At 47.1% G+C, this 56,099-nt stretch overlaps 1 protein-coding gene across 1 annotated transcript; it reads right to left on the bottom strand.

Moving 5' to 3' along the window:
• Positions 1 to 10,217: 10,217 nt before the first annotated feature.
• Positions 10,218 to 36,870, bottom strand: TMPRSS13 (transmembrane serine protease 13). The gene is made up of 13 exons (XM_019716186.2): positions 36,748 to 36,870; positions 26,283 to 26,487; positions 25,797 to 25,901; positions 23,094 to 23,216; positions 22,043 to 22,172; positions 20,141 to 20,233; positions 19,190 to 19,233; positions 17,715 to 17,877; positions 16,757 to 16,929; positions 14,047 to 14,145; positions 12,714 to 12,856; positions 12,408 to 12,560; positions 10,218 to 11,689 (listed from the first exon to the last, which is right to left on the bottom strand). The coding sequence occupies exons 1-13, from the start codon at positions 36,766 to 36,768 to the stop codon at positions 11,663 to 11,665; spliced, it is 1,479 nt and encodes a 492-aa protein (XP_019571745.2). The 5' UTR covers positions 36,769 to 36,870; the 3' UTR covers positions 10,218 to 11,662.
• Between the last annotated feature and the right edge of the window lie 19,229 nt (positions 36,871 to 56,099).

Here is a 56,099-nt window from a genome sequence, read left to right as displayed (position 1 = left end):
ATCACGACCAAGTGGGGTTCATCCCCGGGGCACAAGGATGGTTCAACATCCGCAAATCCATCAATGTGATACATCACATAAACAAAATAAAGGACAAAAATCATATGATTATATCAATTGATGCAGAAAAAGCATTTGACAAGATACAACATCCATTTATGATTAAAACACTTAATAAAATAGGTATAGAAGGAAAATATCTTAACATGATAAAGGCCATGTGTGACAAACCCTCAGCTAATCTCATAATTAACGGTGAAAAACTGAAGCCCTTTGCTCCACGGTCTGGAACACGACAGGGCTGCCCCTATCACCTCTGCTTTTCAACATATGTTGGAAGTCCTCGCCAGAGCAATCAGGCAAGAGAAAAAAATAAAAGGCATCCAAATTGGGAATGAAGAAGTTAAATTGTCACGCTTTGCAGATGACATGATGCTATATATAGAAAACCCTAAAGACGCCACCAAAAAGCTATTAGAAACAATCAATGAATACGGTAAAGTTGCCAGCTACAAAATCAACGTACAAAAGTCCATTGCATTCCTAATACTAACAATGAAATCTCAGAAAAAGAAATAAAATTTTTTAAAAAAAACAATTCCTTTTGCAATTGCAGAAAAAAGAATAAAATACCTAGGAATAAACTTAACCAAGGATGTGAAAGACCTATATGCTGAAAACTACAAGACATTTTTAAAAGAGATTGAAGAAGACACAAAGAAATGGAAAGACATTCCGTGCTCATGGATTGGAAGAATCAACATAGTTAAAATGGCCATATTACCCAAAGCAATATACAGATTTAATGCAATCTCATCAAAATCTCAATGGCATTTTTTAAAGAAATGGAGCAAAAAATCATCAGATTTGTTTGGAACCACAAAAGACCCGGAATAGCCAAAACAATCTTAACAAAAAAGAACAATGCTGGAGGTATCACACTCCCTGACTTTGGCTTGTACTGCAGGGCTACAATAATCAAAACAGCATAGTATTGGCAGAAAAACAGACACATAGACCAATGGTATAGAATTGAGAAGCCAGAAATAAAACCACATAAATATGGACAGATAATTTTTGACAAAGAAGCCAAAAACATACAATGGAGAAAAGACAGCCTCTTCAATAAATGGTGCTGGCAGAATTGGAAAGCCACGTGCAAAAGCATGAAACTGGACTGCTTTCTGTCACCATGTACCAAAGTTAATTCAAAATGGATCAAAGACTTAAGCATAAGACCTGACACAATAAACTGCATAGAAGAAAACATAGGTATTAAACTTATGGACCTTGGGTTCAAAGAGCATTTTAAGAACTTGACTCCAAAGGCAATGGAAGTAAAAGCTAAAATAAACGAATGGGACTATATGAAACTTAAAAGCTTCTGCACAGCAAAAGAAACCATTGACAAAATAAAGAGGCCACCAACTGAATGGGAGAAGATTTTTGCAAACAGTGTCTCCAATAAGGGGCTAGTATCCAGAATATACAAGGAACTCATGCAACTCAACAACAAAAAAACAAACAACCCAATTGAAAAATGGGCAGAGGACTTGAAGAGACATTTCTCCAAAGAGGACATACAAATGGCAAATAGACATATGAAAAAATGCTCAACATCACTAATCATCAGAGAAATGCAAATCAAAACCACAATGAGATATCACCTCACCCCAGTCAGAATGGCTATCATCAACAAGACAAATAGTAACAAGTGTTGGAGAGGCTGTGGAGAAAAAGGAACCCTCATACACTGTTGGTGGGAATGCAGACTGGTGCAGCCGTTATGGAAGGCAGTGTGGAGGTTTCTCAAAGAATTACGAATAGAATTGCCATATGACCCAGCAACCCCTCTCCTGGGTATCTACCCAAAAAATCTGAAAACATTTAGAGATAAAGACACATGTGCTCCAATGTTCATTGCAGCTTTGTTTACAGTGGCCAAGACATGGAAACAACCAAAATGTCCTTCGATAGATGAATGGATAAAGAAGTTGTGGTATATATACACAATGGAATACTATTCGGCGGTAAGAAAAGATGATATAGGAACATTTGTGACAACATGGATGGATCTTGAGAGAGTAATGCTGAGCGAAATAAGTGAGACAGAAAAAGCAGAGAACCATGTGATTTCACTGATATGTGGTATATAAACCAAAAACAACAAAAGAACAAGACAAACAAATGAGAAACAGAAACTCATAGGCACAGACAATAGTTTAGTGGTTACCAGAGGGTATGGGGGGTGCGGGGTGGGAGATGAGGGTAAGGGGGATCAAATATATGGTGATGGAAGGAGAACTGACTCTGGGTGCTGAACACACAATGGGATTTATAGATGATGTAATACAGAATTGTACACCTGAAATCTATGCAATTTTACTAACAATTGTCACCCAAATAAACTTTAATTAACAAAAAACAATGAAGCTTTCCAAAAGAAACCAGGGTAGAAAGGGCCAAGGAGGGGACACTGATGAATTATACATAGGCGTGTATCCTTCACCCTAACCTGCAGCCCTGCTCCGGTGTTTAATATTGCCCTCGGTACTAGTAAGTGCTTATCACAATTTGTTGATTCAACTGACTTTGGGCCATCTATTAGTCCAGTTAGAGGGATTGTCAGTGGAGAACCTGATGGGATCCTGATCTCTAGTCCCAGCCACAAAACAGACCCTACCCAGACCTCATCTGGGCTATTGAGGGCATCAGCCATGCTCCCAATCCTGGGCAGAATAAAAGAAGTGTTTCTAACTAGAATTAGTGCACTCACTTGGGATGTATCAAGCCTAAAAAGTTAAGAAAATGCAAATTTCCAATCACTTATTTTTCCCACCCACTGAGCTCTTCATTTAACTTCAATTAAATTAGCATCCCTCTTCTTCAACAAGCCCACCATAACCACATAAAGCTGACTAAACTTAGACCTCTTCAAATGAGAGAGTTTTCACTTTTTCCTGAAAGTAGGCAGTGAGGATAAGATAAAGATAGGGTTCCAATAGAATTTCCAGGAAGTACCTATCCCAAATCAACACCTGCAGCTTCCCTTTTTTGTCTTGTTGTGTGGCCTAATGCAGCAGTCCTCAAAGTGTGGTCTAAGGACCCCTGGGGGGTGCCTGAGACATTTTCAGGGGACCAGCAGGGTCAAAGCTTTTTTCATATTAATACTGTGATGCCCTTTGCCTTTGTCACTGCATTGACTTTGTTGGTACAAAAACAAAGGTGGGCAAAACTGTTTGCTCCTTAATATGAATCAAGGCAATGGTACCAAACTGGACTTGTAGTCATTGTGTCCTCACCACGCACTTGCTGGTTTCACTTAAGGACATCCTTGATGAAGCAGTAGAAATTATTAATTATTAAAAAATATTAATTTTATTAATAATTTTATCTCAATCTTGATTACATGTCTTTTTAATTTTCAGTGTGAAAAATGGGAAGTATGCATACAGCATTTCTGTTGCATACCAAAATATTGAGGTTTTTCTCTAGGAAAAGTACTTGTATTTTGGAGCTGCAAGCTGAACTAAGATTTTTTTTTTTTTTTATGAAACACCATTTTTACTTGAATGAAGATTGACAAACTATAATTATCCAGACTTGATAGTTGGCAATAATTTTCTCAAAAATCAACAAAATGAGCTTGTCACCTCAAGGAAAACATCTGACAATATTTGTTGTTAATGATAGAATTTAAACTTTCAACTGAAAATTAGAATTTTGAAAAATTTGCATCCTTCACCATGAGCTTGAAAACTTCCCAATCCTTAAAGACTTTTCTGATGAGGTCAGTGGTGATATTAATGCATATTATTTTTGATCTTGTATTATAAAATTGTCAACATTTGGAAGATGTTCATAACTCAGAACCAATATTTCCAAATACATGATATTATCATAGGTAAAAGACCCATTCAGAGTGCAACACAGACCAAGAGATTTTAATGTTACCAAATATGAAAAGTTCATTCACAGGTTTCAGATTTCACATTGAAACTAGCCTTTAAGAAACTATCACTTGTCAAGTTTGAGTATAATATCAAAGTTTCCACAATTATCTGATAAGACTATTAAAATACTCTTCCACTTTTCAAATCTGTATCTATGTGAGACTGGATTTTCTTCAGATATTTCAACCAAAACAACACATCATAACAGATTGAATCCTGAAGCAAGTATGAGAATCCAGGTATTTAATTAAGCCAAATATTAGAGATTCACAAAAATGTAAAACATTGCCACTCTTTATTTTTGGTTTTGAAAAATATAGTTATTTTAATAAAACTATAATTTATGTTAACATGTAATTAAATATTTAGTTATAATTGTAATGAAATATGTACAGGATCTGTATGGAAAACTACAAAACCTAGATTTAAAAAAAAAATCAAAGCTCTGAAAAAATAGAGACACATACTTGTTCATGGTTTGGAAGACTCAATAGTTAACATATTAATTCTCTCCAAATTGTTTATAGATTTAATACAATCTCAATCCAAATTCCAACAGGATTCTTTGTAGATATAGACAAGCTGATTCTAAAACTTATATGGAAATGTAAGGAACTAGAATAGCCAAAATACTTCTGAGGAAGAACAAATTTGGATTCACCCTACCTAACTTTAAGACCTATTGTAATGCTACAGTAATTACGACAAGGTAGTGTTGGTGAAATGATAGACACATAGATCAATGGAACAGCATAAAGGGTCTAGAAATATACTCACACAAATATGATCAACTCATTTTTGACAAAATGCAAAGTCACTGGATAGGAAAGTATAGTCTTTTCAATAAATGGTGGAACAACTGGGCATCCATGTGAAAACAAACAAACAAAAATGGACCTCAATCTCTACCTCAACAGTATCCAAAAATTAACTCAAATTGGATCATAGGTCCAAATGTAAAATACAAAACAACAAAATTCTGAAAACATCAGAGAAAATCTTCAAGAGCTTGGATTTGGCAAAGAGTTCATAGCACAATCCAAAAGAAAAAAAGTCAAATTAAAATTCACCAAATTAAAAATGTTTTATCTGTAAGGACACCATTAAGAGAATGAAAAGACAAGCCACATGGGGAGAAAATATTTATACATCACATATCCAACAAAGACTAGTATCTAGACTATATTAAAAGAACTCTCAAAACTCACTAATAAGAAACAAACAACCCAACAAAGCAAAAGATTTGAACAGGCACTTCACCGAAGAGGTTATACAGATGGCAAATAAACACGTAAAAAGATGCTCAACATACCAGTCATTAGAGCAATGCAAATTAATACCACAATAAAATACCACTACACATCTATTAGACTGGGTACAATAAAAAATCGTGGCGATACCAATTACTGCTGAGGATGTGGAGCAACTGGAACTCTTATATTGCTAGTGGGAATACAAAATGTTTCATCACCTCTGAAAACAGCCTGCCAGTTCCTTATAAAGTTAAACAGACGCTTACTATGTAACTCAACAATTCCACCTATAGTACTTTATCCTAGAAGAATGAAAACTTAGGTTACATGAAAATCTGTATACAATATTTGAGGTCTATGCTCATCTCGATTTCGGCCATGATCTTATCAGGAAGGAATGACTTAAACCCAAAAGAGCATTTATAGACCATTGTGCAACATTCATAGGAGAGACAGATATGAGCTGTCAGCAACGAGAAAGGCTTGGGGGGTTGAGGAGAGTGGAGGACCCTGAGCCTGACCCAGGAGTATGGGGTTCACCCCAAGAGCAGCAGGTTTGTGAGCTACTCCTTTCGCCTGTAAAATCCTTGGAAGGTGCCTGTGAAGCCTGTGCACCCGGCCTAGAAAGCAGTGGGCAGGTTCTCCTGAGTCTACACTTCCAGGGGGAGAACATGATGAGGGATGTTTTCCAGCCAGTCTGCTGCAGTTCAAAGTCAGATTTTAATCTGCTTTTAAAAAGAAAGGTGACATTTCTTGTACATTAGTGACGTGGGGCAAATTCCTGCTGGCTCCAGATGTCAGTTGGAAATGCCAGGAATGGATAAGACGGCCCAGAGTGAGCATGTATCATGAGAAGAGAGCTGAGGATGGTCTCCTGGGGAACACCATGTACTGAGCTTGTGGAAGACGAAAGGACCAGCTAGAGGACAAGAAGGGGAACTGGGAAAGTTTGATGCCACAGAAGCCATGGCAATTTCACAAAGTACGGAGTACTCAACAGTTAAATCCTGCAGAGAGTTAAGATGAGGAACAAAAAGTGCCCAATATTTGGCAACATGGAGGTTCACTGACGTGATGGGGCAGAAGCCACATGGCTATGGATTGAGGAGCCCATGAGAGACAAGGATGTGTGCCCCCATAGCCGTGAATGTCAGCTCCATTGGCTGAGCAGACCACCAGGGCTGGGCCAGAGTCAGATAGCTTTCCTGGTCCCATCAGTGACAAGAGAGAGCAGGGTAAGCTCAACTCAGTGAGGCTCCATGACTTAGACAAACCACCTATAGGGGACATCCATCTGCCTCAGGTGGTAGTGTCACCTTCATGGAAGATCAGCTCGTTGCTGAAAGACTAAGAGGAAAGTTTACGCAGAGAAATGACAAACTGCCTAAAACTTGAAGATTTAGCCAAAGTTCTTTCTCCTAGCTCATTTGTTTGGTAAAGGTGATATGGAGGTGAAGGATCTGGCCCTCTTGCTGCAAATTCAACATTTGCTGAGAGGTCACAATATACGCCCATCACTTTGGCCTGCGTGTTTACCTGTACCATCCCATTTAATCCTGCAACAACATGTGAGACAGAGCACCTATTTTTTTTTTTAAAGATTTTTAGTTGGAGAAGGGGAACAGGAGCTTTTATTGGGGAACAGTGTGTACTTCCAGGACTTTTCCAAGTCAAGTTGTTGTCCTTTCAATCTTAGTTGTGGAGGGTGCTGTTCAGCTTCAAGTTGTTGTTCTTTCAGTCTTAGTTGTGGAGGGTGCAGCTCAGCTCCAGGTCCCGTTGCCGTTGCTAGTTGCAGGGGGCGCTGCCCACCATCCCTTGTGGGACTTGAGGAATTGAACTGGCAACCTTGTGGTTGAGAGCCCACTGGCCCTTGTGGGAATTGAAGCGGCAGCCCTCGGAGTTAGGAGCATGGAGCCACCTGGCCAGCCCCAGAGCACCTATTTTAAACAGAGGTTGGTTTGCCCAACATGTAAGTGGTGGGGCTGAAATTTGTACCTCCAGGTACTTCGATTCTCACTTCTGTGCTCTCTCCACTACAACATGGTGTAATTAGAAGGACTTATTCAAAGAAGACTTCCAGCTTCCTCCTTGTGTTAAAAGTGAAGAACTTCTGGGACTCAGGGAATTCAACAGAGCCCTGTTATGTCCACCTGTCCTGCTGGCAGGAGCTGAAATGTGGAGGACCAAAGACCAGGTCGTGCCCTCCCCTTCTCAGGGAACTCATCTAATAAAGCCTCCAGCCTGGGCAGTCTGAGCTGCTTATCTCCAGAGCATGGTCCTCCGTGTTCCCTGGGTGGGCCCGTTGTAAGACCAGTATGGCGCATGCTGACTGGAATGGGCGGCAGATTTCCAAAGAACAGGAAACCTGGGCCGGAGCAGAGGAGGTAGAGAATGAGTGGCATGTGGCTCTCACAGCCACCCACCCACATCGATGAGACATGAAGTTGTCCTGGGATGACAGCTTGTCATGGCATAGGAGGGCCTCCCAGAAACCATCCACTTGGGACAGGGGTGGGAGAGCTGCCAGGGGGCCTCCTCCCACTCATGATGCACTTGTCCCAGCTTCTGGAAACTGCATGGTCTAAGCCTCTGGTCGACACTCTGAGGGACTGTGCCCAGCCTTCTCTAGGAAGCTGTCCCACCCGGTCCCTCCCACATCAGAGGACCAGTGGAGAATAGAAAGATCCACTGACCCAGGTGGCAGACCCTATAAGGTCATAGCTGGAAGGATTCCATCTGATTTTGAAAAGTAGCTTTTAAAATCAGACAGCCTGGATTCAAAGTCCAACTCTAGCACTTAGCAGTTGTGTAGTTTTGGGTAGATTATTTTACTTCCCTTGGCCTTTTTTCCCTCATTCATAAAATAGGGATAATAACAATGCCTATTTCATGCTTACAGGAGATAATACACATCAGGTGTTTGGCACAGCAGGTGGCACACAGCAAACATTCAGCAAATGCTAGCTATTATTATGATTATCCCCATCATTATCGTTACAAGCAGCTCTCCTTGTGCATCTCCCAATTGCACCAGGACATTGGCTAAGCAAGTATGGGAAACAGTGGCCTTGGGAGTCAAAATAACCCCCAGAGGCAGCTGGATGGGCAGCTAGGCTGTAACTGGTTCTTCTCCAAAGAGCCGTCATCTTCCCCACTCCCAATGCACTCACTTTACCCTCTTCTCCTTCCCCAGGGAAATTCAGCAGTCAATAGACTTGACAAAACCAGAGAGTTTGACTGGCTCCTGGAGATGCCTGAGATCCAGGGACTGGAGGACATCACCAGCAACACCTCCCCCCACCAACACACACACACACACACACACACACACACACACACACACACACACACACGCCCCTGGAGATTCGGGACCTATTTGGGAAGTTCCATAACCCACTTGCCATGATTTTTGTAGCTTTTATTGATATTCTAGGCCTAAGGACTGTGCTTTTCTCTTCCTATCCAGACACTGCTTTTTCTCTGCCTTACCTCTCCCCCAACACACACACTTCTGCAACCCTGGAAATCAATCTATGCCCCCGGAAGCCTAAGAGAGGAGGAGAAGGGTATCGTTTCTAAGGAGAGGAACAGAAATGGCCTAAACCCTAATGCTCTGCCCCAAGGCCTAGTTTCTGTGATGACCAGCTTCCTCTGATGGGCTGGTTGTCCTCCAAAATGAGTGTTTGCTCTTGCATGGGACTGGCCAAGGACTGCATTTCCCAATCCTCCTTCATCTAAGTGGTACCATGTGACATGTTGACATCCATAAAATGTGAGTGAAAATGACATGTATCACTCCCGGGCCAAAGCATTTGAGAAGTGGATGTGCTTTTTTGTGTGTTTATTTTCCTCTTTCCACTAGCCTAAAGCAGATGACAAAGTCACTAGGTGGAAAGAAACTGAGTCCCTGAAAACCACTGATCACTCTCATTGGATGGTTAGATGAATGAGAAATAAACTTTTATTGAGTTAAGCCACTGAGATTGTGGGAAATTGTGGGATCTATTACAATTACTGTGTTATCCGTACTGCTAATACAGTTAGCCTGACAAACACCCCCTTCCCATGCTGTCTTGTCTGGATGGACCAAAAAAAGAATTGGAGAAAGGACTTTTCCTGGCATTGATATGAGAGACTAAAACAAACAAACTTAGGTGTCCAAAGGCCAAACCCAGAGGGGCCAGCTTGGAGAATTCTGTGCTGGTGACGGGTTTGGTGTGAGTGTGTGTAACAGGGGCACTGGAAGTGCTGGGCACTCAACACTAGTATCATAATGGTTGAGATCAATATATTATATTCAGGAAAAGTAAGTGAAAAGAAAGAAGGAATAAATCTTTCACATGAAGCCAATGGAACCATTCACCCAATGTTCTTGGAAATAGTTGTGTAAGCATTTGGGGCTTCCTTGTAAACATGTAGCTTGCTGAGTTGGCAAAGACAGAGGTAAAGAAGAAGAAAGGAAAAAGAAAAAAAGGACATACACTGGAGTGTCCTTCCCAACCCTGTCTGCTTTGTGAAAGCTCCCCTATTGTTTAAGACTCATTTCAAACCTCACCTCCTCTGTGAGCCTTTCCCTGACCTCTCTTGGTACAACTTGCGGCTTCTTCGTCCATGTTCCAAGCATGGTGCCCAAACTCAATCACAGCTTCCATCACACTGGATCACGACCATGAGTTCCTGGGACACCACCGTGGTCTTTGTATCTCCTTGGCGTGGCAGGAGTACCTGACACAGAATATGCACTGATATGGTTGGTTAATGTATGATTAAGTGGGCAGAACCCAAACCTAAGGAACAAAACTCAGAATCGAAACTGAGGATGTCTGGGTACCGGTGGGCAATTTCAATTTTCTACCTAGGGTACTAGTAGAACATCCAATGACAAATTTTTCAGGTCGTGAAACTTTTATTTCTGAAAACCTCCTGGAGGCTACTGTGGAAATTAGTGTTGCCCTCTCCCCTCCCCACCCCCACCCCTAGACTTGAAAACATGTAACCAGGCTCTTCAGACTCTGAACAGCAACACTAGTCAACTCCAGCCTGCTCTTCAAGTGCAATCTTTCCCCCAAGTGGCCACCTGCCTGGGCTGGGCTGGGCTGGGCTGGGCTGATCTGCTTGAACCCTGCCTCTGGGAGTCATAGCACTACCAGACAGGCCCAAGCAAGGTGAGGAGAATGGGACTGGGGAGGAACGGGTGTCCCAGAGAAAAGGCTGGAGAAGGTCCAGGCCTTTAGCTGGAGAAGAAGCCAGGCACACGGATGGTTTGCAGGAGCAGGGCAACTGGGATCCTTTAGAAGCGCTGTTTGGAGGGCCTAGGTCAGCTTTCTCTTCACGGCAGTTTTCATATTGGTGATGTTTCTGGAACAACTGAGAGGTGAAAGCTGAAGAATGCTGAAAAGAAACTCCGAAGTCCCAGAACAGCACTGGGAATGAGGTATAACTGTCCACCTGAATTTTCCCAGCCTCTGAGGGGCCCAAGGAGAAGCCACATCCATTTCTTTATGCCTTGGTTGTAGCCCTTGAATGCAGCAACAGTTGTGGCTCTCTTTGTCTTAGATTTTCCCAGTAGCCCAAATGAGGATTCATTCCCTGAGTATCTCAAAGGGGCCACTCCATCCGGTCCCTTGAGGCCTGGAACCTTCCACAGGACTCTAGAGCGGCACAGTTTCTATGAGTCTCTCAGAGTTCTTGGAGTGACTGATGCTGGCTCTCCTAGCTCCAGGAATTTTTGGAGAATCTTTTAAAATATATCTACTTCTATTTCTTAAATATAAAAATAAAATGAAATCCACCCCCAGCAGCCTGCGGCTAAACAAGAAGAATGAGCCCTGTTCATAGCCGTCGGCATGGACGGCTGCAGTGCAGTCACCCGTCCACATCCACAGCACCGGCCGGAGGTCTGAGAGAACAGGATGCTTGTAAGGCCAACAGGAACATCTTCCTGTTAGGGACAGTCCAGGCTCCCCAACGAAACCCGTTACTGTTCCTGGACAGTGATGGTGTCACCTAGGCTGCCAGGTGGCTGCTCATTCTGGGCTAGTCTCTGAGTCAAGGTCAGAGGAGCAAGAATTCCTGATGTGAGGGTCTTCCAGGCCCTTCCCGGGGCTCTACCTCCTCCATCTATTGTAGACACCCCTGTAGAGACCTCCACAATGCCCAAACTGTTGTCTTCGGTTTACTACTTCCAGCCTGGGATTTGGGAAGAGCTGATAACTCTCCTGGTTTCTGAAGAACTTGGGAGAGCAATACACAACACACACACACACACACACACACACACACAACACACACACACACACACACGCGCATGTGCATATTTCCAGAGGCAGCAGACAGTGGAGATGGCAGTAACAAAGGTGTCTGGTGTCTTTTCGCCCAGATGACGTTGCAAACGGCCCAGTCACTTTGGCCAGTCTTTGCAGCAGTCAGCGCTGTGAGGTGGACCAGGACAGCTACTTAGGATTTCCGGAAGCGTACCTCACTCTGAGGAAGGGAACAGGGAGAATAGCGTGAGGGTTTGCCTGGTGAACCCATAATGCAGATACAAAGGTGGGGATTCAGAGCCTAAAATTCAGTCCACCTGTCACCTGGCACCGCCCCTCAAAGAAGACGCACAATAAAGGGAAAAAGATGGAAGCAGCTTCTAAGAGACCCACATTCTGGATTTCAGGAGCAGCCTTTCTCTATCCCCATCTGAGCTCTCTACTGTTCCACCCTTGCCCAGGCAGAGAAGGGAAGGGCATAGCATGTCTGCTTTACAGATAAGACAGTAGGCCCAGGGAAGGTAGGGGCTGAGCTGGGTCAGCAGAAGTGGGGGTGAATCCCCACTTTGACTTCAGGTCCCCATGGGACCAACTTTCTGCCAAAGAGGGGAGGCCTCCTACCCTCAGTGGTGTACCCACAACTCAACCATCACTGAGAGCGAAGAGTAATATTGGGGCCGGCACTCAGTGTAGGCTCACCCCTTTTCAAACACTTTGAGCTCTGTTCTGCAGGAAGAAGAGAAGGAAAGGAACACAGGAAGCTGGGGTTGGACCCATACTGGATTCTTGTTCTGGTCTTCTGCACTGTGTGAACACCCCCAAATACGAGGGCAAGAGGGAACCTCAGCCGAGACCCTGGGGAAAGCCTGGACCTTCTTCCAGGTACCCTGCCTCTGGGAGTCCCCACGGCTTGGCGAGTGCTCCGTGCGAGCTCTCACCTCCATCTTGCTGTAGATCCAAGGAAGGAGTTCTGTCACTTTGGTGTACACACCAGGTTTGTTTCTCTGGCCACAGCCCGTGCCCCAGCTGGTGACTCCTGCCAGGTACCAGCGGTTGTTCTGCTCACAGACCAGGGGGCCCCCACTGTCTCCCTACAAGGGAGAACATGCACATCAGCAGGGTGGGAGAGCTGGTCCTTGAGCAGAAAATTGTGGGCACACGATTCCCACTCCAATCCCAACACCCCAACCTCCCCCCACCCCCCGGGGTCCTGGAACATAAGCACCACCCAGAAGCAGCCCCACCTGGCAAGAGTCTCTGCCTCCCCGAAGGTCCCCAGCGCACATCATCCTTGGGGTAAGGTAACTGTCATAGACCGAGTAGTCGTTGCACTTCCTGTAGTCAATGAGGCTGACCTGCACCTCCCGGAGGAAGGGGGATGTCTTCTCTTCAGTGAGGTGGACAGAGGAGAGAGAGGAGGGGAAGGGACTAAGACTCTGCGCAGCTCTGTGGCCGTCTAGCTGCCCCTCAGCACCAGACTCACAGCTTCCTGGGAGTGGAGGGCACCATTCCCGTGCTTGGCCGCTCAGAACACATGGGCACACACACGCTTGCAGCAGACAGAGCTCACCACATATAACAAAGACATACACATACATGGACAAACTCACAGCCTATCAAGCTAGCTTGCACGTTGCACAATGCTTTTCTGTACTCAAAGCACTACCCAATATATCATTTCATTTGTTTTCAGTAACTATGTGCCCTTAACATGTATAATTAACCCATTTACAGGTAAAGATGTTCAGAATTACAGAAGTGACTTGCCCACAGTTACACAGCTAGTCAGTTATGGACCCAAGCACAGAAAAAGCTGCTCCCCAGCCAGCCAGCACTCCACCACACTGAGCAGAGAACATGGCCTAAGTCTCACAGCTGGCCAGCCAGGCCGTGGCACGCTCCGGTCTCATATAAACGACCCAACAGAGCCGACCTCAGACAAGGCCACTCTGTGACCATGATAAGCTGGGGCAAAACACAACCATTTCATGATCTGGTTAAGTATAGACGACAACAAGGTCATTCACTGTGCAAACCACAACAGTACCAAACACCCCCTCCCAGACAACAGGAGTGGCTGCTGCTTCTTTACCAAGCACGGCTTTAGACCCAGTCTATTCATAACTTCCAGATGAGATTCTTTGGAGACCCAATCATGGACTTATCCTGCTTCCTAAAAGAATCCAATCTAAAGAAACGATCCACTTCCTTGAACCCCCCCCCCCCCCAAACCACCCAAGTCCTGTGCTGAGTCCTTTCTAATACCTCTTATCAAAAGTGCCATGGTTCTCCATGGTGTCCTTCAGTGCAATGAGCAATGAACCCAACTTGCTCAACTATAAGGGTTTCCTTGAGGGTCTTGGCTGGAGGGCATTGTCATAATAACTGCTTTTACATATACACAGGTATATACACACACATTCACATCCCATGAATCTATATACCCAAACCCTCATCTACATAGGACCTTACCTATCTACCCTGACACATCATCCCCGCACACTCCACACAGATACACACGTATACAGGCACACACATGCACACACAAACACAGAGTCTGGCATCTCTCCCTCTCACCATCTGTCTCCTTGGTCTTGCCAAAGCCTGTGATCCAGCAGGTCTCATTGAGGGTGAAGGTCTGTCCATGCATGGGGAGGCAGGCAGGGTGGATGTGAGCTGCAACAAGACCTCAAGGCATCAGTGAAGGGACAAGGTTAGAGGTTTAGGTGGAGGGGCAGGAGTATCAATATCCTAGGAGGCCCCTTCTTGTCCCCAGGGTAGTCCTGAATCTTCCAGGGCCTCAGACTAACCGATCACTTTATCTTGACCCCCAGCCTTCACGGTGCTGCTGGAGTCCCCCCAAAACATTCTGACTTCAGTGGATGCCATGTGGGCAGAAGAATGTGCCTTGGGAGCTCCCCTGTACCAAATGGATACTGAGTGACTGAGGGTCTCTCCTGGCTGAGCCTCCTCCCTGCATGTCCACCAGAGCCAGGAGCTGCAGCAGGCTAAGTCTCATGTATTATGGCCGTGGTGTCTCAGTGGAGTGTCCAGTCTGGTCTGGGAAGGGTACCTGCTGGTTGGCCAGGGCGCAAGGCGGGGTGAGACCATACCTCTCCCCGCTGGAAGAGCATACCCTTAGGGGCACAGCCCACAAAACAGCTGCTCACTTGCTCCCATGATCAATAACAATTAGAAGGTGCTGTTGTGTACCACTTCATAAGCTCCTCTGAGGACTGGTGTCCCTAGATGGACTGGGGCAACAACCACCAAAGTCCAATTTGCAACAACAAAATATTAGTTGATAGATAGAATGTTTGTAGTGTTCTCAGTTGTTTGTTTTGTTCACTGCAGCTTCCTACACTTAGAATAGGGCCTGACACATATAAAGTGTTCAACAAATATTAAAAGAAAGAGAGACAGGAGGGAGGGAGAATGAATATTAAATTCTCTTATAAACTGGGCTTTAAGCACTGGTATCTAACACACCTGTCTGCTGGAGAGTAAACACATCAAAATAAATGAAGGAATAGCGTCAATTGTTAACAAAAAAAGCAAAACATGATTTCTTAAAATATTCTATTTTTGAGACATAGAGCCTTGAAAATATGTAACTGTTATATATTCCACTAATTTTTATGGGGGAATTAAATTTACCAGTGAGTTTTCCTGACTTTTCTTAGTACTGTGACTTCAAAGTGCTCAGCCTGCCATATGAGTGTAAGAAAACTTGCCCTGATTTCTAAACCAATCAGGGAACATGGCCTGACCACAGGGCTACATAAACCTGAGCTGCGATTCTCAGACAGCGATCTGCTTCCTGCCCAGTGGCCTAGCAGAATCTGGAAAGGGACTGCCATAGTCTGAAAAGCATATGCAATATTGTAATACTTTTATGTGTGTTTTTTTCATTTGGTTATTAAAATTATTTAATTTGATTTGGAATTCCAAATAATATTAAGGGGGTAAGGGTGGTGGGAGGTAGCATACGAATGGTTAGCCAAATGGAGCCTGGGTTTTACAAGGTTGGTAAGGCCTGTATTGGTCCTGCAGACTGACTTCCCCCTTTCATGTGTGTATGAGGGGCAGGGCAAGGGCTGACGGGCACCCCTTACCTTATAGTTCTGGGTAGTACAGACAAGGCTGGAGGGAGCAGGAGAACAGATTTCTTGCCCACTAGTGGGCGTGGTTCTGGGACAACCCTGCCCCACTGAGCTCTGCCAAGATTTCTTCCTCCTCATACCACCCTGATGAGCTAACTACTGACTCACTGACACTGCCTCCATAACTAATGTGCCAGGAAAGACCAGCTCATAGGCCAAGAGCACGAGAAAGGCTGGACTAACCAGAGAGCCTTCCAAGGCTTCCAAAAATCCCAGTCCACCATAGCTGTCCTCCCCCAGGCAGGCCTCCCTAGCCTGCCAAGACTGATTATGTGCCCCTGTCTGTGCCACCATGGCTTCCCCAGCTCCCCTCAGCATCGCATCATTGGTCTCTACTGGCTGTCTTTGTGTGTGTCACCATTGTGTTCTATTTGCAATTGCCAACTACAGAACCCACAAAAAGTGGACACTCAGTATTGGATAAGTGAATAAATGAGTGAATGAATGAATTAATGAAGGCTTCTTTGGTCTCCTGATAATTTCAGTAGTATTTCCATCATGCAGCCTCATTTGGTCCTCAGCTCCATCCTGATGGCAATTGGTTGTTTGAATGTGTACTCATCTTGTGTCTTCAACTGCAGTGTTAGCACTTGCCAGCTGAGAGCCCAGTGAGAAGAGCGTTGTTTGGGAGGTAGACTGACCTGGATCCAGTCCTGGAGCTGCCCCTTATTGCTCCATGGCCTCTGATAATTATCTCTCTACAGCTCCAGCTCCTCGTATGTAAAGTGAAGCTAATAATAGTACTTGCTGCACAGGAGTGGTTGTGAAGAGTAAATGAAATCATAGATGTAATATGCCTACACCAGTGTCTGGCCCCTGTTAAGTGCCCAGTGAATACCACTGAAACAATTTAATCTATTTATATTGACGATATTGTATCCAAGCCCTGGCTCTGTCACCAATTTGCAATGTAAGATGTGTCATTTAGGGCAAACTTATTTCCGACCTCTGGGCTTCAGTTCCCCCGACTGTAAAATAGCGATGTTCCATTAAGTGATCTCTGAGTCTGACTTGCGCCATGCTGAGGCTCTGGGACCCCGACAGACGCTGCCAAGTGCAAGGGCTGGGCCCCAAAGGCTGTTAGGATGAGCCAGGGTGGGGTGGACAGGCGTTGATTCACTCACCAGACAGGGTCAGGGGCTTGGAGAGCCGCACGAGGGCGATGTCGTAGTCGTCCTCCTCGTCGCTGTAGTTGCCGTTGATGATGATCTGGGCAATGGAGGAGGCCTCAGGAAGCTGGCGCAGGTTGTTGGTGCCTGCGTACACCTTCCAACCCTCCAGGACCTTCTCCTTGGTCCTGCAAGAGCCCCAGGAGAGCATGGTCCACTCACCCGCCTGGCAGAGCCCACCGGCAGCATCTGCTACACACGGGAGCTGCAACCCTGGACACCAGCTGGGGGGCAGGAGGATGGATGAAATGACCTCCGGAGGGAGCCCTCTATTTTAGCGCAGGGGTCCCAAACAATCCCCTCTCTCGAAAAAGCCATTCTGCACTGGCTCTCTGCACCTTACAACAGAAAGGGGGTGGGGATGAATAGGATCTCTGTAAGCAGGCACTCCACTGTCTCCTCTGCACACCACTAAGGATCAAATAAGGTGGGCAGGACACATCTCAATGGTATTGTCCTCAGCAGAAACGGAGCTTAGGCCCCTGAGTCCTTTCTTGTCTATGAACTCAAAGGGACAAGCCTAGCTGGTGACTGTCAGAAGCTGGCTGCATTACAACCCCTCCCCTCAAACCTTCATCCCTCAGTTCATGGGACAGTGGCCCTGATTTCCTGGGCTCCTCTCCTGTAAGTTACAGGAAGCAGTGACAAACCCAAAGCCTTTTTATTTCAGCTTGTTCTTCAGAGGCAGGCTCCCAAGTCCTTCCTCCTGCCTGCCTCGTTCTCCTTAGGGGCCATCAAGCAAAGGCATTTTCTTGTTCTGGGCCTAGCAAATCATGCCCCTGGCCATGCAAATGCCGCCTGGCCCTCACCAAGCCCTCCTCCACGGAGGAGAGAGAAATCACGCTGTGATCAGCCCTTCCTGGAGATCCCGAACCCCAGCAGCGTTGCATCACCAGCCCCCTCAGGCACTTACACAAAGAAGCAGTGGGCAGCGGTGAGCACCCACTGGGCGTCGATCAGCGTGCCCCCACAAACGTGGGTGGTGCCGTAGTGCAGACTGACTTGCCAAGGCCACTTGCTCTCTGGGGCCAGTGCCCCTCCCACGATCCGCCCCGTCATGGCCCTCAGTCCACAGTCTGGGGGGAAGCAGAAGAGACAATCTGTGAACTCTGCTTCTCTCAGAGCCCTGCCATGCTCCCTGGGCCCAGGGCAGGCCTGGGCAGCCTGGTCCTGAAGGCACCCACCCACCCGTGGACGCCACTTTGCTCACTTAATCTGATCCACAGTAGCCGTTTCCTGCCAAAGCAGAGCTCCCACATGGTGGTTAGCTTTCTGGGATCCTCCAGTGGGAATTTGGATCCAGGCAGGTTCCTCTTTCCTCGCACTCATTCATTCTTTCATTAATTTGATAAATGCTTCCTAAGTGCCCCATGCTCTGGGCTTGAGCTAGACATCAGGGTCACAATGGTGACTCTCAGGACTGCCCTCAGGAAGTCAGGTAGATCAAGTCTACATGACATGAATTGATTGGCGCTGTGATGGGGATTTCTACCGTCTCCAAACAAAGGAGAAATCAGCTTCCCGTGATGCACAGGTAGGTTTGTGCCCACTTGGTTCCCCAGTGGGGCATTTAGTGCTATTGGGGGTGCTTCATTCTAAGGGAACATTTCCAAACATGTTCTGGAGTGAGTCATTCCCCCAAAACCACGAAGAAAGAGGGCAGCTCTTGGAGCTTGTTCAGACGTGTGTTCTTTTCTCTTTGAAGGGGGAGAGAGTGAGGAGCCAGAGGTGGTCTGAGGGGGTAGTCACTCTGTCCTTAGCACCGTGTGACTGGCCCACTCAGAGTAGCACTGCTGCCTGCTCATTACTGAGAGCACAGCATTGTGGACCAATTAACACCTTGGGTTTTGGGGTCAGACTCGTGGTCAAATACCATCTCCTCACCTACCAGAAGTCTGACCTTAAGCAAAATGAACATTTCAATCTCTTTTCAATAAGTGGACAATAACGGCACCTGCCTTGTGAGAATTAAATGAATCATATTTGTAAAGAGATAGGCACAGTGCTTTGTACATAGAATGTGCTCAGTAAAGTTTGACTCTAAGTCTAGATTTCAATCTAATTCTTTGTCTATTGGTATAGGAGCTTTAGTCGGCCCAGACCTGCTCTCCCAGGCCTCTGTCCCCTGCCCAGAATCCAGAAGACTTGAATGGCTTCCTTGGTATGAGCGAGGTTACTGGGCAGAAAGGTCAGGAGAAAGGGAAATGCTGTGCTGGAACTGCCCCAGTGCTTTACCGGGATCCTAGCCCTGAAGCAAGCCTGCTGGCTAAGCCCTTCTTCCTAGTGGACCCCCAGGGCTGACCATCTCCCCCAAAGAGGTCCCACCCCTCTGCCCTATGACTCCCACCCCACACAGGCCACAATCCAGGATGAAGAGCATCTTCTTACGGGAACAATGGAGAGAGACATACCGCTGGGAAGGACATTCAGACCTGAAGGAAAAAAGACAGAAGGTAGGAAAAAGGTACATTAGCCACCTCCTCTAGGAAGCCTTCTCTGATTGAATTCTGCTCAGTACCTGTCCCATTTCTTTTGCACAAGAAAATGGAGATTCTGACCTTCTCCCCATTGCTGGGTATAGGCCCTCCCAGTGCTTTCTCCAGGAGTAGGGATGGCTTAGTGCAAAGCATCTCCACACTTTTTCCCACCCCCCACTTTCTAGTGGATGATTGCACACATTGGTCAGATAAACATGCTTTGAAATCATGATTCCGTTGTCCCAGCACCTTTCCACAATTAAACAGGTGGCCTAATGCTCCTCTGACAGAGTACCTCAATGCTCACCAGCAACGATACATGCAAACCACTTAGCACAAAGCAGGCATCCAGAACGCAGCTAATTCACTTCCCTTCCCTCCCCACCCCTTCTCCCAGAGCCCTGTTTTTTCTGTCATCTCCCAAGGTAAATACTGGTGGAGCGTCCCCCCAACCTCTCCCTCAGTGGGGTCATGACAGAGGAGGCTGGTGCCTCCCAGGTGGGCCTCCTGCCCCTGACCACGGGCACCTGACACTCCCCTGCTGCTGTTCCTCCTCCCCACCCCAAGCTCACTCCCCACAGCAGTGTTCACTCCAAATGCCTGGCTGACTGGAGGCCCCAAAGTTTGTTAATTGTCTCTGGCAACCAGGTAAACTCTTGGGGACACCCCTGACCTTGAGGTGCTTTCTGCACCAAGCCTCAATAAGAAGTTAGGAGGCAGGGGGCAAATAAGTTCTGTTTCTGAGATGCTCCTGACATTCATGATGGACTCCTAGAGGCTGGGTCCCAGAAAGTCCAAAGGGGTGCAGGGAGTCCCTGCACTGCCTCAGTCCCCTGCTCACAGACAGGCAGCCCGGCCATACCTGTAGAGGCTTTCCTGGACAGTGGAGTTGTATTCAGAGATCGAGAAACTGCTGGTAAAATCCCTGTGGGCCACCTCTGTTGTCCGATAAGCACTGCAAGGGAAGAGAGAGGAAAAATAAGCCCCCTTGACATAGAGTCCACTCCCAGTCCTCCAGCTGGCATGAGTCCTGGCCAGCCCTGCTGACGGAGGACAGAGGCTGTGGTCTGACGTCACCCAAATATCCCCCCACTGCCCTCCATTAGCTCTGTGTGTTAGCCCAGTAGTTCCCAATGTGTGGTCCCCACCCAGACTGGCAGTATTAGCACCGCCTGAGAATTTATAAGAAATGCAAATTCTTGGGCCCTACCCGAGACTTACCGAATAAGGAGCTTGGGTTCTGTGTTTTAACAGGCTCTCCAGGTGATAATGATGCACGATCAAGTTTGACAAACACTGATCTAGCCCTTTTCTATCCAAACTGTGATCCGTGGACCAGCAGCAGGAGCATCACCCTGGCCCTGCTGAGCCAGACTCTGCATCTTAAAGGTCCTCATTAACATGAGGTTTGCATATATTAAAGTTTGTGAATCCTTTACGCACTCACTGGATGTCACAGCACAATGTGCCTAAGAATCACTTCAGGTGTTTGCTAAGCAGGTTCTAAATACTAATCCCAGAGATTATGATTTGAGGTGCATTTTAACAAGCACCCCAGGTCACTGTGATGTGGGCGACCCATGGACCACTACCCCCACTATCCGTGCTGCTCTTGTGTGCATTCCTAGAACATGGACACTCTTGCATGAGAGTGTGCCCTTGTGCGTGCTGTTCCAGTCTCTGCTCTCCTCCCAGCGCAGTCAGGCATCCCCTTCATTGTGTGCCCATAGAGCTTTGCACATATCTTATCATTACACGCACATTATGCTATAATGATTGGTTTAAGCCTCTCTCACCCACCCCATACTAGACGTTCTCCAACAGCAGGGATCTTGTCTTGCTCCTTTGTGTGTGGGTGCCACAAATTAAAAGCTCAATGAATGTTCTTTGACTAAATGACACTATCTACTGAAACCTGAGGGAGGCTAAGACTTGCATAAGGTCATATTAACTCCATAATAAAAGATATCCATGGTCTTCCGACTATAGCACCAAGATCTCCCTTTCACAAATGGAAACTCTGAGGCTGAGATGGGGATGGAGAACTGGTTCTAAGTCCCAGCCCCCAAGCCTGGTTTTCTAGGTGCTTGTACAGAGAGCCCACAGTGAGATCCTAAACCCTTCTCCCCACAACCTCACACACATTGGTGAGCCACAAAACTAGTTGGCTTGAAAATTCTGACCAAGAGGGAGGAAGCAGGTGACCATGTGGCCTGCAAATCAGGACTCCTTCAAGCCAGAAGGTCATTGTCCACCTTTCCCCTCCTCCACCTACCAGCATCAACTTCTTTGTTTAAAATCTTTAGACAAAAATTCTTATGACTGGACCACAGCGGCCCATCCCATTCCCATTTGATGAGTTCTAGCCCAAGCACAACTGCTATAGCTCAAAGTCCAGTGAAGGTTTCCAAAAGCAGAAGAAGAAGACGAGACCTGCCCACATGCCTCCCCATCTCACAGGACTACCTTGACCATTAAACGTGACAGTGGGCACGGGTGTGCTTGGATGCAAAGAACAAGACAGGAGAGTGATCCTATTGCAGATCTACAAAGAATTACTTTGGCCTCATGGAAATAGCTTGCCCCAGACTCATAAGATCCCAGGGCCACTGCCTCTTTGAATAAGTCAAGGGTGTCCTGAGCTAATGACCTCAACCCTGGTCCCCAAGATTCTCTTCAATATGGGATTCCTGCAATGAGCCTGAGACACCCTTGCAAACGGCCCAAGACATCCCTGAAGCCAGGACCCTGGGGGAAGGTGTACCTCTGAAAACCCAGCTGCTGGCAGGTCTTCACTGAGTAGGAATTGTTCCAGCTGTCGCTGCAGACCGGAATCCACTGATGGGAGGATCCAGAGTAGACTTTAAGAAGAGATTTGTCCCAGTCAAACCTCACTGCAGGGCAAGAAAAGGGAAAGGAAGGTCTTCAGCACCCAGGAAGCTCCAAGTTCTTGGGGAGTCAGCTGAGAAAGCCTCTGAGATGCTGCTGTCTTGAGGCTCCTTGCTGAGGCCTTGGAAACACCCAGGAGCTTGGCCTGGGAGGTGATGATCATAGCCAGTGCTCAGAAGCACAAGACACTCAGTAAGAGCAGAGCCAAGGTGCTGGGGTCGGGCTGAAAGCTCTCCATCTGACAGGATCCAGGGGGCCATTGCTGGGAGAAGGGGCAGGCACTGCCAGGGGCCATCACTCCTACAGGGCAGTGACATGCCCAAACGAGAGCATGACAAGGGGAATAAAGTTTATGATCTGACAGTGCTCACGGGACAGGCTCAGTCACAGATGGATGCAATCGTGGGTGAGGATACATGTAAACACATAGGTACAATGGATTGGACGTGCACCCACATCAGGCCTATACATGCACATGGGAAAGCCACCGAGGACCAGAGCTCAATGACATCTTTGCGCTCACCTAAGCCACCCATTTACAAACTGACCTTCATGAAACCATAAAGATGGAAGTCAGCTCCTCTGCTGGCCAAAGAGGAGAGGCACAATGATGACGCTCTGGACCCCACACCTGCCTCCAGCCAGAGAAGATTTGTTTTGCTCAGTCTGATAGTTGGGAATTGTCAGATTTTATTCGAGAACCACCAAGTTTGTCCAACCCACTCATTTTGCAGATTAGGAAACTGAGGCTCAGAGAAGGTAAGAGAATTGCCCCAGTCACAAAGCACTCAAAGCCAGGTTTCAAACACAGCCTTCTGTGATTAGAATACAGTTCCTTTGATTCTCTGTCCATTGCCTCCCATTTGAGTTTGCAGTCACCGGAGTACACACATGCACACACGCACACTTATGCCCCGCTTGCTTACCACAGCCCAGCTCATCGCTCTTCATCTTGCAGTCCACCACTCCATCACAGCGCATAGAGTGCATGGGGCATCTTTCTACCGGCTCCTTGTACTTGATTCCTGTGTGGCCCCGCCAGAAATGGACTGGAGAAAACGAAGCAGACAGCTGTGTCACTGACAGCCCCAGAGAAACAAGACACTGAGCAGCCCAAGGCCCTGGGGGTTCTGAGACACCGACCTGCAATCCCTCTTGGACTCTGGGGCTCTCGTCCCCCATCTGTATGGAGAGAAAGGCTGCTCAGGAATGCTCCAGAATGCTCCAGAAAGCTCCTGCAAGCAGGGCAGCACCAGGCAGACTAGAGCAGCCACCCAGAGAAAGAGAAGGAGACAGAGAAGGAGGGAGGTGTGGCGGTAGGCACTACTTTGGGAGCGCCCCTGCCCTACATGCTGGCCAGAGTAGTGGCCAAAAAACCACTTCCTCCAGCATTCCAGAGCCCCTTCTCAGAACCCTTTGTCTCTGTGCTTTGCAAGCGTCAAAGCAGAGAAATTTCTAAATCCACAGTCACACACGTGCAACCACTACCTGCCCTGTTTTCTCAAAGGTGGTCCCACCAACCTCAGGAGCTCCTGGATTTTCTTCCTCCTCCTCCTCTCCCCTAAACAAAGGATGTCTCCTATGCTCAGTTATTGCCCTATCAGTTGTCTTTATGCCTTTCAATGTCTTCCCACTCAACAAGCAACTCTAGGTGGCTGATTCCCTGATGTACAATCTTTACAAACCATCTGTAAAAATCAGCCTCATGACTCCCTCTGTCTCTAATACCTATTTCTTTCCAAACTAGGAACTGTCATCCCTCCTGCCTGGATATACTTCACCTTGAATGCCAAAGAAACCTGAGTTCTGACTATTCACCCTGCCTCTTGCCTACCACCGACTCCTGGCCCTGACCCCCAACTTCGCCCCCTGGCCCCACCAGGCTCTCAGTCACCCAAGGCAAAGGTCACCGTTGTGTGACTGCTCCTTCTAGGTCCAGACACCAATCCCTCCTGATCTCTTGGATGCGCCCTCTTCTCCATGCCCTGGTCTTCCCCATCCCCACGCCCTGTGCACGGAGCCTCCCGGAATCACCCGGATGTGTAGTGGGGAGAGCTCAGGATGGGAAGTCGGGGCTGACCTCTAGTTCTGACCCCCTGCTGGCCTAGCTGCTCAGTGACCACCTCCCCGGGTGGGAGGTCTGAGGTCAAAGGACTTCAGGAAATGTTGTGAATCACACCGAGAGCTATAACTAATCAGGGAGCCTGCCCTCAGATGCCACCTTACCCCTCCACAGGTTGTTTTCTACTGTTCTCAGTGGACTGCAGGGAGTCCCACTGGGGCAATACCTTACGTGGGGAAGGGAGGGAGAGCAGGGCAGTGAGTTCCAGAGGAGGGTCACATGGATACCATGTGACAGGCACCATGCCGAGGCCTTTACATGTATTGTGACAGTGACGCCTCCTCCTTGTCAGGCAAGTGGGGAAAGCGAGGCTCGGGAAGTCAAGCTGGTCACATAGCTGGAAAGTGGCAGAGCCGGGATGCTTCGGCAAGTCTGTCTGGTACGAAAGCTGTATTCTTAACCAGCACACAACTCCCCGGAGCAGCCCTCTTCCTCAAAGAGCTCTGCAGCCAGGTGTTTCTATGTCATCACCCACTCCACTCTTTACCACATGCTGCCTCTTTAATGGAATGCTTACCCCTCATCCAGGCATTTACAGCTGTCTACAACGTAGCCATGTTTTACCCAAGCAAAGAGACAGTCTCCAGTTCCCTAAATGTATATTCTCGTCTCTGGTTAGTGGGTCCCTTCCCTCTCCGCATGCTGACCTTGCCCATCTGCCCCACGTTTCCCGCAGCTGCTCATCCCACTCAGAGGCCCTGTCCCCGATTCTCTCCCGTTTTCCAGTTCCTCTTCTCGCCCCACAGCCTTCATGAGCTGGCCTCTGCCTCCCCAGGCCACACAGCTGTCACCTGTTCCTGACAGACACACTCACACACATTTGGCCTGCATTCTTACCCGCTATGTCTCCCAGAAGACTGTAATCTCCCTGAGGACCGGGCGGTATGATGTGTGTTCCCCCCTTTGCTTCCTCCTAAAGTCTCCCATTGTTCTGGGTTCATGTGAACACACTGGCAGAGAGCCCGGGGACATGTCCTGAGTGTCTTTTCCAAAGGGGGGGGGGAATCGTGGGTGCCTGAACTGCTGAACACTTTATCCTGTTGACAGAAAATGCCTGAAAGACTTTTCTTAATGAGGGTTTTTTATGTTTGTTTTTTTTAATGAGTAGCATTTTTAGAGTGGAATTTTGTGCCAGGCATTGTGCCATTATCTCACTTATTCCTCAAAACCCAGTGAAGTCCTTATGAGAGTTTACTGGGCACATAGTAAGTTGAATGAATGAACAAATGAATTTTATCCCCTATGAAGATGCAGAAACTGAGCTCTGGGTGACCTAAACTGCCGGGGTAAGCTGCACAGTGAGAAGCACAGATGGAACCCAAGCCCAGGTTCCTCTGACTTCCCAAGCTCTTAACCCAGTACCATTTGCAGGAGTGGCCCTCTGTGGACATGGTAGCTGGGTAAGGGTATGTTCCCCAGTCTTCTCTCCCTGGCGTGTGTCCCATCCCCAGACACCGCTCCACCCGGCAGTGACCACGGCCAGTCCTGCTCCCTCCGTTAAACTCACAGAGAATGATGAGCGACACCACCAGGACGATGAGGAGGAGGACACAGCCAATGAGTGGCAGCCGCTTCTGGCCCTCCTGCCAGGTGAACTTGGGCAGGCTGACACCTAGGAGCGGGGCGATAGCAGGGAAAGGTGAGGCTGTGAGAGAGGAATCCAGCCCAGTAGTGCCTAACCAGGAGCCCGTGCCCTGGAAATCTGCACTCTGACGCAGACTGTGCAGCCTCCAAAGTGACACCTGCTTTGTTGGTTGGGTTCCTAGCCCCTCCCCCATTCGCCCCAATGTTCCACTGTCTGGGGTTTGCATGTAATGGTTCCTTCCTGCCCTCACCCCCCCAGATCTCCCACTGCCACCTCTGCCCATTCTCCCTCCTCCCACACATTATTATCCAGGGGGTAGAGGAGCAGAGAGTGCCAACTACAAGATTTCCTCCCCACCCATGGACTGCTTCTCTGTTCCTCTTGCATTCCCTGCAGCATCCCCCTTACCTGGGCTTTCACTGGTGGCCCTCGTGGCTGGTGCTGACGTAGCAGGAGCTGCCCGGACAGGTACAGCCCCCACTGGTGTTGCTCTAACAAGGTACACTCTGGTTGGAGACGATGTTGTGGAGGCAGGCCTGGCAGATGATGACCTGGACGGTGATGCCCGGGCTGGGGCTGTCCGGGCTGGAGACATCCTTGCTGGGGAAGCATTCTGAAAGCAGAGTGAAGGCATCCCTTAGGCTGTTCCCCTGCCAACCCACCCAACTGTCAGCCCTGCTGAGCTAGGAAAGAAACACTCTGGGGCAAGCAGCTAGGGGGTGAGCAGAGCCCCCAGACAGGGAAGCATCTGAGAAGACGTGAGTGTCCAAAGATAAAATGAAGTTCAAAGAGCCTGCTGTCTCCAGCTCCCTACAGTCTCTCCCCATCACAGCCATTGCAGAGATGGGCAGAGGGCAGTGGGCCATCTGCCTGGATCTTGGGAGCACCCGCTTTGGCCACACATGTCTAGGGACCCTCAAAGAAGAGGCTGCTGGACTGGCCCTTCACTCTGAGAGTCGCTCAAGGAGATGTGGTCCCCTGTGGGAGAAGTAACCAGCCTTTCCACCCTCTTCACTTCCACTTCCCTACATCCTGCCCTTTTCTTTTGTGTATGTGTTAGGTTATAAAATATTGGTTTTACTATGAGCTGTTGTCAAAAAGCATGAAAAGACTACTTAAGAAAAGCCCCAACCTGCCTTATACTCCACCATTCTCAGTAACCCCAGAATTCACACACACATGCACCGGTACATCAAGGAAACTGGAAAGGCAGGATGTAGGAAGAGAAGAAGGTATAGGCTGGGATATGATTCCACCACCCGTGGATGAAATCCTTAATCCTACTCAGCCGTAGGATTTATTAATTTATATTTGGTACTTTAATGTATAGTTATAGAGGACTTGACATGCTCTAAGTGGCTTATGTGTATTTACTCGTTTAATCCGCAGAACTCTATGAGGTAGGAACATTTATTATACCCATTTTGCATAGGGGAAGACAGAGAAAGAGAGGCTTAGCAAATTGATGAAAATAGCAGAGCCAAGCTGTGAGCCCAGCAAGTCAAGCTCTGGAGGCAATGCTTTAACCACTAGGCTTTGCTGCCCCTTATGGGAGGGGTGCATGAGATGATGCAGCAGCCGGCCATAGCAGACAATCGATGCATGCCCGTCCTGTTGTCCCCTGGAAAGCCTGAGCCTTTGGGTGCTCTACATCTGGAAGAGGGAGCCAGTGGGCAGTCAGGGCTTATGGAAAGGGTTTGAGCAGCCTCAGGTGACTGTCAAGTCCTGGTCTGTAAGACCTCCACTGCCTGTCACCAGTTTAGTCATCTTCTCACCTCCTCTGGCTCCTAACATCTAACTCTTCACCTTCCTTCACACCATCTTTGCCTCCTCTAGCCCCCCTCTAGAAGCCCCCGGAGCTGCAGCAGGAGCTGGGAACTGACCTGGCCCAGGGGTCACATCTGACCCTCATTATAACTTCTGCTGAACACTGACTGGCTGCTCAGGAGGGCAGGTCTCCCAGGAACAGCAGGAATAGTGGAGGAAGCACACCCTGCTTGGGGACCCTGCGTTGGGGACACAGTCATCAGGGCTGCACGGAGGAGACAGGACCTGGACTTCTGGCACCTCTGTCTCCTCCCTCACCTTCCACTGTGCTTACAAGTGTTTGACATTATTATTGAGCTGACCAGTTCATAGAAAGTCCTCCTCATTAGAACATCCAGTCCGCGTCAGCACCATCAACCCTACCACATAAGCTTTTTTTAAAAATTCCCTCTTCTAAGAATCAGAGATAATTGATTTGGTCACTTCCTCGTTTTTCTGGGGATGGTGGGACGACATTGGGCTCGCCAGAAGCAGAGGCCAGAAGCCACTCTCCCAGGGAGCCACTGGGGTTAATTAATGGATGTGGATAAATGCACACGAGTCCTGATGCCCCAGCCAGCTGAGCCGGGACCTAAGGCGGCTGCTTGCTGCTGCTGAACCAAACGAACCAGAGCTCAGATTTCCATCTCACCCTCATTGTCTAGAGACCAGATTTCCATAAAATGAAAACAAACTAGCCCCTGGAAACCTCACAGGACTGGGCGAGGAGGCATGGTGAGGAAATGCGGAAGCATAGAATGCATCTGTTGACAGCACTGGCTTTGAAGTCAGGCAGACTTGGGTCCCAGTCCTAGGCCTAGCAGTGTGACCTTGGGCAAGCCACTTAACTTTCTATTTTCTTTTTCTTTCTCTTAATCTATAGAATAGGATTAATAATCCTGAGGATTCAATGAGATAAATAGGAAAGCCCTCTCCTCTGCCTGCCACACAGCAGCTGGACAGGCAATGGTCGTTCCTCTCCACCTTCGCATCGGCACACACAGCGCCAACAGTGCTGAGATTTAACAGCCATGGGGCATGGCCAAAGGGCTCAAGGGTGGTGTGAGCTCATCTTAGGGAGAAAAGAGGATGCTGGACAAAGGCCAGCCTAAGCTCCTTCAATGAGAGGGATGAGCCCCGGCTGTGTAGGGCCCTGTGTTTCCCACCAGTGGTGGCTTGGGCCTCGGCATCTGCCCAGGACCCTGGCATTGTGGCACTCAACTGGCCTCTCAGACCTCCATCCCTGTCACATTCTTACTATAAGTATTCCCCAGTCTCGGGGGAAATGCGCATCATTCCATACAATAAAATGATAACAGCTCACAAAACTTTGGAGTTTACAACAAACTTCCATGTCTCTAGCCTCATGAGGTCTTCACTCCATTCTTGAGAAGTTGGTGTTTTTAGAAGCCCATCTTACAGATGAGCAAACCCAACCAGAGCTTAGATTGCTCAGAATCCCATAGTCAGGAATCTGGCCCAAGCCTGTGTACATCTCGAGGCAGCAGCAAGAGCCCCCTGGCGCAGTCTTCTCCCTGGAACCTGTGCACAGGGGCTCATTCTGCATTAGTGCCGTGGCTTGAGAACTGTGGCCGGGCCCTTGCAGGGCTGGGAGCACCACGGGAAGCCTGGGGGTGGGGCTGGGGGTGCCCACAGGAATCTCCGTCTTGTGGTACTTTCCACTGGGAGCCAGGGTTGGGCCCTGTGACCTGCCAGAAGCAAGCAGAGCCTGGTGGATGGGACCAGCAGAGTCACAGTCATCAAGCACACTCTATGCCAGCTGGACAAGTGACTTAACCTCTTTACACCTCAGTTCCCTTATCTGTATGGTGAGCTAATCACTTTGCTTCATAGCATTGCAGTGATAGATAATACGTGTAAAGGAAGGACTTGGTGACTATTAACTGTGATGGTGGGTGTGTGTTTATGTGTTTGTCTGTAAAAGATGCTGGGCTAGAAATGGAAAAATATGTGTTCAAATATGACTTCATCCATTCCCAACTGGGTGACCTTGGGCAAGTAAGTTCACATCTCAGTGTCTTCACACATGTAAAATGAACCCAATCCTGTTGCCGTCCCCCAGATAACAAAGAATAAACATGAAGGAGCCTGGTGTATAATTGTGTGCTACCATAGTAAAGATAAGAGCCCACCAGGCACTTTACTTGATCCCATTTCAACCTCATAGCAGCTCTTTGTGGTTCATATTTTTAACCTTATTATACAGATTTTGAAACTGAGGTCCAAGTTGGTTAAGAACACGCCCAAATTCACATCTCAGGTAGGAGCACATAGTCTCGACCAACAGTCTCTGAACACCCACAGTAACGTCCTTCATTTTTTTGGCGCTCACAATTTTCCAAGAGCTTTCACACTCATTACTTCATTTGATTCTCACAAGCCTTCCATTTAGCCAGCTGGACAGGTATTATTATTCCCAGTTTATACACAAGGTGAGGAAATTGGAGTTCAGAGGGAGTAACGAGCATGCCTAATGCCCCTCAACTGACTGGTGGTCTTGTAGGGACTCTCACAATCTTCTGCTATCCAGTCAGGAGCTCAGGCTATCTCCATCTAGACGGGCCCATGATCCTGGTCCTGTTACCCCATCGTGATGGGCAGGAACTAAGGGGCCAACCTGAAGGAAAGAGAGCTGAAAGGCAGGGAGAAACCCAGAGGAAGACAATGGGAAGACTTGGGAGAGGCTGGAGCAGCAGGAGGGAGTTAGAGCAGAGAGGGAAATGGTAGTGGGTGGGCACAGTGGAAAGGCAGGGGCAACCAGAAAGGCAGAGACCTAAACCTTGTTTGTCCCTCTCTCCAATGCTTGTTCTACTTGCAGGCAGTTCCCAATGTGCCCACCCACAGCCTCAGCCAGCAGGAAGCAGGGAGGAGAGGCCCTGGGGTCCAGGCAGGACACCTACCTGGGTCCCTCTTCTCTGAGTCTGGAGGCAGGTGGGATATGGACCCAGAGAGCCAGAAGGACGGACTCTTTGGCTCTTTGGCTCTGAGTCTCAGTTGCCCTCTATAAAGTCTCTCACAGTTGGGAAGTATGGGGTGTGGGGATGGAGGGAAAACTGGGGTGGGAACAGAAAGGGCAATATTCAAGAAAAAGCCAGAGGCCCAGGAGGCCCTGGCATCAGTAGAGCGGGTGCTGTGGTGTCAGAGCTGGTAAGAGGCGGGTGGAGAGTTTCTGGCCCCACAGACCACGGCAAGAAGAGAATCCTGGGACCCCAAGTCCCACATGAGAACTGCCCATGTGAGGAGCTGCAAACTCCAGCAGGGAGAGCAAGATGGAAGGGCTGCCCCAAGTCCAGAGGAAAGCAGCCACCAGTGTGCAGTTCTCTGCTTCAGCCCCTTGAATCTGAACCTCAACCCAAACCATGGCAGAAGCTTGGGAGAGTTCTCATTTTCTAGGACCACAGAATAGGATATTCCACAGCCATCCTGCTTTACCCATTTCACAGTCTGCCACCTGACTCTGCTGGAAGTTCTTCCTGATGTCTAACCTATGACAGCAGTAATTCATTTCATTTCCTCAATTCTTGGGGAGCAATGCTGAGACTCCAGCCTCCCTTCCTAGAGGCCCGACCTCACCCTCAGAGCAGATACCTTGAGCACATGGGGAATAGGGAAGGGAGAAGACTTCTTGCTCAAGGTCCCTAGATAGAAGGGGCATACCCAAGACCAGAACCGTCCCAACTCCTTTGTCAGTGACCAGAAGATCCAGGAATGGGACTCAGATGACCAACTCTTTGGCCATGGCTTCAGGCTCTCCACAAGCTGCCTGTAGACCAGAGGCTTCTCAACCTGCCCGGGGTGGGGAGGGGGGCAGGTGGACAGGGCAGAGCCAGAGCATAGGTAACTTTGGGCCATTTCCTTGGCATAGTATTGCCAGTCATTCTTTCCTGGCCCTGTCTCTCCTCCCCACCCACCCTGGAGTGGTCTCTGGGGTTACCCCCTGGGGTAATACAGTCTTGAGCCCTCACCATGTCATGGACCAGCCCTACACCCCAGGCTGTCACTGCTACCACCTACCTGTGCCTGTGTAGCTCCCAGGGGTCCCCACTCCAAACTCATCCAGCCCCCTCAAGATGATCTGGGCCAGGAAGTGTCATGGCTGGAAGACAGGCGGGGCAGTGGGCCACAGGAAGGCAGGGAGAGTGCTGAAAAGAGCCGTCCCCATGCCAGGGCTCTTTCCAAGCCCTTTCCTGAACAGGAGTTGGTAAAGATTATCATTCCCATTTTATGGAGAAGGAAATAGAGGCCCAAAACATTTGTGTTGCTTTGCCCAAAGTCGCTCAGGTATGTCTTAGAGCATAACAGGGATGAAAACCCAAGGCTCCTGTACCTGGTTCAATACTCTCTATGCCACAGCTTCCAGGGGTAGGTTCCCCACCCCAAGGTGAATGGGGCATTTTTATGATTTCTTGTGGCAGACTCTGCCCCGTGGACGCTTACCTGGTGGGGGATGGGAGTAAGTTAACAAGCCACCGAGTGTGTCCCACTGAGACCTCTCTGGGTCTCCTGCAGGCCCAGCTAGCAATGTCACTGATGAGAGGCTGTGCTGAGTGATGTCACAGCCACCTCACGGATTGCTTCACCACAGTGGCTATGTGGGTGGTTATTGCCATGGATTGAGTCCCAGGCTTTGCACATAGACTGTTCTCCAACCTGCTACACCTGCAGCAGCAGCAGAAACCAACACATCTTCATGGCCCAAGGTCAGGTCCATCAGAGACACTTCAAGTCCAGCCCAAGGTGCCTGGGCCTCACGCCTCAACCCTGGGCCCCCCTTCATAAAGCCCTACCCCAGATCAGGCTGGGCATATGACAGGCTGTCACAGCTGGAAGGCTCTTGAAAACCTTCTAGTTCAACCCTTTATCCTACTGATGAGGCAAGTAAGGCCCAGAAAGGCCCTAAGGTCACACAGCCAGCTGGAGGCAGTGCCAGGACCAGAACCCTGATCTTGCAGCTTCCGTCCTTGCACAGCACTGTGCCCTGCCGCTGCCAGGGTAAGGGGACCAGGCTCTGCCAGAAACAATCCCTCACCAGCCCTAAGCCCCTACGGCAGTTTTTGTCTCTCAATGATCCTGAGTACTGAGAATTTTCAAAGGGGTGGGAATAGGCAGGACCCTGGGCCGACACCCTAACCCTTTAAGCTAGGTAGAAGTGGAAGCACTAGGGGCACCAGGAAAGCTCAGGAGCTCCCTTTGATGGGACCTAACAAGGCCCCCTGCCTGTTGGGAGCCTAGGGAGCCCCTGGGCCGTGGGGCAGGGGAGGCCTGAACCCATTCCAGTGTGGACTGGCCTGGACTGAACTGGCCTCCGTGGAACTGGTCTGGACTGGACTGGACCAGATCATGGCTTCTTTCCCATTCTCACTGCTTAACTAGGCTTCATTGTACCTCTTGGTACATAGGGCTCCCTCCTGCTCTCCCCTCCCTGAACCCAGAGAAACCCCACAGATATGGACTCCCCTCAGAACACAGGCAGATTCCCCATCACCTCCTCCCACCCAGTGTTAACCACAGGGACCTCCTTCAGCCTGAAATCAAACTGGGCTCCAAACTAAGAAGCCAGAGCCACGAGGCCTCTCTTGCCCCAGGTATGGGAGACACAAGGGCATCTTGCTTCTGCTCCTACGTACATGTGTGATCTAGGGGATAGTCACATCCCTCTCTGGATCTCAGCTCCTTAACGTACAAAAGGAGGGGGTTGGACAATCAGCTCTTTTCCAGCAGGGCTCCACAGAGCATTCAAGGTTCTATGGAGATGCCTGGGAGACCAGATTAGTAGGCAAAGGGCTCTGAGTCCTTTACCCCACTTCAAACAGAGAAGATTCATTTCTCGGTTGTATACAATGAGCTCCACATAAGATTTCATTTCAACAAAGCCTGCTGCTACATAGAGCTTGAAAATTGCTGGCCTGGGTGAGCACTAAAGTTCCTTCTAGTTTATGATGCCTCCTATACTCATGAAAAAGTCTGGGGTTTCCCGTTAGAACAGAATCAAAACACCTCCTTGCTCACTCATTCATTCATCAAATAGTTTAAAGAACATTGAGTGACCATAGTTGCCAAGCAAATAATATTTGACTGCCCAGGAACTCGCTGCCTCAGTTTCTTCCCATGTGTTGACAGAGTTCAGGGCTGGTACATTATGGGGGCTATCTGGACATTCCAGGTATTGCTTCCCTGTAAGAGGAGCCAGCCTCCACCTGGTGCTGCCAAGGCCTCCACGTGGCTGACAAAGGCCAGGGTTCCCGGAGCTGGCTTCCTTCATGCCTCCCACCCAGCACCCTGCCTGCCTGGCTGGGCACAGTCCACCTCTGTTGTTGCTGTACCAAGAAGAAGCTGTTTTGCCAAAATAAGACACGTAAGCTAAGTGGCTATTGTTACATCAGTCAGCCTTCCCGCCCAGCTCCCCAGCCTGGAGCCCCATAAACACACTCCCACACATTTGTGCTCATGTTTGCTAAGTCACAGGGACAATGCAGGGGGCAGCAGGGAGAGATGGGCCAGATGGAAGTCTGCTCAGCACCAAAAACAACATGAAACATACAGGTCTCAGGTGAGAGCAGCATGCCTGCAAGGGGCAAAGGGCAGATGTCAGGGATTCTGGGGATCTCTGCACTATGAGGTCTGGGGGATGGCAGAGTCACCTGAACCTACTAGTCTGTCATCTTGGGGAATCTGCCCAGCCTCCTCTGGGGAAGGCACCTCATCAGGACCAGCCCGGGGACCCCAGCCATTCTTCAGTCCATAGCATCTGTGGTCCTAGACTAATTGAGAACCTGTTCCTCTTTCAAACCCAGTATAAGAAAAGTCACTGCAAAGGATTGTTGCTTTATCAGTGGGCCTACTTCAGTCTTTCTTTAATAAACATTGTACTTCTTTAAGCATGTGGAATGGGACTCACTTTGAAACAACACAAAATACACATTATTTTTCAAGAACAAGTGCACATAGCCAGTGTGGTGTACCTGTAATTCCATTCTGTATAATTTCAGAGACTGTCACAGAACCACAAAAGGGTGTCTGAGAGCAATTTGTCCAACCCTTTGCTTTAACAGGTAGAAAAACAGAAGCATGGAGAGAAGATATTTGTCCAGTGTTTTTTGAGGATCCTGGACCAGTCTTACATGTGAAAGACACTATCCTAAGACTCCTTCAAGTAGATACTATTTTTATTCCATTTTGCAGAAAAAGAAACTAAGGTACAAAAGGTTAAATGATTTGCCCAAAGTCATAGCTGACCTGGAACTCAGTCAGCGTTCTGTCTACCACATCATGCAGCTTCTGTTGTGAATACAGAGAAGCCGAAAGCCTTCTCCACCCCTTTTCCAAGATCTTCCTGAAGATCCAACCAGCTCACACAAGGGCTTCATCAGGCTTACGTCCACTGGCCACCATCTTTCTCACTATTTTATGGAGCTGAAGAACAAAAACTGCAGTGCATCTCTGCAATGAAGCCCTCAGGGAAAAGGCATGATCTTAGAGGACCAGTTACTCCCAGTCGGCTCCCACTCAGTTCAATCAGCTTTAAGAAGTCTGCTGTGATATGATTAAGAGCCTCAGGCAGCTCTCCCTGCCCCACCTCAGGCTCAGTATCTTGGAGTTTCCGCCTTAAACAAGGGGGCAAATTTAAGAACTTTAAATAAGGAAGCAGTGGTTCACTTCTTTCGTAAGTTAGGACTGTCTCCCAGAATGAACGCAGCACTTACCACACCATTTGATACTTATTCTACCAATAATGAAAAGCCTGCTCTCCACCCTATGCCCCTCCAGTGACCTTTCATGTTGGGCCCTGACTCTGGACAGATGTGCCTCCTAGGCAGGTATCCCTCTGTCACGCTGCCCAGGAAGTGCCCTTACCACCCTTCAGACAGCTCAGCCCTTCTCACTCTTTGTGTTTATGGACCCAACACGTTGACTCCCAGCAAGTTACCAAGGAACATGGTTGCGAGTGTGGGTTCAATCTCTGCATGCCCCAGACAAAACTCCATTCTCTCTGTATACCACCCTTATTGCTTACCCGAGGCTGCAATGAGCCCCAGAGGCCTAGGACAAAATGACATTGATGGGGTAGGGACATGAACCAAGGAGATCACAGCAAACGGCAGAGGAGAAAGCCTGAGAAAGAAAAGTCAAGATGTGGGAGGTGATAGTAAAGGTTGCAGAAACATATCTGGGGTTCAGAATGGACCACAAGCCAACTATAAGCCAGAACATAGGCTGAACTCATCCTTCTGAAACCCAGCATTGCCCATTCTTCCCAGAGTCCCAGATTCTACCAAATCAGTAAAAAAAAAAAAAAGAAGGTGAAAGGGAGTAGAAAATAAGACCTAAGGAGAGGTTAGAGGCCAAAAGAAATGTCCCTCAAGAAAAGAAAGCTGAGGCACAGTTGAACAAAATCTTTGGAAGCTTTCACATGTATATGCTTTTCCACAGAGCACCTTTAGCAGCTCTCTACCACCACCAAGAGCAGAAGAAGAGGAAAGGAACCTGAACTGTAGCAGAAGGAATTATGGATAAACATAAGGAAACACTTTCCAAGCATGAATTTTATTAACCATGAAAATAAGTGACCCAAGGATGGCAAAAAATCCCCTTGAAGATCTTAAATGTATAGAGTGACATATTTTAGGATGGATTATGAGTCTAGTGAGGGGGTCGCCAAGATAACGTAGAAGCCCAGTTAGAATGCTAAGGTTCCATATTCTCAGACCAGCAAAGGTGGTGATCTAACAGCATAGATGTCCTGGCAGAGGTGCTCATAGGCCACAGAGCGGAAGCTCAGAATTCAGCTGCACTGCCCTGGGGTGTTTCCTGACCAGACTCCAAAGCCCATCAGCTTCTCTCTCCTTCCTAGAAGTCCCTCCTAGGAATCATGGGAAAGAGGCCAAGCGATCTTGATCCTAAGTAGTTTCAAACTACAAAAACTGCATTCAATTTCCCCCCCGCCCCAAACCTGAGGCACACAGGTGGCAGTCCCCACCTATCTCCAAGCCACATCCCTGCTTCCTCAGCTCTAGGAGGTTCTGGCCCGAGGCCCACAGACACTCACCGGGTGGCTGTCCCTTTCCATGTTCTCCCCAGGGCTGAGGCTTCCAGGCTCAGCTGATATCGACAGGAAGATCCATGTTGGCCCCTGGCTTCCCGGGCATGTGGGGAAAAGGGGCTGGAGGGCTGAGGGCCAGCCCCCGACAGATGGGGCGGGGAGCCAGTTGGGATGTGTGAGGTAATCCCAGGTACAAACAACACGGCAAAACTAGCCAGACCTGTCCCTCACCCCTCCTCCGAGGCCATCCCAGTTACTCAGCGAATACCACACGAGTGTGAAGCTACCTTTACTCCTGAAACGGCCCCCACAGAGTCAGCTGTGGGGAAACCCCGAGTTCTAGAGCGCTTCTTTCAGAGGGGGCTCTGAGAGAAAGGGCCCAGGCCCTGTGAAGACAGTCTACACTCAGTCAATCTGAGCCCCTAAAACAGGTACTCCTGAGCCCCCTAAGATATGACCCTGTCCCAAAAGGGGTGTCTAAGGCCAGGGATCAGAGCCCCACCCAGGGCAAAACCGTATGAACCTTTCATCTCCAAGAATCACGTGTCTAAATCCCAATCGGGGCACATGGATGGCAATTTTTTTTTCTGAACTTTGTTTCTACAAAAACTCTTAAACAAATTTAAATCAAATGAGCTGTAATTATGTACATAATAAATTCTCTATTGAAAATAATAAAATGCTATGAAACAACACTTGAAAACCAATCAAATAAAATTTATAAATATCTGAATGGAAACTGTTCCAAGAAATATTGGGCTGTCTCATGGTCCCACACCTATGCCGCATTCTGACCCTCAGAGTCACAAGAAATAGAAGAGCTGCCATGAGAGGGGTGCTCAGCACCTTCAAACCCAGCAGAACTGTTGCTGAAAACTGCAGAAGTAAGCTATGGGAACAACTTGCCTGACTGAGCATTTGGGGGCATGAAGATCAGAGAACTGCGGACTTTTTAGAGATTGAAGGAAGCGAAGGAAGCTCAGAGAGCATCTAGTGATTCAGTCTCTTCATGTTACAGGTGGAGAAGCAATCTGCACGAGTCACATCTAACAAACAGCAGCAGCAGCCGTAATAATAAGGTGCTGGTGTCCTACTGAATGCTTTCCATACAGCAATGTGCTTCATCCTGACAACAATTCCACTCATCCACCCTTCACTCACGTATTCAACAGCTCTTTATGGGGTGCTTCTGATATGCCTGACTGCTCTAGGTGCTGGAGATACAGTGTACAAAATAGACAAAGACCCCTGCCCTGTGTCCCTAGCATTCAGGGTGGGGATGGGGCAGACAAAAATAAATAAACAGATGACAGATGATAGATAGATAGATAGATAGATAGATAGATAGATAGATACATACATACATACATACATACATACATACATACATACATACATACATACATACATACATAGATGATAGATAGATATCGTCATGGCTGCTCGCTCCTGGGCTGTGAAAGCATTCACAAGGCAGGTAGAAATACAGAAGGAAGATTTATTAAAGTACGAGAAGGGTCAGCTGGGCAGAGTCTGCTGGAAACTGCTGCTGCTGCATCAAGTCTTTGTTTCATCTCAAGTTGTACATTTTCTAACCAGGATGTAAGTTGCTTCAGTTGCTTCAGTAGTGTAATTTTCTATTGAGTTCGGCTTTGTTCATTGGGGTGGGGGAAACAGTTAAACTGGCTATAGCAACCTTTGCATATGTTATGTAGATTTAAGTTGGAGCCAGGAGTGGATTCCATACAGATACAAAAACCTCTCCCAAGTCACGGGGTCTGCATGGCCGAAGTAAACAGAACTATTGAAACTGGTCTGCACAGTAAATGTACAGCAAGCAGAGCCATTGAGTCCTGGCCGAGAGGAGGCAAAGAAAAGAAAGTTTTCAAAAAGTCCCAAGTTAAATTACACTTGTTAAATCGAATTATACCAGAGATCCAAATCTCAAAATAGAATATTTAGTGCCACCATTACAGTCCCCCCTGTCTCATCAAGAGAGATGATAGATAATACAGTACAGGTGCTACAGAGAAAAACAAAGCAGGGAAGAGGATCAAGGGGAGTGGGGTGGGAGTTACAATTTGAAAAAACAGGGAGGTCAGGGAGGGTCTCACTGAGGTGACATCTGAGTAAAGAAGTAAAGGAAGTGACTACTATTCTCCCCATTTACATAGAGAAACATTTTTACCTCAGAATGGAAGCTATCCTCTCCAGCTTAGGGTGTCTTCAGGGAAACTTAATCCAGGGGCAGAAGGCTGGACGATAGAACATCTCGATGGCCCAGGGGGGGCCTCCAGAGTTCTCCAATCTTGGGTTATTTTTTAGTGTCACTCCCTGTCTCTCCAAGAGAGCAGATCTCAACCACAGGCCACATCCCCTTCCTGCTCCCTCAACAGCAGAGGGAGCCCTCCTTCTCTTCCAGTCCTGAGAAGGTGCTGGAATTTTGCTCTGCCCCCTCTTTCCTAGGGAGATGGCCAGTCCGCACTCTGGCCACCAGGAAGCTAAGCTGTCTCTGAGCCTGGGCACCCATAGGCCAGACCTGAGGAGCCCCACCAGGCAAGCCCTGGACTCTCAGGGTCACCCTTGGCTTCATTCCCTGAGGGTCCCACCAATCTCTAAAAAGAGCTTGGGCTTGGAGTTCTGGGCCAGTCAGGGGAGATGGAAATCCTGACTCTGAGGTAAAGGCCAGCTGTGTGAACTTGGAGGTCTTTAGATTCACAAACTGGAAAATGGTGATGGCACATCAAACCAGAGAAAGTGTCTGGCATTGGGTAGGCTCTGAAAAAATGTCTTATTTCTTGTTCTGTTCCTTGTCTTCCATCAGAAACACAAGTTGGCCTATCCCAGAGTCCTTGTTGACCAAGCCATCTGACTCATGCGAAATCCCCAACTGCCATCGGTTTAGTTCAATAAGCAATGACTGTTCAGCACCACAGCAGCTGCAGGGGGTGAGGGATGGCAAGGGACAACAAGGGAGGGACCCTGCCCTGGGAGAACACATAGTACTGCTGACCCTTAAACACTCAAGGCTTAGGGGTACCAGCTCCCCCGCACAGTCAAAAATCCACATATAATTTCTGACTCCCCCAAATCTTAACCAATAGCCGACTGTTGACCAGAAGCTTTACTGATAACATAAACAGTTGATTAAACGTATATTGTATGCTATATGTATTATATATTGCATTCTTACAATAAAGTAAACTAGAGAAAAAAAATGTTGTTAAGAAAATCATAAGGAAAATACATTTATAGTACTGTACATTTTTATTGAAAATAAATCTGCATATAAGTAGACTCACTTAGTTCAAGCGTGTATTGTTCAAGGGTCAACTGTATGAGTTGGGGCTGGGAGAAACACTGAGGCATGAAGTTCTCTGCTGGGAGTTTTTCTGTTTCCAGAGGGGAAAGTACTGGGGTGGCACAATACCTGGATTCTTCCCCCAACAGAGCTGGCCTTGGAGGCCTGCCCCTGCCCTTGACTTCTACACCTGATCCTGGCCTGGGTCTGCCCGTTCCTATCTCCTTGGAAGGAAGGAGATACCTGTCCACATCTTCCCCACCTCCCTCTGACCATCCCCTTTCCTTTGCCTCCCTTCCCTCCAGCCAGTTCCTGCCTTCCTCCCTCCAGCAACCCGACCCACTACTCCCCACCCAGAGGCCAGCAGCAGTCCCCAGATCCAGGTTTTCAGTTGCCTTACCTTTACTTCCCCCTGAGTTGGGACCACAGGCCAGCCACCAGGCCCATTTATACCTGGTCATTTCCCACCTCTTCATCATTTCCATCTGAAGTGGAGGGAGATTTACATCAGCCCTGTAAACGAACACATGCCTCAAGGCAGCCATACAAAGAGAGGGAAGAGTGACAGAAATCTCACTACTATTTTGAGACTAAACTCCCAGCTGTCTGCTTTCATGGCTGTGCCGGCTGCCACTACCTAATAAATAATGCCTTGGGGGCTCCTTTGTCCTCCTTCATAAGCTTCACTCCTGAATTATCTCCTCAGCTCGCTCTGTGGAACCCTTGAGTGCCTGTCCCCCTTTGCACCCCACTTCTGAGCATCTCCATTTCTCAGAGGACAAGAAAGGGGCTTCCCTCCAGACTTGAGGGGGCCGGGACACAGACCACGTACTTAGAGGCCAGGCAGGGCAGAGAGGAGACACTGAGCCCCACCTCAAGGGAATAGTCACCAGGAGCAACCCCCTAGGCCAGAGGCCTGCTCCCCTCTCCCCACCCTAAGCCCAGCACTCCTCCCTGAGCCTAGACCAGCAGGGCCACCGTCCCACACCTGTACCACGTCCTCGATCAAGGGTGCTCCTAGATATTGTAAGTGGAGGCCAGAGTGGAGGGTTTTTTTTCTTTTTTTAAGCCAAGAGACAGCAGCCTATGAGCCTAAACGGAGTCCCTGGTCCCTAGCTGGCCTCTCAGCCAACCCTAAGGAAGGCTTACAGGGGATTCTGCTGGTGGAGCAAATCTGAGACTCCCTGTTTCCAGCAGATATTGGGCCTCTCAGCTGGGAAATGGAAACAGGGGAGGGAGGAAGGACAGGCATACCCAGAAGGGAAACCAGAAAATAAACGTGGGCGGAAAACTTGACGTTGGCCAAAGGACCACCTGATGGCCCTGCAGCAGGTCCGTGCCCTAGAGAGTTTAGAACCCTAAACCCAGGAGCCAGTGTTTCCCTGTCATGGAGTTCACTGTCCTTTGTGTTTTGTTCAGGACCAACAGGTGGCAAACAGGGACAAAGCCCTGCTCTTCCCCCTGTAATTGTCATTTTTCTCTTGCGTCATCAAAAATCCATGATTCGATTGAATAAACTAGGTAGGAAACCTCTGGCAGAACCCCTGGCATTCTCAGCACACACTGGTCCCATCACGTTGAATGGTGGGCAGTGGGCAATGAAGAAGGCTGGCCCTGCCCTCTGGGACCTCCCAAGTCAAAGCAGTCAAGTCCTCTCCGAGACAGCCCTACCTGGTAGCTGCCAGCTGTGCCCGGATGGCTCCAGGGAGTAGCATATGCCACCATCTGGGCACAGTTCTGTTTAGCTGCCACCTATTTCCAAAGAAGGATCTGACACAGCTGCTCTTCCTCATGATTTGCCCCCTTCCCTGTCACTCCTAGGTCCCTTCCATAGGAACACACTGAGAAAGTTAAATCCCACTTCCAAGCGACAGCCCTCTCACACTCAAGGCAGTTTGGTGACCTTCAGAGTTTGCATTTTTCCTACCTGCAAACACCCAGTTCTTTCATTTGCTCCTGGTGTGAGGCAATTTCAAGTCCCCTCACCTCAACACAAGGTCCCAGGCACTGTGGTCCTCCTGAAGTGTGGGCCCAGAGCCCCAGAGCTATTACCCGGCCTCTCCTTCAGATGACACCGGCCAGATGTTCACTGGAACCATCCTTTGGGCTGCTGCTAATTTCCCACAGAAAGCAGTTGCAGACAGACCAGTGATGCTGACAGACAGTTGTGGCTTAAGCCCAGCAGAGGCAAACATGAGTGCAGCTGCACAAGCTAGAGTCACGTATTCACAGAGTAAGTGAAGATGAGGGAGAAGCTCACTCCTGTGACCCGAGACGCCCATGTTCAGACAGGAACATCCATACTCCCCTCTGATCCACCTGAGAAGGCTTTCCGGATGAGGGGTGATTCCAGAAGGTCCTAGAAAGACAGGCAGTAAGACAGCCTGGCACTCTAGAGCTGTCAGGGGGAGCTTGATAGGCCTGGGAGGAACATCCAGAGCAGCGAGTGCTAAGTGGTTTGTAGAATAGATTTTGAGATCGGACAGTTATGGAATCACAGCTCTTCCAGGTACTACCTCTGTGTCCTTGGGCAAATTATTTACCATCTCAGAATCTCAGTTTCCTCATCCATAAAGTGAGAATAATGGTTCCTCTCAAATAGAGTATTTATATCAATGCAATGAAATCATTTGTATAAAACCTTATGTTTTTTATATATAAAACTTTAAATATATATATACATATATTTAATATATTATATATAAAAGCTTGTGTAAAACCTTAAGTGTATGAATAGATATGAATATTCATATCTATTCATGGTTAAAAATATGAAGTACACCAGGAAACAGAAACTCACATTTGCAAAGCACTTGCACATATATTATTTCACTTTGTCCTCAGAACAAAATTGCATGCAATTATTATCACTCTTCTATTTTGCAACAAGGAAGCAGACTCAAAGAAATAAACTTCCCAGTGTCAACAGCTTATAAAGGATAGAGCTAATGCTCAAACCCACATTTTCTGCCTCCACATTTATGTTCTTATCATGATAGTGTCAGTTGCAAGAGAGAGGTATAATGGGTCGTTATGTTTTTAAATTTTCTTGAATATCAATGTGCTGTTTTCATAATGAAGTTTAAAATGTTAAATTTGTACATTCTTGTTAGAAACTTTATCTATATTATTTACAACTCAGAGTAATTTAAAAGAAATATTTTATTTTAATGTAATGCTTTTCCTACTTTTATTTTTTCAGCTGCTTCAGATGTGTTTTTATCCAAGCAGATGATAAGTGTGAAGTCAGGAAGGTGAAACCCTGCAGGCTCCCAGATTAATCATGTTGTATTTTGCCAACTGTCACCAAAAGACAGATGTTTATACTGTTTGCTCAATGAAAGGGAAAAGTTACGCTTTTTAAATTTTTGCTTTTTGAATGTGAATTATTAAAAAAGATACAAAATTATCCAGGCTTTACGTCTGGTTAACCTGACGAACTTTAGATATTTCAGTATGTAACTACATTATTCCATTCTTCTGTAGGTTATTCAGAGTTTGGAAAGAAAACATGAGTTTTTCTGTCTTTTCAGCTTTCAAAAGACTTCTCAGTTAGAACCAATTAGTCTAAAAGAATATCATTTTTTTCCTACCCACATGAATATTAAGATTTTGAATAATCGCGTTTGCAAAGCACTTTCTCTTTGTTTATCTCATCTAGCCCTTAGGACAACCCTCCAAGGTAGACAGGTCAGATAACAAGCTCGAGAAAGCCCAGAGAAGCTACAAGTCAGTCCCAGGGCTGGTGGCTTGGCTGAGCCTGGCCGCAGCCGAAGTGCCTCCAAGACTCTGCATTTCACAATGTTAGTGGTACATCCCAAACAGCCTCAGTGGCCCTTAATAACTACAACATGAAAATCATGAAGATATGAACACTTCCCTTGAACTGTATCTATTTCCAACCTACAGAACTTCTTAGGGACCATATGTCTTGACTCAGGTCCCACCCTGACTTGGCTACTTCCCAGAAGTGGATCTCAGCTGTGATCCAGCAAAGATAAGGTCTCCTCTGCCTGCCCCTTAGAGATCAAATATCACGATATGGCTCTTGGGAAACTCTGAAGTACTTTAAGAACATTGGACATTATTACTACAAGCTTAAAACTATGCAAACAGGTCTTCCTACAATTTGTCTTCATTCAACGCTTTTGAGCTCTAAGATGTGTCATTTTGTAACACATCAGAATTCAGTTCAGCTTTCCAGGTTTTATATGTTCATATGGTTTCCTTCTCAACCTTAGTTTTCTCATAGTGCGGGGTCCTGATGTTTCTAGTAGTTCCTGATGGAGCCCCCTTAGTCACAGCACTGAGTGAAGGACATTACACAAGGGCAGGACAAGATTTCCAGTCGATTGCCAAAATCCTCCCTAAAAACATCCAGATTGCATTGGCCTTTTGGGCTGTGATCGCCCTTTGGACCACCCACTGGTAGGCTGTATCCAATACCATAATAACTCCTAGATCCCCTTATTGTGTCTAAACAGAAAGCTCAGGGCCCGTGACCCTAGGGTAGTACATGGATCATTTTGCTGTGTTCCTGTCCATTTACCAAATCAAAGCCCACTCACTCAGCCCCTGAAATCTTGTTTAATTTTTGTACATCTGTAAACAATTATTTACCATGTACCGATCGTGTTCCAGGTACTGCTCAGGCCAATAAATTAGAGCAGGACAGCCCAATATTGTGCCTCACCTCATGGCTTTTATCCTTCTATGAGGAGCTTCATTCCCGTCTGTCCTCGCCCTCCACACCTTAGGACTTTACTACTAGAAAAGAACAGCTAATGTGTATTGAAACTTCTTTATGTACAGTGTCTTAGTTAATTGCCACAACAACCTTATGAATAGATTAAGTAATTTGCCCAAGACCACGTAACTAGTACGTTCTGGAAATGGAGTTTGAGTCCAAATCTGTTTGACTTCTGAAACTGCTTTTAGTGCTACTCTGTGGCCCTCTACACAATCTCTCAACTCAATGTCAGCTTAAGACGGGGATACATTGGTGGTCTTTCTGACTCCCCAAGAATTCATGAAGCTTTAAATAAGGTCTGTCTATTTAGAGATTCTTGGAGAGTATTCCTTGACAATTCTTTGTGTAGAGAAGTTTCCAATTTCTCTGTGGTTGGTTTTCTGTTCTAAGCTAGCTCCTTATCTATAAAGCAATATAACGTAATGCTTAAGAATTTGGACTAGACTATGGTGAAAAAAAAATAAAACAACACCCTAGGTTGGAATTCTGGTTACAATACTTACAAGTTTACTGTCTGAATCTCAGTTTCCTCATCTGTGTAAGAAAGGGACAAATAATACACATCACATAGGTTATAATATCCCATTATTGTCCCATGGGGTTATGAGGATTAAATGAGGTAACACTCAATAAAATGGTAGTGTATGCTATCATACAACTTATCTCTATCACTTTTTTCAATAGCCTTGGATATTGGAGCTTCTCAACATATTTAGAAAGTCTAAAATGTTGCAAGCTGGCTGCTCTCTAGCTGGGTTAAGATGTACGAGTATGTGTTGAGAAAAAGCGTTTCTCCTGTGTTTTTCTTGTACTCTCACACTACTACCACACTCACAATACTTCTGACACCAGATGTGTAGGTTTTCCTTTGATACCAGCTGGGCGTCCTACACTTTAACTCAATTCTGACACTATCTATCTGGAGATAGCATCAGATCCCACAGGCTAAAGGCTCAGTCCCATGAGACTGCCCACCACTTCAGATACTAACTGCACACAGTAGGTCCCCAGGTTATTCACAGAGGAACTTGGCTATAAGTTCCCCTCTCCTTGGATCCAAAGTTCCCATGACCTCCTCCCTGTGGGTTTGATTCTTTGCCAGAACAGCTTATGGAACTCAGGGAAACACTTACACTTACCAGTTTATTAAAGGACATGGTAAAGGATGCAGATAAACAGCCAGATGGCAAGACACACAGGACGAGGTCTAGGAGGGTCCCGAGCACAGGAGCGTCTGTCGGTGGGGTCGGGATGCTTCACCTTCCTGGTATGTGAATGTGTTCACCCACCTGAACCTCCCTGAGCTCCATACTATTGGGATTTTATGGAGGCTTCATCATAATCAATTAACTCCATCTCCAACCCCTCTCCCTTTCTAGAGAATGGGAAGTGGAGCTGAAAATCCCAAGCTTCTCATCATGGCTTAGTCTTTCTGGTGACCAGCCCCACCCAGGAGCCCTGTAGGAGCCCACCCAGAGGTGCTTCATTAGGACAAAGAACGGTCCTATCACCCAGGACATTACAAAGGACTTAGGAGCTTGGTGTCAGGAATCAGGTAAAAGATGAAATATTAGAACAAAAGATTCTCCTAGCACACCTATTTACAAAGGGCTCAGAAGTCCTATGTCAGGAACTAGAGGCAGAGACCACTATATATATATATATATATATATATATATATATATATATATATATATATATATATATATAATTATTTTACACTGTATTTCATTCAATTTGGACAGTGTTATTTTTAGCTGAATTAATTGCCAACATTTAAAAATCCAAGGAATTCTGATCGTCTTTCTTCTAATATTTTCCCCATAATATGCACTCAATAAGTACTCACTAATTAATTGATATAATTTTTTTTCATCGCGCCACAATATCTAGCAAAAATCTTAGCAATCAGTTAGTCAGTCGGTAAGTCTTTATTGAATCTCTACTATGTGTCCGTCAGGAGTTGCTTAGTAATTAAATTGCATCCACTGAGCTCCCATCACAAAGACAAATTACTGTGAATAGGCTCCACCTCATAGGGTTCTGTGCGTATGAACTGAGCGGATGTATACAGAGCCATTGTACAGACTAAGTGCTCCGTGGAGGTCCCCAATCAGACTCACAGGATGTCAGAACTGGAAGAAAGCTCAGAGAACCCCTTTTCTGAATCACTCACTTAAACCCTGATTCCAGGGTAATCCTCTGATGTCTTGTGGCAGAGACTTTGAGAGGCCAGGGTTTGAAGACCTGCTTCCTGCACTTGGCTTTTCCTCCCAGGCCTCAACCCACACCTTGGAGTCTGAAGGCTGCCCAAGATTCGTTGGTTCAACACAAAACCACAGGCCCTGGCATACAAAGTTCAAAGGTTCAAAGCTAACCGTAAGGTTAACCAACTAGCCATCCTCAGCCCCAGCTGGAACCACAGTGGCCGCACCTGCTCTGGGTTCCAGTTTCGGCATGAGGAGTGAAGAAGACCAGAGAGCCCTCCTGTGCCAACACCACCTACCTCCTCTCAGTGCTGTGTGCCCTGGCTTTCCACTCCCCCTGAGTGTCTGGAAGAGCCAGTTCCCCCAGTCTGCACTGGTGTGATGCAATGAGACCCAAATCCTCAGCCCCAAGTTTAGTTTAATTATCCACATGTGCAGATGACACATACAAAGGGACTAACGAGAGGTAATTACCTGGGGTGGGGTGACAACCCAGCTGACTAAGAGAATGCTTTGCTCTAGCTGCAGAGAGAGCTGGAAAGAAAATTGCCAGGAGCCCCTCCTGAGCCTAGAACCTGTCTGGCCTTTCAGGACACCCTTCCCATGAGGTCTCCCACAGCACCCATAGGGGACCCACAGGGATGGAATCCCAGTGGGGGATGGGGCATGTGCACAGATGGTATGAGTTGCCTGCATCTCCAGAGTAGTGTCCAGTCTAGACACACAGGCCCAGTGAGCCGCTCACGGGGCACATCTTACCTGATGTGTCTCCCGCAGGAGCCGAGAGGCAGTCACAAGGAGCAGATTCATTCATTTGTTCCACACACACAGATGTTAACAGCTTTATTGATATAGAAGTCCCATCCCATACAATTCACCCACTTAAAGTATACAATCGAATGGTTTTTAGTATATTCGCAGAGTTATCAACCGTGACCTCAATCAATTCTAGAAGATTTTCATCACCCCAAAAAGATGCACCCTACTCATTAGCAGCGCTCCCTATTTCTCCCCAATTTCCTTCCCCAGCCATAAGCAAGAACTAATCTACTTTCTGTCTCAGTAGATTTACCTATTCTGGGCACTTGGTATAAATGAAATCATACAGTATGTGGTCTTTTGTGCCTGGCTTCTTTCACTCATCATAATATTTTCAAGGTTTATTAATGCTGTAGCTTATATCAATACTTCATTCCTTTTTGTTGTGGATTAATATTCCATTGTATGGTTATGCCATATTTAATTTATCCATCTGTCAGTTGATGGGTATTTGGGTTGTTCCCACTTTTCGGCTGTTATAAATAATGTGGCTATGAACATTTATATAGAAGTTTTGTGTGGACATGTTTTCAGTTGTCTTGCATATATGCCTAGGAGTGAAATTGCTGGGTTATATGACATAACTCTATGTTTAACCTTTTAAGGAACTTTTCCACAAATAATTTCCTATGTGCCATGCCTTGGCTGGATACTGGGGATTCTGAACAAATCTGGTGAAAAAATGTGAACAAATTCTAGTGAACAAAACAGATGAGGTCCTGTCCTCATGGAGCTTCTAATAAGGAAGACAGTCAATAAGCAAATAAAAGTGAATAAGCAAAGTCATTCCACATAGCAATGAAAGGACACTGACAGTGGTTAGTAAAATTACCTAGGTTTCAAGTGTACAATACATCCTCTATACATTATGTGCTCACCACCCAGAGTCAGTTCTCCTTCCATCACCATATATTTGACCTCCCCTGGTAATGGGATTTTGATGTGGTTTCAGTTACATTTCTGATACCTACTGCTGTTGAGCATCTTCTCATGTGCTTGTTGGACACTCCCACAGCTTCTTTGGTAAAATGTTAGTTCAAATCCTTTTGTCTCCCCCACATTTTTATCAAGCTGATTGTCTCTTTATTACTAAGCTGTAAGAATTCTATATATATTCTGAATACTTTTTGCACATTCTGGATATACGTTTTCAAATATTTTCTCCAATCTGTGGATTATCTTTTCATTTTCTTATCAGTGTCTTTTCAAGAGCAGTTTTTAATTTGATGAAATCCAATATATCAATTTTTTCCTTTATGGTTTGTGTTATTCAGACTTATTATGTGTTATTTAGACTTATCTAAAAATCTTTGCCTAACCCAAGGAATTTTTCTCCCATTTTTCTCTACAACTTGTATAGTTTTAGCTTTTACCTTTAGACCTATAATCCATTTCAAGTTAATGTTTGTATGAGGTGTGAAGCAAGAGTCAAGGTCCATTTTTTTTTCATTGTGGATGTCCAATTATTCCAGCATTATCATTGAAAAGACGGTCTATCTCACATTGAATGACCTTAGTATCTTTGTCAGAAACTCAATTGACCATATACACGAGATAAGACAATTAAGTTCACAAACTCATCCTAGAAAAAGTGCTATTAATACATACCTCATTACAGGATATCACTACACTCACCTTCCAAGTACTCCCCTTGGGAAGCTATGCACCAATGCTAGCACCTAGTCCACCCTTCAAAGCAATTTTGGAACTTTTTTTCTGGAATGGCCATCAGAGCTGTCATCGTATTACCCTTGATGTCCTGAATGTCATCGAAATGTCTTCCTTTCAATATTTCCTTTATCTTTGGATAAAGGAAGAAGTCATTGGGGGCCAGATCAGGTGAGTAGGGAGGGTGTTCCAATGCAGTTATTTGTTTACTGGCTAAAAACTCCCTCACAGACAGTGCCGTGTGAGCTGGTGCATTGTCGTGATGCAAGAGCCATGAACTGTTGGTGAAAAGTTCAGGTCGTTTGTGTCTAACTTTTCACACAGCATTTTCAGCACTTCCAAATAGTAAACTTGGTTAAGTGTTTGTCCAGTTGGTACAAATTCATAATGAATAATCCCTCTGATTCAAAAAAAGTTATCAATATCGGTGCAAGAAGTTTGCGAACTTAAATGTCCCACCTTGTAGATGGGTTTATTTCTGTACCCACTCTGGGGACAGATCCAGGAGAGCAGTTTCCAGGCTCTTGACCTCACATGGAATGGTGCTGGCTCGGGTAGTAGGTAGCCATCAGCTGTAACCAGTTAGCCATTAGCCACTAATATAACTGCCATGGCTACGCTAGAGGGTTGGTTGGTTGGCAGAGAGGCAGATAGCAGACTACGGCTCCTGCTTCCTGTGTCTCCAACCCAGCCGCCAGCGAGAATATAGTGGTATGACTCCCCTATCTATGGCTCCGTGGGTGTTCCTTTTTGGCCTCACCATATCCTGCGTCCTTGTGCGGGGAGTGGGACCAGAGACCCCCACATGACACCCACAGAGCACATTAGTGTCTGAAGCATGGAGCTTTGTACCAGCCTCTGACCCCCCAAATAGGAATGAAATTAGGGCCTCTATGCAGCCACATGGCCCCTGGACTGGGTTAGGCCTAGGACTCACTGGGAGGAGGCACACACTGGAAAATGGTCTCCACTGAGGAGGAAGAAGGAGAGACTCCTGGGTCACAGCACCTGGCTCTGGCCCCAGCAGAGGGAACATTTGAAGCTAGAGATTTCTTTCAGCTTCTGAGGCAGGACAGAGGAAGAGATATAACTGATTGACCCAGGCCCAGTGGGCACAGCTGAATAGAATTAGCATCAGAAGCTCAGGCAGTCAGAAACAGAAAGACCAAGAGAGCAGCAAAGGAGAGAAAGAGGGAGAGAGAAAAGGAAGGCACCCTACTGTCATGGATAGGGACAAATAAGCCAGCACTTGGAGCTTGGGGATAAATTAAATAATGGGTCCAAGTATAACTAATGCTCTGTAGATGAGAATCAGAACACCAGAAAGGACTTTAAATTATCTAGAGCAATGGTCCTCAATCCTGGCCTCATTTCAGCCTCACTGACACCTGGGTCTCACCACAACCAAATCTCTGGAAGTGAAGCCTGGGCAGTGGTATTTTTAAAGAGCTTCTTTGGTAATTCTAATTAGCAGCCAGGCCTGAGAACTGCTGTCTTAGTACTTCTTCATTTTACAGAGAAGAAAGCTGAGAAGCCGAGTTGGGCAGAGGCTAGAACTAGGATGAGTGATCGTCCTGGTTTGCCTGGGACTCAGGGGGTTCCCCGGAAGTGGGACTTTTAGTTCAAAAATTAGGACAGTCCCAGAATATGGGACTTTCAATGCCAAAACTGGGAAAGTCCTGGGTAAACCAGGACAAGTTGGTCATCCTACTAAAACGTTCATCTCCCTATTTTCAGTTGCTCTTTCCTCTTAAAATGATGGAATAGGTGATTACTGAGTCTGGACAACCAACCAGGTATCTTGCTATTTGATCAAACCCATAATGTGGTAGAGCTTTTTGTTTCTAGCTGCCCCTCAGGACATGACATCGCCTCGGTTCAAATACAAAGCAGTCAATCAGTTAGCCTCAGTAGGGACAGAAGTCCTGTGGAAGCAGGTGGTCTCAATAAAGGCCACATCGAGCTTTGCTCAAACATGTTTCCATGCTGGCTTCCTGCCTCTGTGGAGTGAAGAAGGGGCTTCTCTCCTGGCTAAATTCCCCGAGGGAGAACAGCTTTCATGTCACCAGTTACCTCTCCTCTGTAGCTCTTAGCACAGTGGTAATTTTTACATTTGTGTGATAACTCGTTTGATGTTTGTAAAGATTTTAAACTCAGTGAGGATACAGCCATGTCTGTTTCAGCTTATTATTGCGTCTCAGTACCTAGCACACTATCTGGCACATAGTAGGTGCTCAATAATTGAATGAATGTACACATGCATGAATGGATAATGAATATCATTATCTATTATTGTGCCCAGGGAATAACACTGACTTGTATCCTTATATCACTGGAAGATTTCAATCTGGTAAGAGCTGATACACCCTTGCCTAGTGGGGCCCACACTGTTATGATAAATGTAATCCATATCCATCTGAAATATACAGTTGAACTTTGAACAACATGGGGGAGTTAGAAGCGAAAAATCCACATATAACTTTTGACACTTCAGTATGTACGGGGTTCCAGGCCCTCCGCGGCTACCAAAATCCCCAGATGCTCAAGCCCCCTGTGCAACATGGCCTAGATCAATGCATACAGTCAGCCCCCTACATCCGTGGACTCACAACCACAGGTCGAAAACATAACAGGTATTTATTGAAAAAAATCCATGTATAAATGGACCCACAAAGTTCAAACCCAAGTTGTTCAAAGGGTCAACTGTAGAGGCATAGGAATGATAATAAAGGCAAGAGGGCCTCTCTTCACTACCTGCTTCCTAGGACATGGTGCTTCTGAAAGCAGAGTTGCTAATCACACTCATGTCCAATTCATGCCCCTCCCTGATTCAGTGACCTTTGGCATCTTTATTAATACCTCTGACATTCAGGGCTTGCCAGACAGGGCTCCTGTCACATTCCTAGTACCTCATTGCCGACAGCCTACAGATTCATCACCAGCATCAGATCTCCGTTGAACCTCCCTGTGTTCTAGTGATTGTGCTGAATGCTGGGGGAGCAGTGGCTGGGGTGGGTGTGGGTGAGATAATAGTGACAAATAAGACAGTTCCTGATCTAGCATGTTTTACCATTCTGCGGCTTGGAGAGAAGATACACACTTAGAAAAAGCTCATCAGACTGTAAAGCAGTTTGTAATAAATGCCAGAGATGTGGTACAATCGATAAGTGGTGCCCAGTTTCAGAGGAGGGAGAGGGTAAGACAGAGCTGTAAGTTGGATTAGGCTAGGTGCTGTCCATTGTGTCACCCACATCCCTCAGTTTCCATGCTCAGACACCAGCAGTTGGCCCTCACTCCCATCCTGTGCTTCACAGCCCAAATTCAAAAGGGAAAAGGATGAGGGCATCTGTGAGGAAATGTTTGCCATGTCCCTCTGGACCAAATGTAAACGCCTTGTGCCCTGTAGGCAGTCACTTGAATGTTGATGAATGTACAATGAATGAATCAAGAAGACCACCCCCAACTGCGCCAGTCACCTCAGATATAATAAGGTCTTCCTGGGCCTCACCCCAGGAACCCAGTGAAGAACACCCTGCTGATGAAATCGTCTGGTGAGTCATTTCCTGGGAAGTGAGCGGCCTGTACAACCACCTCCCGCTCTGCTTCCTCAGCCTTCCTGCGCTTGCCTTCGGGCGCCACCTGCTGACATCTCTAGGAAAGGCTCTTCTGCTCTCTCCACCTCCTTCCCCATGCTGGCCAGCCTCCGCGTCCCGCAGAATGGGAACCACGAGAAACCAGGGCCGCACCGTCCCAGTTCCCCTAAATAACAGAATCAACCTCTCCCAAGTCCCTTTCCTGTATTCTTCCGATGTGGTTTGGCCCTGAGCATCCTTAGGGAAAATGTCACCTATATGTCAGCACCCAGCTGTCTGGGGTTACCCTGTGCTTCCCAGCCCATAGGTAGAGGGAACCAGGGTCACTCCCCACACCCCCAAGGATTATGGATGGGGACTTATGTTTCCTGGCATTATCTCTAGATCTGCATTCTATCTTCTGTTAGTGTCGGAACCCTTGCTTGTTGCTCTGGGTTTTATATCCCATTCATGCTGTTCCATTTCTGCACCATGTACCCCACCAGAAAACACCCCAGTCTCTTCACTCCTCAAAGTGCCACCTATGCAAGGCTGTGCATGTAGCACACTTTACAGAAAGTGTAGAGACAGAAGGGAGGAATCAAGTGGGAGTTACATTGGCAAATAACTCAACACTGAGCAGGAGATTTCGGGATGGGGGGTGGGTAAGGTCAAATTGATACCATTTACAGATCTAACCTTATTGAAGAAAGACAGGTTACAAGACAATTCAAGTCAGTTCTGGACAAAACTGTGTGGACAGGTGGCCAAGGGCCTTGCCCTCACAAAGCTTGTATTCTAGAGGAGGGAGATAGGCAATAAACAATTGGATTAGTTAATGGGTAGATGACCTCTGTAGTAATAAGTGTTAGAAAGAAAACATGAAATAAGGTGACAGGGAGTAGCTGGTGGGAAAGAAGGGAGGCACCTGTACAAAATTATGTCAGAGATGCTTTCTCCAAGAAGGTGCCAAATGGTGAGGAGACACAGAGAGTGGAAGGAGGGGTTTGAACAGTGAGGAAGAGAGCAGCAAAGGACTCAGAGAAATGGCCCTTCACCTTTGGGGTGAAGCATCAAAAGGAAACCCTGAAACAACGTAACCAATGTGACTTTAAAGGATGGGAATATCAATGGACAAGTTCAATTGTGTATGCCATGAGGGGTAGTGCAGCCCCTCATTTTCAGTAACTTGATCATACTCAAATGTTTTTTGCGAGGGATTTTTTACTTTTGTTTCTCTTTCAGTTTTGGTGGAAATAAAGGGAAGAACTGAGATTGCCACCCATGGAGCAGAACAGAAAACACATATCTGAAAACAGAAGCCCAGACGTAAAGGCAAGCGTGAGCTCACAGGTCCCTCTGGGAATTCCTCTCGAGCAGGGCTGCGGACCACACCAGGCCTGAGACCGGTGGCTCAAGCCCATTCCAAGGAGCAGGGAGGCCATGGCTGATTTTTAGGATACAATTCCCGATGTTTATTCTGTACTTACAAGCACTTTACTTCCAATATCTCGTTTCACCTTTGCAGGTGCCACTGTTACTTCCACATTATAGATGAGGAAACTGAGGCTAAAAGGGGTTAAGGAACTTGCTGAAGATGACATAACTGATAAGTGGGAGAGGTAGGATTGGAATTCAGGTTTGAGTCTAACCCCGTGTCCTGAACTACACTCTATATATGACATGTATTAAATGAATTCAAAGATGAATGCTTTTGCTGCCTACTTGCCCAACAGTTAGACGCATGTGGACAAAAGCAATTCCTCCCTGCTTTGAATCCCCCATACTAATTGGTCTGTTGAAATCTGAAAGCAACCTTGACTGTTGTACAGAGAGCAGTGGTCCTCAGCCAGTGCACCCTTTTGAAGACATGTTTGTTTGTCACTACCAGTGGTGGTGATGGTGGGGTGCTATTGGCATCTAGTGAGTAGAGCCCAGGAGGCTGCTAAACATCTTACAATGCACGGGGCAGGCCCCACAACAAAGGATTATCCAGACCAAAATGCCACTAGTGCCGAGATTGAGAAACTCTGATGTAGATGTCATCACAGAAATCGGCTAGCTGGCCAGTAGACATTATATTGATTTATCCTCAGTCAGTGGTCTATTTCGTAGCTTGTAGAACCCAAAACCTTGATTTTGTGAATTGTCTGAGATAACAAGTCCTGAAGAAATGATTTTCATCCAGCAAAGAAAGCACAGGAACTACATTTTTTTAATTTTTGAAGCAAATGGACCCTACAACAAAACAAGCAAGAACTTTCCCATTATTTATAGATGCTGTTACAATATACTTTGAAAAGCAAAAGGAAGAAGGTGAAAAGAAGCCATGAATCCATTCAAGGCCCTGAGGTATCTGACCTCCTTCCCCGGCAAGTGGGGAGGAAGAGCCCTGAGCAGTTACCCACAGCTCAGCACCACTTCTCCAGGGCTGCTGCAGTGGCACCTGGGAACAGGTACCAGAAGCAGCCCTTTTAGAAAGATCCAGACTTGAAGATAGTCCGAGATCCACAGGGACAGAGCCGAAAGGAAAGAGCCCAGAACAGGCCAAATAGCACCAGATGAGACCAGTGAATTCTCCAAAGCTGTGCTCACTAATTTACCACAAATAAACCCAAAGGTCACACAGTCTAGAATCTTCTCATCAGCACAGAAATGAATTCTCTCCCTAGAAGCAAACCCTCAGAGAACTAACTGGTCATGCAATTTGGAGGGAATCCACCTAGTGGAACGAACTTAATAAGCTCTTCAGCCTTTGCAAGTGCCTGCCTCACCTCAGGACCAACCAAGCCAAACCTTTCCAGAAAGATTCTAGTACTCAGTACTCACGACCTTCAAGCTCTGCTTCTCAGCCCCAGGGAGACCCGGATTCCACACTACCGACCTCCCTCCTCACCGACACCTTCTTCCTGTTGGCACATTGACCAGGTTGGCACAAACCTCCACTTCAGATTAAGAAAAGTGAGGCAGTGGCGACACCTACCTTCTAGACCAGTGCTGTCCAACAGAAATATAACATAAGCCACAAACGCAAGCCATGT

This window comes from Rhinolophus sinicus, linkage group LG06, assembly GCF_036562045.2.
Source record: "Rhinolophus sinicus isolate RSC01 linkage group LG06, ASM3656204v1, whole genome shotgun sequence".
In the NCBI taxonomy this organism is placed as follows: Eukaryota; Metazoa; Chordata; class Mammalia; order Chiroptera; family Rhinolophidae; genus Rhinolophus; species Rhinolophus sinicus.
Note: the sequence above shows the minus strand (reverse complement) of the source record. Positions and strands in the feature narration are given on the sequence as shown.

What these genes read in the sequence shown, in the direction of transcription:
- TMPRSS13 (XM_019716186.2), bottom strand. Translation starts at nt 36,768, where the DNA reads ATGGAAAGGGACAGCCACCCG. An exon ending in GGTGTCGCTCATCATTCTCT is followed by an intron (nt 23,217 to 25,796) that starts GTGAGTTTAACG and finishes CGTTTTCTCCAG; the next exon opens with TCCATTTCTGGCGGGGCCAC. An exon ending in CAAGCCCCTGACCCTGTCTG is followed by an intron (nt 14,146 to 16,756) that starts GTGAGTGAATCA and finishes GTCTTGTTGCAG; the next exon opens with CTCACATCCACCCTGCCTGC.